The 72,089-nt window shown below is 33.4% G+C and overlaps 3 protein-coding genes and 1 pseudogene across 8 annotated transcripts; 1 reads left to right on the top strand and 3 right to left on the bottom strand.

The window, feature by feature from the left end:
- The first annotated feature begins 25,255 nt into the window (after nt 1-25,255).
- LOC109815969 (Mitochondrial substrate carrier family protein) lies at nt 25,256-30,213 on the top strand. 3 transcript variants are annotated; one of them, XM_020380805.3, is made up of 10 exons: nt 25,256-25,434; nt 25,564-25,681; nt 26,226-26,341; nt 26,483-26,540; nt 26,931-27,080; nt 27,670-27,880; nt 28,141-28,186; nt 29,110-29,230; nt 29,317-29,389; nt 29,804-30,213. In XM_020380805.3, the coding sequence occupies exons 3-10, from the start codon at nt 26,276-26,278 to the stop codon at nt 30,030-30,032; spliced, it is 954 nt and encodes a 317-aa protein (XP_020236394.1). In that variant the 5' UTR covers nt 25,256-25,434; nt 25,564-25,681; nt 26,226-26,275; the 3' UTR covers nt 30,033-30,213. The 3 variants fall into 3 exon arrangements, with proteins under 3 accessions (XP_020236394.1, XP_082932891.1, XP_020236395.1); XM_083076765.1 differs by having other exon boundaries at nt 25,564-25,782; XM_020380806.3 differs by lacking the exon at nt 25,564-25,681 and having other exon boundaries at nt 25,257-25,434.
- Nucleotides 30,214-38,508: 8,295 nt separating this feature from the next.
- On the bottom strand, nt 38,509-52,034 carry LOC109815968 (PHD finger-containing protein 6). 3 transcript variants are annotated; one of them, XM_020380803.3, is made up of 10 exons: nt 51,892-52,034; nt 51,729-51,773; nt 49,265-49,350; nt 48,540-48,901; nt 47,925-48,083; nt 47,590-47,710; nt 46,890-46,955; nt 39,426-39,659; nt 39,179-39,303; nt 38,509-38,974 (listed from the first exon to the last, which is right to left on the bottom strand). In XM_020380803.3, the coding sequence occupies exons 1-10, from the start codon at nt 51,961-51,963 to the stop codon at nt 38,751-38,753; spliced, it is 1,494 nt and encodes a 497-aa protein (XP_020236392.2). In that variant the 5' UTR covers nt 51,964-52,034; the 3' UTR covers nt 38,509-38,750. The 3 variants fall into 3 exon arrangements, with proteins under 3 accessions (XP_020236392.2, XP_020236393.2, XP_082932889.1); XM_020380804.3 differs by lacking the exon at nt 46,890-46,955 and having other exon boundaries at nt 51,892-52,031; XM_083076763.1 differs by lacking the exons at nt 51,729-51,773; nt 51,892-52,034 and adding an exon at nt 49,787-51,704.
- LOC145958968 (uncharacterized) lies at nt 42,663-46,880 on the bottom strand. The gene is made up of 3 exons (XM_083076764.1): nt 43,652-46,880; nt 43,434-43,552; nt 42,663-43,343 (listed from the first exon to the last, which is right to left on the bottom strand). Exons 1-3 carry the CDS (start codon nt 43,818-43,820, stop codon nt 42,807-42,809), a joined length of 825 nt encoding a protein of 274 aa, XP_082932890.1. The 5' UTR covers nt 43,821-46,880; the 3' UTR covers nt 42,663-42,806.
- A 3,547-nt stretch (nt 52,035-55,581) lies between the features above and the next one.
- On the bottom strand, nt 55,582-57,772 carry LOC145958565 (putative clathrin assembly protein At4g40080; annotated as a pseudogene). Its single transcript, XR_014434349.1, has 2 exons — nt 56,022-57,772; nt 55,582-55,931 (listed from the first exon to the last, which is right to left on the bottom strand). The product of XR_014434349.1 is annotated as a putative clathrin assembly protein At4g40080 (transcript).
- Between the last annotated feature and the right edge of the window lie 14,317 nt (nt 57,773-72,089).

Genomic DNA, 72,089 nt, shown 5'->3' with positions numbered 1-72,089 from the left:
TTGTAAGAGATGTCTTGAACTGACAAAGAAAGCTTGTATTGTTTCTTGATAGACTATGGCCAAGGCCAAGGAATCCAAGAGGTGATATCTTAAAAGAACCAAGAGGAATGGGATGATATTAAAGACCTTTCATATGTTTGTACATATAGTAGTCTCTTTGTATAGGCTTATTTTTGCCTTTGTATTTGTGAGACACTTTACTTGCTTTTAACTAGTGATTGTACATTGATTTTAGGGTGGGTTACTTGGAGAGTTTAACTCCATTTAACCTCCTTTGTTGATACATTCATTTTATATTTTTTCAGTAGGGAAAAAGGGGTTGCATTTAGCAATGCTTGAGGGTGTGACTAGTAATTGGGCCAGAACTAGGCTAGGCAAAATTTTGCATATTAGACTCATTTTGCTCCTAATTTTTCATAAATTTGATTTAGCTAGATCTCATCATCATATGATGAACCTAACTAAACCAAATCAAATATTTTTGAAATAAATCATGGAGCATTTTTTAGCCTTGCCCGCCTAGCTCATTCCTTTTATTCTTGGCCAAAATTTCTAGCTTCTCTTACAAGCTTTGAAGCTTTCCTTCCAAGCTTCTAAACCTTAGTAGGTTTGGCTGACCTTACCATGGTTCTTAAGTGAACCATGGTCAAGGTTAGCTTCTCCTACAAGTTTTAGAAACCATGGATGGTTAGCTACACCTTACCATGGTTCCTAGTGAACCATGGTTAAGGTTAGCTTCCTCTACAAGCTACCTCTCCCTATATATTTCTAAATTTCTCATTGTACTTCACTTTTTGAGATATGAAATCAGAATTTGACTCAAATTCTCTCCTTTTAAAGTCCTAAATTTCGTGGAGAAACTTTCTCTCTAAGTTTCTCTCAAAGGTTTCCAACCTTTTAGCTTGTTCAACAAGCTTCATCACTCTTTCATGGAGTAACCGAACCTCGTTGGTGATTCTTCTCCATTGAAGCTTCTTCAAAGGAGTTCCTCATCCAAATTCATGGTCAACCTCAAGAGTTTAAAGGTCTTGGAATGGAGCACTTGAAGATTCATCAATCTTCTCCAAGTAGTTCCATCATTTCTTGTGAGTAATAAGTCATCAACATAAACTAAAAAATAAGCAATAATGGATCCCTTGTTATAGATAAAAAAGGACGTGTCTGATTTGGCATTGGTGAAACCTTAGTGTTGCAAAAACTCACATAAGGATTGAAACCATGCTTGAGGGGCTTGTTTAAGCCCATATAATGCCTTGTGAAGCTTGCAAACATAATTGGGAAAGGAGGAGTGAGTGAAACCGACAGGTTGAGACATGTATATATCATCCTGTATAGTGCCATGCAAAAAGGCATTATTAACATCCATCTGGGTAAAGGACCAACCATGAGATATAGCAAGGGATAACACCAACTTGATTGTTTGGGGCTTGATCACAAGATTGAAGGTGTTTTTGAAATCAATTCCTGGTCGTTGGTGAAATCCCTTTGCCACTAACCTTGCCTTATATCGTGATATGGAGCCACCGAGATTTCGCTTGAGTCTAAACACCCACTTATTTCTAATCACGTTGTAGTGAGGACGAGGGGGGACTAAGGTCCAGGTTCCATTTTGCATGAGAGCAGTGATTTAAAAACTGGACCAAACCGGCCGGTCGGACCGGGAACCGGTGGTCCAGCCGGTCCGAATCCTAAGTTGGATCGGTTATGCAGTCGACCCATTTCAAACCGGATTTAACCGGTCAATTTTTCGGTTCAACCGGTGAACCGGTGGGTCAAACCGGTTCAACCACTTTTTTTCTTTTTTTTCTTAAATTTTTTTTAAGGGACCATAAACCACAAAAATAATAATGAAAGTTGAATCTCTTAATGGAAAAGCAAGGAGTCTTATTAAATATAACAATGACTACTTGGTCTAATATATTTTTTTACAATATATACAACTTAAATAACTTTTATCGTATATTATTAATTTTAAATTATATATTTAATAATATAATATCTATGTAAATATTACATATATTATTTTGTGATATTAATTGCTAGCATATTATATATGTACATATTATTTATATTTTTAATTTGTATTAATATACCGTTTAACATGTAATTTTTTATGTATTTTTTTACAAAATAAAAATAAAAATAATTTTAAATAAAATAGAAAAATTGAAATTTAAAATAAGATATGAATTTATTAAAATTTATAAGTATAAAATATATTTAATATGAATATTTTTTAATAAAAATAAATAAAAATCGAGTCATGCGGTTCAACTAATGACCCACCGGTTCAACCTTTGACCCACTGACCCAGTACCTTAACCGGTTCGATGACCGGTCCGGTTTTTAAAACTATGCATGAGAGCCATGAATACATTACTCATTGCTTGTTGCCACTTTGGTGACTTAAGTGCCTGAGATCAGAGCTGTCAAAACGGGTCAACCCGACCCATGTGGGTCGGCCCACCTTGACCCACTTTAAAAATGAGCCAACCCAACCCGACCCACTTGTGATTTTCTCAAAAAAAATTTGGCCCGGCCTGGCCCACCACGGGTTGGTGGGTTATACGAGCCAACCCACCAGCCCACCAAAAATTAAAAAAAAAATTATAACAAAATTCAAAATTTTAAATTAATTATAAATTAACATAATAATCATAAAATTAACATCATTAATAGTCATAAGTCATAATTCATCTGCAAATCATGATAAAAGTCTAAAATAAAATTTTTTAATATACCATCATACAAAATTAACTACAAATCATACTTAAATTTTTATTGCAAAAAAAAAATGGTGGGTTAGTGGGCTACTCGACCCACCACGTGTTTAGCCTGGGTGGGCCGGGTCAAAGTGGGTCGGGTTGAGATATACCCACCTACTATAAAACTTCAATTTTTTTGGCCCGGCCCGGCCCGTTTTCAAGGTGGGCCGGGTTGGCCCACGGGTCCCAGCCCACTTTGACAGCTCTGCCTGAGATACACAAGTTGGTTCTATAGAGTTGGGTAGAGGATATTTGGTGACAAGATTGGCCTTTTTTGGTTTGGGGATTCCACTCTTTGAGCGGGTTTGCATAGGGTGAGTGGAGGAGGTAAGTGGTTGCAATGGAAGTTGAGTAGGGGGTGGTTGTTGAGGATCTGAATGTGGTAGGGTGATGAGGTTGGGAGAAGGATGTGGGGTTGATGATTCGATTGCAGTAGAGGAGGTGGGCTAAGGGTTGTGGATAAGAGTTGAATGTGGTTGTGGTTTATGGAGAATAGTGAGAGGTAGTGAATGTAAGGAATTGTTGGAAAGAGAGTTAAGAGTATGAGATTCATGTGATTGAGATGATGAATTAGTTTGAGAGAACGAATAGACATCTTCCAAGAACTGTACATGACGGGAATGGTAGAACTTATGATGCTTGAGACTATAACAAATATATGCACTTTGGGTTTGACTATACCCAAGAAAGACACAAGGTTTAGAGCGGGTTTGAAGCTTATTAGTAATGTATGGTTTTAGCCATGGGAAGCATAGACACCTGAAGGACTTGAGTTTTGTGTAATTAGGCTGACTATGGAACAAGGTGCAATATGGTGAATTCATGTTCAAGGTTGGGGTGGGGAGACAATTAATGAGGTAGGCAGCTGTTTGGACGGAAAATGACCAAAAGCTTGGAGGAAGAGAAGCGTGATGAAGGAGACATCTTGTAGTTTCAAGCAAATGACGGTGTTTTCTTTCACAAAGACCATTATGCTCTGGTGTATGTGGTGGGGTGGTTAAATGAGTTATGTCATGATTTTGAAAAAGGATTTAAGTTTAATGAATTCTCCACCATTATCGGAATAAAAATTCTTGATTTTGCAGGTGAACTGATTCTTAGCAATATTTTTGAAGATAGGAAAAATAATTTCCACATCGGATTTCAATTTCATAGGAAACAACCACGTATACTTGGAAAAATGGTCAATAAAAATCACATAATACCAAAAATCATTTATTGAAGTGAAAGGGGACAGTCCCTAGACATCAGAATATACAATCTCTAGGGGATGAGAACTAGATAAAGATGACTTATTAAAAGGTAACTTATGACTCTTATTTGTCATGCAATGAGTACATTTATTGATTGAGCCATGAAAAGGAATTCTATTTGACTGAAGAACATGATGTAAGACACGAGAGGATGGATGACCAAGTCGGGTATGCCAACGTTGAGAAGATGAGGTGGAGGTGGTTGAGTAGACATGATGAGTGTTTGAGGTGGGTGGGAGTTTGTAAACATGATCATCCTTCGGACCTCGAAGGAGAGTTGCCCCCATGCTCAGATCCTTTACCTCAAAAAATGAAGGAAAAAATTTAATGGAGACATCGTTAGTATTGCATAATTGAGACACAGATATAAGATTTTGAGTGACTCCAAGGGCATACAAAACATTGGTGAGTGATAAAGGACGTGTGGGTGGGTGAAGGGTAGTGGAACCAACATGTGTGATGGGAAGGGACATACCATTTGCCACATAGAGTTTGTAATTACCAGTGTAGGTAGACGTTAAGGAGAGATTGTTGAGTTCATTGGTAATGTGATGTGAAGCACTAGAGTCAAACAACCATTCAGGTGGTGGAATAGTGGCGTGGGTTGCATAAGCAGCGGGGTTGGAAGATCGTCAATTGTTCTTAGTGAATTTGTAGCAAGTTTGGGCGCCGTTTCCCTTCTTGGAGCAAAGTTGGCAAACAATGTTGGAGGTGGAGGAAGAATTGTTATGTTTGCCAAGGGAAGTGGATGAACTAGAGGAGTGATTATTGTTGCGCCCCTTGTTGGAACGATGGAAGCGTTCTTGATTAACATAATTGGCAATGATGGAAGGTTGGTGGTTGAAATGTTCATCATGTTTAATATACATTTCATAATCTAGCAGCTTAATAGACAACTCGTCAAATAAGATTGGTGTGTCACGAGTATGTATGTATGGACTCTGTGAACTCGCGAAAAGAAGGATCAAGGCCATTAAGAGTATGAATGACCAGATCAATGTCATCAACTGCGTGGCCTATCAAGGATAACTCCTCAGCAATCGAGCGAATTGATTGCAAATATGCAACAATAGTGGAAGATCCCTTGGTACTAGAATTCAGACGCTCTTTATGGGACATGACATGAGAGCGAGAACGAGCGGCAAAGGCACGTTCCAAGGATAACCAGGCAACGCGTGATGTTTCTGCCATGGCCATGACAGCACGGGCCTCGGTATTGCATGAGCCAAGTAAGGCGATGTAGAGGTATTTGTCTTGACGAATCCAAAATTTATAAGATGGATTGGAAGACACACCAAAATCAGTGGGAATGGTTTTGGGGGGACAAGGTGTGTCACCCGTGACGTAGCCTTCAAGGTCACGGGCTACAAGTAGAGAATGAATCTGTCGATACCACGCGGGATAATTGGAGGAGTTTAGTTTGATAGGTAATTGGGTGGTGGTGTTAAATTCCACAAGATCCATTGGATCATAATGAGCAGTAGATGTGGAAAATTGAGAGGCCATTGGATCGAAAGAAAAATCTTGTTAAGCAATAGCCTTTAATCTGATACCATATAAGATAATGAGAGGAAGCTATTGTATTTTTGATCATAGTCACAATACATGGGTGCTGCACTTATATATATGTTGAATATAAACTAATAAGCTAAATAAATATCAGTATAATAACAAACTGATAATTATTAGTATCAGTATAATAACAAACTATATATAATAACAGACTTATGAAAATAACAATTCAAAAGATAACAAATTTAATAATAACAAATTTAAAGAGATAGAGTACTAAGTTAGTACTCCTACACAGACCACCTATCATAATCAATAGGAAATAACTTGCAATCAGCTGCCAATGTTTCAAGAAATCCAGCAAGCAAGGCTTGTGCTTCACCAATTGCTTGGCCATCAAAATCCACAATGATGCATAACTCCCTAGGTTAGTTATTGACTCCCCTAACTTTCACCTTAATCTTCTTATAGTTTCTTCAGAGTCTTTAACAATAAAAGAACTTAATAATAAGAAAATTTGATATAGCTTATATTATAATAATTATAAGTGAAAATAAAATACTTATATAACTATTACCTCAACAGTCCAACATCGTGTAGACTCACGCCCAACATGAAGTCTAGTAGTTTCATCTTCTTGTGGAACTTCAGAAGTTGATACATGAGAAAGTGGAACAATAATAGTTGGGACTTCAGGAGCTTGTGAGGAATCACTTGGTGTGGAATGAATTTCAGGATTCATTACTAGAACAGAATGTGTTGGAGCTTGTGTTAGAGGTGCATCACATTGTAGTTGAGGTGCTGATTTTTGTGGATTTCTAAAACGTTTCAACTTTGGCATGACTACATCAAGAGAAACATAAATAGAGAACAATTAAATTAAAAATTATATACTATCAAAATTAAAACAAGTTTAAAATAACAATAAATGAAATAATCACAACATTTACAAGTCAAATTATTACCTTTAAAGAAGTGCAAAAGTAAATAAATATAGTAAAAAAAAGTGTGAATTTCTTTCTATTTTAGGAGTCAAACTTCAATAAACTATATTATCATTTAGATGGTTTGTGGCCAATTGTATATATTGATCATCAAGCCTAGAAAATTGTTCAAGCTCTTGCTCTTGGTATGACTCATTTTTGTATGCATTTTCTTCTACTTCTTCTCCCATGTCATATAAATCTCTTGGCTTTATATGTACAACAACACTCCATCCTTTATTGACTACATCATCTACATAGTACACCATTTGTGCTTGAAATGCTTCAATGTATGGTTCGTGTTCTTCATGATCACCAACATGAATCAATCTATCAAAGTTAACACAATTAAAATTCTAGCAGTCCTTCTTATACCCTCTATCTCATGTAGTATCAGCCCATTTGCATTTGAAAAGGATAACATTGATTGACCATAGTAGTTAATCTCAATGATATCTTCCAACTTCCCGTAATATGGTAAGTCTACTTGCCTTAAGTTGCCATCAACGCTACTTGAAACACATGATGTGTTAGATGTTAAAAAAACACCATTCATATCAGTCATAGAATGACAATTTTATTAGTCACGGTTCTCAAATTAATATTATAGCTTTATATATTTGAAATTATAAGGTGTATAACTAAAAGTGGTTCAAAATAGGAATTTGTCTTCAAATGAATTGTTTGAAAAGATAGACCCTTCAATCTCAAACCTTACCATGTTAGAGATATCATGAGTTTTTTTTTTTTTTAGTTCACCTAGATTTAATGATGAGACCAGAAAAAACATCTTACTTTAAATCTTTTATTTTTTGCTATGTGCTTGTGTCCAAAATCAAGATGGCTTCTATACATGTGTCTAAGATTTAAACATGCCTAAAAGAGTTAAGTTATTTGTTTTCCAGGATTTATCAAACAAAAGACTGGTTATGGGTGAAAATCAAACAATACTGAGACATATAGACATGGTTTTGGCACGTTGCTTCAATGGATAGTTGCAGGCTTTAAATAAGAGCATCATGACATGGTTTGACTCTACTACATGACATATATTCCATGATACAAAAACTCCAAATGCGATTCCCATGATATATATTCCTTGATACAAAAACTCTAAATGTGATTCTTTTTTATAGTATTGGCAATGACAATTACTTATAGCACATTTACAACATATTTAGTTTATATAACTATTTATAAAAATGAAAGTAAATGAACTAGATAATTGATTTCATTCCATTGAACCAAAACTGAACAGAATTAGGCAACGTATTAAACTGTTTATTTAATAAAAATTGTCTTTTTCGAAAATTGTCATTCAAATCAATCATCCAAACAAAAGCTAGACTAATTATTCATCAAGTACAATGCCTTCTCAACAAATAAAGGGAAAAAAAATACTAATTTGGTCCCTTATAATATTTTAAATTTTCAATTTAGTCCCACCTTAATTTTTTTGTTTCAATTTGGTCCCCAATAAGTTAAATCACTGCAATGTCAGACCTTCCGTCCAAATTTCTTAAACGGAGTTAACTGTTGGCCACGTAGAAACATAGGTGGCAAGGTGCCACGTAATGCATCTAGAACGGCCCGTTCTGATTGCACTATATGGGTGTTAATTTTGCATCTGGAACGGCCCGTTCCAGATCCAAAATTAACATACAAATAGTGCAACCAGAACGGGCCGTTCTGGTCCCAGAACGCCAACCACAAACGATCAATGATTATAGTTCATGCTCGTGATTCTAAATCACGATTGTGAATTGTTCAAGGAAAAAAAGCCCAAGGTACAAAACATTTCAAACACTGGATTTGGTAATATTGTCAATGGGGGATTGATAACTTCAATTGCTAAACATTTAGGCTATATACAATTTCTAGACCAATTGTAGGATATAGAAACTCCTAGAAGTATTAATTATAATACTTGTTATGCAATGCAGTGTATCACTAAGGATACTAAGGACAATGGTGGCAGATTTTATTTCATTATTAGTCAAACTAGAGTGAATCACTTACTACCAAATCAGCACTATACAATCAAGGATGAAACGATATGGTTTTATTTCCCTCCTCAGTAATTTATTTGAACTTTCTTAGTATGTTATGTTATGAATTTTTGTTTGTAGTCTCTGAACCATATTTCAGTCTTTGAATTTATGTTATATTATGAATTTTTGTTTTCAATCTCTGAACCACAATGCTGCATTTTGTTGAACATACGTTGGCTTTTTGGAACGACCCGTTCTGAATGCATAATTGCCCATTCTGAATGCAGAACGGCCCGTTCTGATTGTAGAACGGCCCGTTCTGCATGCACTCGTTGTGTTTAAAATACTGTCATTCCATATGCAAAATTAACACACAAATAGTGTAACCAGAACGGGCCATTCTGGTTTCAGAACGGGTCGTTCTAGATGCATTAAAGAAGGAGGAGGAGGAGGACATGGGACCTTGCCACCTATGTATCTACGTGGCATCCACATGGCCAACAGTTAACTCCGTTAAAAATTTTTGGATGGAAGGTCCGACATTGTAGTGATTTAACTTACTGGGGACCAAATTGAAACAAAAAATTAAGGTGGGACTAAAATTAAAATTTAAAATATTATAAGGGACCAAATTACTATTTTTGCCACAAATAAAAGGTCTTTAAATATCAATATCACACCAAACTATTCAACGAACACAAGCCCTGTATCATACACTAGACTATCATAATTACTCAAAATCATTTGAAAACAGAGTGAAAAAAAATTCACGAAATTTCTTAATTATAGTCAAAAAATAGAATATAGCAAAACATGATGAATCAAAGGAACTAGGGGTACAAGTACCCTGACTCTTAGATTCTCGGCATCCTGCCCTCCACCATTTTTTGAAGCAGGTCGACGCAATAACCTTGAATCCCTGCAAACAAAAAATCAATTTCCCCAAAACCCTATCAGAGCCAAAACTCAATAATCACCTCTAATGATGAAACCCCCATGAAACCCTAACCTCGAAATCACAAATCAAAACCACAATTAATCAAAAGATATAAGCTAAGGAAAAAATGTGGAAACATATGCGTATAGAGCGTTGCGGCAATGTGATGGAGGACCATCCTTGAAGCATCATATAGGGCCTATCACAAGGTCCATGGCTAGGAGAGTAGAGGAAGATGAAGAACACACCACACCAAAGGCCATGATCATCATGTGTGTGGAATTTTAGCCATTTCCTTAATTTGTTGCTTCCTTTTCCCATTTTGCCCTTGTATTTTGGGGTACATTAGATATTAGGATTTTATTTTGTATTCTTATTTAGCCTTTGTATTATGGGGCAAAATTAGTCTTAGGATTTATTTTAGGACTTAAGCCTTATTTTTAAGGTCAAAAGTCCATTTCTTTCTTTTTTTGACCTAAGGGTACTTTAGTCTTTTAGGAGGGATGAGACCCATTTCATTTGGGATGTATTTAGGGTTCATTTAGGGTGCATTTGGACACCAAAATTTCGGCCAAATGCTCCCAAGAAACCCTAGATGCCTTTCTTTCCATATAAGTACTCTAGGTAACCCACCTTGTAGCCACTTTGGAAATTAATGAATTTGAGTGAGCCTTTGTGCCTCTTCATTCCTTCCTTAGTCCCCTAGGAACTCCATGGCCCCCTATCCTCTCCTCTCTACCTAGAGTGAGCTTGGGTCTTCCTTGGTTGGCCTTCATCATCCTAAGTGAAGTGAGCTAGCCTAAAGGAGCTACACCACAAAACACCATCCATTTCTCTCCTTCATTTTGTGCGTCACCCTTCACCTTCCCAAAAACCAAATCCTCCACTTCCATACCCTTGAAGAGATCATCCTTCACATCATATCAACCTTCGAGAAGAGAAGGAATCAACCACTAACTCTCATGGAGAAGTTGGTTCCATCACAATGGGAAGCACGTATGACAATTGGTAGATGCTTGGGACCAAAATCAATGGGTTTAAGGGTTTCCAAACAATACGACGATTGGTAGAAGCTTAAGCATGGTGGGGTTTTCTGATTTCTCTATGTTTTGATTCAATTGAAGGAGAAACTCGTATGACTTCATCTTTCAAAAAGACCATGCCCATGCACGGAATGCAAATGCTAGTGGTGGTATGTCCTGAGCTATCTACGCAAGAATCGTCTGAGACAGAAACACGTGTCGTTCACTACACGGATGCCACTCGAACTAATGGCCCACACCATGTTTAGGGTTTTCTAATTTCTTTGACAAAAGGGAATTCTGATTTCTTTGATAAGAGGGAGGCGGGTAGTTTAAGCGAAAATTATTTTATTTTAGAGAAAAATGGAATTTAAGCAGGAAAATATTATTTAATTAGAAGAGGTTATAAACCTCCGTAAATTAAATAAAAAAATTACAGTGTTTTCACCTAATTTAATAACTTAAGGAGGTTTTTAAAACCTTCGCAAAATAACCTATATTATTTAACATTTTTTTTGTAGTGTGACGATCAACTTAAACACATAGAACAACATAGGGACTGAGAATATATCTCATTCATGTAAAACACATATATGATGTAACGACCCGCCGTGGCCGTCACACTATGGAACAACACTACATACTACTCAAAAATATACTAAAATAGTATAATAAATTTTTACAACACAAGTTGCTAATCAAGCAACAAACAACTAGTTATATACAAGAAAATCTGCTACTATAAGGTAGCCTACAAAAAAATATCCATCTTCAGGCACCTCCTGTGGCCTCTAGCAGCTACCTCCCAGCCTATCCCTACTCTGCTCCCATACCACGTATGATCATCGCAGTCCAAACCACATGGAGACATGCAATGGTATGCTAGAGACAATAAACAACTCATAATAATTTAATATTCAACATAACAACTATATAATCATCTTCGCATTCGACACTCGAGACAAACAACATATATATATACTATACATCTTAACATTCATTTCAACTTACAACATAACAACACTATCGTCATCCTCAACAAGGTCAACATACAACACAATCACAACTTAACAACATAACAACAAATATACAACTCATATCAACAACAAATAAACTCATCAACAACTTATGCGTCGTCACGTATTTCGACTCGGAGATCTCCTACAACATGGTAAGTAGTCTAAGTGGCTAGGTCCTACCAAACCGACAACACAACACATTTGGATATCAATCCACAACACGATAATGGTTTCTCAGATTTTGCCACTTGAACAAGGAAGTACAGTACTCGGTTAGGAACTAAGTTCCTGACTTCGTACTTTACTCAAATTGGTCACTTGTAATCGATATAGGTCGACTTGACTCCTATACCGTGGTCGCTTTGTAATCAGTATAGCTCGACCTTGCCCCTATACCGTGGTCATTTTATAATCGGTATAGCTCGACCTTGCCCCTATACCGTGGTCGCTTTATAATCGGTATAGCTCGACCTTGCCCCTATACCGTGGTTGCTTTATAGTCGGTATAGCTCGACCTTGCCCCTATACCGTGGTCGCTTTATAATCGGTATAGCTCGACCTTGCCCCTATACCGTGGTCGCTTTATAATCAGTATAGCTCGACCTTGCCCCTATACCGTAGTCGCTTTGTACACGTGTGCATCGACCTTGCCCACACACGGGATCAACAAAGTCCTAGAGGAGAACAACACAACGACCACTCCAAGGGACAACTTCCCAAGGAGGGTTTTTCAACAAATTGGGCTCTCAGAGCACCACAACTATCTCAATCCACACAATAGGATGAGCAACTTCGAAAACATCTCCCCTAGTCCTAGTGATCAACAACTTATCATCACAGCTTAATCAGCTTACAACTCAACAACACGTCAACACAGCTTTACAGCAATAGGCATCTTAACAACTTTACAGCAATAAGCAACTTAACAACTTTACAACAATAAGCAACTTAACAACTTTACAACAATAACAACTTTACAGCAATAAACAACTATAGTCATCAATCTCAACTTTTAACAACTTTAAACAACAAAGCAACTTTTCAACTCTATACTCAACATGCATCTCTTCATTTCACTTTCTACTCATCATACATCTCAATGTAATTATACTTCTTATTCATTTATACAATATACAACTTTAATAATTTTAATAACATGCAAACAACTTAATTAAACAACTATAGTCATTATAATATCAACTTAATACAACTTTAAAAACTTTATAAACAACTTAAGCACCCAACAACTCAACTATTTTAACAAAAGAACATCATGCATAAAGCTTCCCTAACTCTCCTGAAATTAAACAACCTACACTACTAGAAAAATTAAAATTTGTGACGAAAATTTGTGACGGATTAAATGTCGTCACTAATAGTGACGACTTTTGTGACGAAAATTTTATTTTTGTGACGGACTACTTATTTTTAGAGTTTGTGACGGATTTTGTGACGGAAAAATTTCCGTCTCTAACAATTCTGTCACAAACGGGGTCACTAATAAAAAAAAAATATTTGCGACGGATTTAGTGACGAATTTTGATTCCTCTCTAAATATTTCGTCACAAAAATCCGTCACAAAATTTAATGAATAATTTTGTCACGAATTTTGTGACGGAAAATTTTTAAAAATTGTATTCCGTCACAAATTCCGTCACAATCTGTGAGGGATTATGTATCCCTCTCAAAATAGAAAATTTTATTGTACAATTATTATATTTAAGAATTATGTATAAATAAAAAATATTTTGCTAAAAAAATAATTAAAAAATTATGAAACTGAAATATTTTTTTTCATCAAAAGATTAAAAATTAAAACATAATAAATGAATTAATTTAAATAATAAGTTGTCATTTTGAAGTATAAGAAATTAAAAATATGAATTAGGAAAAAACTTTTAATTTAAAAATACTTATGAAATTATAAAAAGACAATATTATTTTACATTTTAACTAAAAAAGCTAAAAATAAATATATAAAAGTATATTTATAAATTATATATAATTATATATAACTATATATATATATATATATATATATATAATGGTTGACACTAGAAAATTCATTATGCTTGATCATTTAATAAAAAGTACAATTAAGTCTATCAATAAATATATAAAAATATTATCATCATACTTTATAATACACTTAAATGGAATGATTTAATATATTATATAATTAATAAAAGGTGAAAAATATATATATATATATATATATAATTAATTATAAAGTGTATTATATATATATTATATAATACACTTTATAATTAATACTTGTATATTAGAAAAAAAAAGGTGAAAATAATATATATTATATAATTAATAAATATGGAATAATTTAATTATTTTTATTTAAAAATTCATAAAAATAAAAAAATTAGGATTTTGTGACGAATTTTGAATCCCTCACAATTTGTGACGGATTCTGTGACGAAATATTTTTAAAAATTGTATTCTGTCACAAATTCCGTCACAATTTGTGAGGGATTACGTATCCCTCTCAAAATAGAAAATTTTATTGCACAATTATTATATTTAAGAATTATGTATAAATAAAAAATATTTTACTAAAAAAATAATTAAAAATTTATGAAACTAAAATATTTTCTTCATCAAAAGATTAAAAATTAAAACATAAGAAATGAATTAATTTAAATAATAAGTTGTCATTTTGAAGTATAAAATTAAAATATGAATTAGGAAAAAACTTTTAATTTAAAAATAATTATGAAATTATAAAAAGACAATATATATATATATATATATAATGGTTGACGCTAGAAAATTCATTGTATTTGATTATTTAATAAAAAGTATAATTAAGTATATCAATAAATATATAAAAATATTATCATCATACTTTATAATACACTTAAATGGAATAATTTAATATATATTATATAATTAATAAAGGGTAAAAATATATATAATTAATTATAAAGTGTATTATATATATATATATATATATTATAATACACTTTATAATTAACACTTGTATATTAGAAAAAAAAGGTGAAAATAATATATATTATATAATTAATAAATCTGGAATAATTTAATTATTTTTTATTTAAAAATTCGTAAAAATAAAAAATTATGATTTTGTGACGGATTTGAATCCCTCACAATTTGTGACGGATTCTGTGACGGATAATTTTTAAAAATTATATTCCCTCACAAATTCCGTCACAATCTGTGAGGGATTATGTATCCCTCTCAAAATAGAAAATTTTATTGTACAATTATGTTAAAAGATAGATGAAAAAGAGAAGGATAATATATTTTTAATACAAAGATGAAACTATTACTTTGTAATACATTGTCATTTGCATTTATTTAAACTTCTTTTAATTTTTATAATTAGTTTAAAAAATATTTATGATAATTTATAATATATAATTTATAAAATAATATATGAAAGTAAAAACATTCCTTAATAAATTAATAAAGGTGTGACTCTAATACAGCAGATCAATATCTGTGAATGCAAGTAATGTAAAAATAATATATATATATATATATATATATATATATATATATGGTTGATGCTGGAGAATTTATGGCACTTGATCATTATTTTGGATTTAAGTGTTACATGTATAATTTTAATAAATATTATAAAAAAAATAATTATTTATAATATTTTTTATTAATTAAAAAATTAGTTAAAGGATTATAAGTATTAGAATTAAAGTTAAATTTATAAAATCATCTAGTAATCGAATATAAGGTTTTAGTAATTGATTACAAGTTTCACAATCTAAACAATTATTTATTCTTTTCGTTTTTCCTCGTGTAACCGTTTCGAATAAATTATTTTAATTTTCAAACTCTATTTATGCAATTACAGTTTCGAAGTCTATTGTCCTTTTCTTTTTGGTGGAGGATATCACACTGAACTCAGTCCGTACGTATTGGGTAGTTTGGTCCGATCAACATTATTTTTTCGTCTTAATTTTTGGATGACTTAATTATCAAAAGGTTTGATCTTTTTTTTTTGTGGAAAAATAACGCAAACAAATATAAGTTTAGTTTTTTTTGAAAATTTTTACTTAAGTGGTGTTATGAGAGAAATAAATTTTAAAATATATTTTTCATTTAATTATTTATAAAAATACTTTTATATTCAAATATTTACTAAAAATATACTTTCAATTAAAATATATTTTAAAAATTTTGTTAATTCATTATAATTCATTCACTTGATTAAAAAGTGATAAAATATAATTAATTTTCAATTAATTTAATAAAATAAAAATTCTAAAATAAATTATATTATGATTTTAACTATGAATCTATTTTAAATTTTTTAATTTGATGTTTAATGATGTTTGATATTATTGTGATAAAAATTGATATTCTTTTATATTTATATATATATTGTTAAATAAGTACAGAACTGATAAGGTAGCTCAGATGGCTGGAGAAGGAGTGTTAAGGTTAGAATGAGTAGAAGGTAAGGGGTTCGAATCTTACCATTGCCAATTATCTGAAAATTAATAATTAATACTTGTAGATTAGAAAAAAAAAAGTGAAAATAATATATATTGTATAAATAATAAATCTGGAATAATTTATTTTTTTTTATTTAAAAATTTGTAAAAATAAAAAATTAGGATTTTGTGACGGATTTTGAATCCCTCACAATTTGTTACGGATTTTGAATCCCTCACAGTTTGTGACGGAAAATTTATTAGTTAGTGACGGCATATTTCCGTCACTAATTGTGACGGACAGAATTTTCCGTCACTAAATATTTTGTGACGCCATTTTTTGTGACGACTCAAAATCCGTCACAAATTCCGTCACTAATAATTTTGTGACGGATTTTCTTTAATTTTGTGAGGGATTTTTTCCATCTCTAATTTCCATTTTTCTAGTAGTGCTACATTCTAGCTTCCTTCACCTGAAGATTGGCTCAGAATAGCCAAGAAGCTGAGAAGAAGTAGAATTCCCTTCCGAAGCTCAACCCGAAACTTCAATCCTCCCAAAGCAAGCTTCCTAGTCCAGAGACCTTCTCTCTAAAAACTCTCATTCTCCTGAAGGCCCCCAACCCTTATTTATAGACTTTCTAGAATGGCCAGAATGGCCTGTACCGAATTCGGAACGGCCTATTCTGCACTCCCTCAACACGCACAAAATCCACATGCAGAATGGCCCGTTCTGAAATCAGAACGGCCCGTTCTAGAACTCATCCAGAACGGCTCGTTCTCCATCCAGAACGGCCCGTACTCCCCTCTAGAACGACCCGTTCTCTATCCAGAACAGCCCGTTCTCCAACCAGAACGGCCCGTACCCCCTCTGGAACGGCCCGTTCTCAATCACAAATTACAGGCCAATTTAATAGCTTGGAACGGCCCGTTCCAGATTGGGAACGACCCGTTCCAGATTGGCAACGGCCCGTTCTAGGCTACTAAATCAACCACATTTTTTTTCTCTACATTACAATATTTGAAGAGGGAGAGCATGTGTTTCACGTTTCACAGTTGAGGAACTACATCAGAGACCCGAGTTATGTGGTAGAGATGGATGAGGTGCAAGTTAGAGAAAACTTGACCTATGAGAAGAGACCGGTAGCTGTGGTTGATCACAAGTTGAAGAAGCTTCGTGGCAAGTCCATCAGCTTGGTGAGGATTGTTTGGGATGCAGCTACTAGTGAGGTTACCTAGGAGGTAGAGTCTCAGTTCAAGGAACAATATCCATTCCTCTTTTCAGGTAAGCCTATTTTCAGGGATGAAAATTCCTATTTGTTGGGAGGTATTGTAACGTAGAGAAAAAAATGTGGCTGATTTAGTAGCCCAGAACGGGCCGTTCCCAATCTGGAACGGGCCGTTTCCAATCTGGAACGGGCCGTTCCAAGCTATTAAATTGGCTTGTAATTTGTGATTGAGAACGGGCCGTTCCGGAGGGAGTATGAGCCGTTCTAGTTGGAGAACGAACCGTTCTAGATAGAGAACGGACCGTTCTAGAGGGGAGTATGGGCCGTTCTGGATGGAGAACGGGCCGTTCTGATTTCAGAACTGGTCATTCTGCATGTGGATTTTGTGCGTGTTGAGGGAGTGCAGAACGGGCCGTTCTGAATTCGGTACAGGCCGTTCTAGCCATGCCAATAAGTCTATAAATAAGGGTTGGGGGCCTTCAGGAGAATGAAAGTTTTTAGAGAGAAGTTTTAGAGAGAAGGTCTCTGGACTAGGAAGCTTGCTTTGGGAGGATTAAAGTTTCGGGTGGAGCTTCGGAAGGGAATTCTACTTCTTCTCAGTTATTGGCTATTTTGAGCCAATCTTCAAGTGAGGGAAGCTAGAATGTTTGTAATTTAAGTTGCATGTGAGTTTAGAAACTCAACTGATGCATGAAAGTTGACGATCCATGGCTGGATCAGAGAATTCGCTCATTTTTTTCGGGGTTTTGGAAAAAATGGGATTTTTGGGTGGAATTCATGCATCGGATGGGTGCATGTAGATTTTGAGTTTGTTTTTGTGTTGTATGGAGCCTATGCATTGTGTTTTGTGTTTGCATGTGGCTGGATTTGTTGGTTTGAATGAGAGTTTTTAAACTCTCTGACTGGGATTAGGCTAGGCACAGGTTGAGCGCACCAGGCGTGGAAGAGCTTAGGGCTCTCGGGGTTGGATGTTGGGCCAAACGTGATTTGGTTGCGTCAGGCGTGGATACTCTTAGCAATCTCTATTTCAAGGACACTGAGCATGAGTTGAATGCGCTGGGCGTGGATGAGTTTTAGGACTCTCAGGTTGGGATTAGGCTGGACAAGCTCAGGCTACGCCGGGCGTGAATATGTTTATGAATGAATTGATGCTTATGCATGTTTAAAGTTGAAATTTTAGATCATGTATGTATAATATATGATGTATAGTGCGGTGTGATTCATATGTATGCTTTGTGAGGATACGTATGAATGTTTGAATATGATATGACATGTGTATATGTTCATATGAATATGTTTATTGATCATAATGGTGGGTAGACCATTTATGATGTATGATGCATTATTGCATGTGATGTCTTATGACATGTGTATGATTGTTAATCATGATGGTGGGCAGATCATGTATGATGTATGATGCATGATTGCATGTGATGCCTATGGCATGAGTCTAGCCTAGGACTTGAGGAGAGGAAAAATATTTTTGAACTGGAAGAGCTCTCATAGAGTCTCTTGAGAGTGGTGCTTGGATAGGCCACTGTTATATGAGAGTGGTGCTCTGGGAGGCCACTGGATTTGGGAGAGTGGTGCTCAGATAGGCTACTGGGTTGGGTGAGTCTCCTCTAAGTCCTTAGCTAGTGTTGGAGCGGGGTATGAGGTCGAGGGTTATTCCCTTAGCCAAGTACTCGGGAAGGTGCATGGATCCTTGTGGATAGTCGGTGGGCGAACTCCACAATTGACTTGGTTATGCATGCCAAGGTCGTGGTAAGCCCGTACCCAGCTCTGCTATACCTGACGGTGGATCTAGACTTCTAATTGTGTAAGTGACATCATCCGAGTAAACCCGAGTGAGGATTATATCTTGTTTAGCTGTGACCGAGCGGGCGCATTGGGCGTGAAAACGGTTGGGGTGGTTTCGGTAGGATGGAATGTCACTTATACAACTCTATTGTTATGGAGACCTCCTAGGTGTATGCGTGACGACGCATTAGATGATTGATGTGCATTGATATCTGTCATGAGATGCATTTATTGCATGATTATTAATATGATGAAGTGTGGTGTTTGACTTCATGATTGGTGGATTGTATTTTATGCATGAGTAGTATTGGATAGAGTGTATGGTGTGACTCTATGAATATGATTGATAGTTGGACGATTGTGTAGTATAGATTATTGTTCTATACTTGTATGATTGATTTGTGAATTCTAGCTTACCCTTCTGTTTCCATGTGGTGGAACTGCGATGATCATACTTGGTATGGGAGCAGGTCAGGGCTAGCTTGGAGTTGAGGTGACCGCTGCAAGACGGGGAGTTTGATCCTCGTGTTAGGGTTACCATTTTGGGTAACGATTTTTTCTGTGCTTGACCGACACTAGGAAATATTATTTTTGGGATGACTGTACATATATGACATTTTATTTTATATTTTAGAAATTTAGTTATTTTTATTCTTATCTATACCTATATGTATGAGTTATCCAACTTAATATTTCTCTTAACTCACTAGTAGTAGTGCGATTCCACTAAGTGTAGAGACCATGGCGGGTCGTTACATATGACATAGGGATACTATTATAGACATGCATCATAATAATACTTTCATGCATGTAGTTATTTTCACTCCCATCATTCAAAGTCATACTTAACTCAATACATCTATCACTTCACATCATCCATCAACAACCATTCATCTCATTCAAAAATATCCCAATCATAAAATAAGACTCGTTCAAATGCATGTACTTGACTTTATACACATGTGGTACTAATCTCCTCATCAACACTAACTGAAGGTAGCCTAGGGGCCATGGAATGAAATAACCACACACTAGGTGATCCCCTCAATCCATTCTCAACTAGGGGATGTCTATCAGGATGTAGTTAAAGTGTTATAGTCAGCCACGGATACCTCACACCCGTATTAGAGGCTCCCTACTATAGTACCCCCAAAGATCTAGGTAGACAAACTTACACTACCTTGCAAATAAACATGAATGCAGGAACTCTACAACCAACAACATCACAACACAATATATGCAATGACAATTGGTGATACTTGTCAGACTACAACATTGGAATTCTCCATAACACACCAAGCCTTGCTTGGATCTCATCAATGTCAACTGCAGCCTGGACTTACATACTTAACACATCACCACATCACCTCATAATGACTCATCATATCATGCGTCACCATATTTCCTCATACATCAATGCCATTTATTCATCACATTTTACAACATCCATAATTACCATAAAATATATACTACTCATTCATCACATTATAATATTCATCATTATAACATTATTCATCAATGTTTCAAACATTTCTATTCCGACCGTAAGTCCACTAGCATCGTTAGGGTAATTGCGTCCAAAGTATTGTCTACTTTGGCCCTCATTATGGTTTTGTCTTTGGAAAAGGCACCTTGGTGGGTTAAGAGAGAAGGGTGTTTATAAACTATCATTAATCTCAATTTCTAAGTAATATGTGGGACTCTTAGACATACTAGAACAAACCCCCTAGTCGAGGCTAAGGGGTAAGAGTGGCCTAGGCCCTCATTCTAGCCAATGTTCGGACCATAAGTTTGTTAACATAGTCATGGTCAATCGTATCTGAGGTATTGTCTACTTCAACACTCGTTGGGTCATCATGATTTTATTCCTCGAAAAGGAACATCAATGGGTTAAGAAGGGAAGGTGTTTATAAATTATCCTGAGCACATGCTGGCTTCTTCATTTTCTGACGTAACACTTGTGGAGCTTGAATCATTATCCTCCCAAGCTATATATACTTTCTTTCCTTTTATTTTCTTTTTACCCTTTTTATCTTCTTGTTGTTTCTTTAAGTAGATAGGAAACTCAATTTTTATGTGACCTTGCTTTCAATGTTCAAAGCAATTAAATTGAATGACATTTCCTTCATTTTTTTTATTATTCCTCTTGAAGTTTTGAGTTGATTTTGTCTTCCTCCCAAAAACCTTGTTGAATTTCCTCACCATAAGGTTGAAGTGTTCCATATTCAAATCTTTGGAACTTGATTCTTCAATTATTTCCTTTCCTTTTCTAGAAGTTGAAGTCTTTGATGAGACTATTTTGTCCTCTCTTGTCTTGTTGTTCATTTATATCAAGGATGTGCAACTTTTGTTCATGTTCTCTCAATTTTCCAAATAGTGTGGCCAATGTCATAAATGTCAAATCTCTTGACTCTTCAAAAGTTGTGACCTTAGCTTGCCATGATCTATCTAGGCATTACAACACTTTGAGATTAAACTTTTTTCTTTCAAATTTCTTTCCAAGATCAATAAGATGGTTTATGAGATGTGTAAAACTATTTTGGAAATCATATATATTTTCACCTTAATTCATTCTTAACAATTCATATTCTCTAATTAATGTATGCTTTCTTGATCTCTTAACATCACTAGTTCCCTCATGTGTTAATCGCAATGTGTCCCACATTTCGTTAGATGAATTGAGATACTTTAAAAAATTCATCATGAGATAATGCAAATGTAATAATGTTTTTCGCTCTATAGTCATATTGTGTTCTTCTCTTTTTATCATCACTCCACTCATTCCAATGTTTTTCTCTCCTTTCACTTTTGTCTTTTTCTTCAATCATAGGAATATATGGACCATTCTCAACAACATCTCATATGGCTATATCAATAACTTCAATGAAGATTTTCATTCTTATTTTCCAATAAACAATTTTCACCATTGAAAATAGGAGGTCTATGGATAGAGACTCCTTCACCATATGGAAGATTATTACCAACCATTTTTAAAAAAATCTTGATTAACTTTCAAGAACCTTGCTCTAGATACCAATTGTTAGAAGAGATTGCTTAACCAAGAGGGGGGATGGGTGAATTGGTTATTAAAATATTCCTTTTTAAATCTTCTTGATTTTAAAACCTTTTATAAAACTTTCGAAATAAGTATATTGATATATAACTTTAAATAGGATATGATGTTTAGATTACATGCAAATTCAAATTCAATTAGTCCTATGTGCAATGTTCATGTTCCATATCATACAACTTTAAACATATAATCAGATTTGCAAGAATTTAAAGACAAATGTAAGGATAGAGAAAAATGCATAGCAAATTTATTCTAGTTCAACTACATCCGCTTGTGACCTACATCTAGTTCCCAATCAACCCAATTGAGATTTACCACTGATTTTTTATGTCAAAAGTTTTATAATCATAATATCACATGTAACACACTTCTACACTATTAAAGAAATTACTTCTTGTACCCTAAGAAACACTTACTTGTAGCACCCCACTATAAGGTTTCCTTTTTTCCTAAGAAACCTATATAAGAAAACAAATCATTGAGATTAAAGAACGAATTCACTTGATGTACAAAATATATCAAAGTAGCTGAATCAAACCAATGTAGCTTAGTTTATCACTCCATAAAGATGACGAGCAACCTAATTCTTGAAATCTTTCTTAAGGTTCTCACAAAGGGTTTCAAACCTCTTTTTGCAAAAGAGAAACATTTCAAAGAGTATTTTCAAAAGTAATATCACAAAGATCGAAAGTTCTTTTTGCTCTAAATGTGAAAAATGATATATAATTTTTTTTGTTCAAAATAATTAATTATTTATATGGATAATCAATTATTTTGTTCTTCACAGTTTTGGAAATCAACCAAGAATAATTTAATTAATTATTTTGAGTGTTAATCAATTATTCCATAAACCAGTTTCTAAAATAATTGATTATTTTGCTAAATAATCATTTATTACAACAAAATTTTTTAGGCTGCTAAAAAATAGAACAAATAATCAATTATTACTTAAGATAATCGATTATTTTAAGTGAAAATTTAGCATCTCAATTTTTTATATTAGTTCTCTTTTCAAGTCAATTTTAAAACTTATTTTCATCATCTAGATAAAGATATAAGGCTAAGTTACCTACAAAGCATAAATCATTCAAACAACAAAGCTTAAAACACATCAATACAATTTGCACTGTCTTAAACATAAGAAACACTCTTTGTAATAATCAAAATATAAACCAAGTCTTCATTTTGAGCTTGGTTAACACAAGGAAGTTACTTATCATCTTTTAGGTACCGAATAAGTGGAGCCATGCATGTGTTAGCTCAAAATAGTTTTTTTTCTGAAGATTTCTCTTATTCATGAGATTTGCTTGTCTTTTTCTGACAAAAAGCACATCCTTCTTCTATTTTGTCATTGCAAGTACTAAGGAAGTTATTTTGCTTTGATCTATTAAGGAATAATATACACAAAGGTCGATTTAGTTACCAAACATCATAAATTATATTAATTTAGAATAATTTAATTTATTAGACACTTATTTTAAGATAACGAAATAGTCTTAGTGCATTCATCTTTTATAGAACATTTGTCTTTTTGAATGGTTTACAAAAATTTCTTAAACAAAATATATGTGTTTGTTATTATTAAAACTTTATAATTGAAGGATCTAAGATTATCTTTAACTTAATAAGAGAGAAATCAATTACACAAGCAAAACAAGTTGCAATCCTTGCTTCATCCTCTAAATTTTTTAGAGACTTCCACTTCACATTTGTATATTTATTTTGTAATAGAAAAAGAAGTGTGAAACCTTCCTCAATGGATGCTCTATCATAAGAGAGATATATGTGGTCTTAGCAAACAACAAGAACACAAAAACCTATTATTATAAACATTGTCCCTACCTAGAACTGAGTGTGCAGTGGTGTACAAAAGTAGAAAGAAATCACAACAAGTGTTCAGGTGGCTATAGGGTTGATTTCTCAACAAGTGGTTGAGTGAGGAAATCTCAACAAGTAGCTGAGTGTTTGTTACTAATAGTAGGAGGCTATGTAGTAGTGGTTTATATTAGTAGTTGGATGAGTTCTTGAACAATAGATTGATTGTGAGTTAGTGAAAATCCCACAAGGTTATGTGGGAATTAAATGTAGCCTAGTTCGGATGAACTAGTATAAATCCTGTGTTAAATCTCTCTTCATGATCTCTTTACCAGTTTATATAACTTTTGCATTCATTATTATACTGCTGCATAATCTAAATCATAAACAAGTGAACTCGGAAACTATTTATAGAAAATATACTAAGTTATAACACTTAGAAGACTGATCTTTGAATAACAGATTTATAAAAAGGAACAATTTTTTAAATAGATAACAATTCTACTTTTTTTTATATTCTAACATTCACTTCAGAGAATTCGAAGCACAAAGCTTAAATGATTACATAATAAAAACTACTATATCATAATATTTCTTATTAAGTTCAAGAGAAAAAAATGAGTGAATCAAAATGGGGATTCAAATAAGGCATTAAGCAATAAGAATGAACCCAACTACTTTTAGGTTTTACATAATTAGTGAAGATGTGAGTACATATGTGCATGTGTGTTGTAGAGAACCTTCATTTTTTCGAATTGGTGAAGATAATAAAAATTTTTCAACATAAGCAAGACCGTTAAATCCTATTCTAATTCTTTTAATAAGGGTTTTTTCGTTAGAAAAAGAGGGTTGAAGATAATCCATGAAGAAAATGATCCAACTTAATGTCAATGGTTTATGAAAAAAATTTATCATGACACTCAAACTTGCAAATGACCTTAATAATTCCTTTTAGATTTTATATATATATATATATATATATTTTAGTTCTTGAAATTTTGTTGATTTTTATTTTTAATCCTTGAGCAATTTTTTTACTAACATCAAATATATTTTTTTTCAATTTTCACTTTTAATTTTTAAACTTTTTCTTCGTTAATATTCTGGTTTCTAACGTCAAATATTTTTGCTGATGAAGAAAATTTTTAGACATAAAAGATGAAATTTGTTTCAAGACTAAAAAAAAATTTTAACAAAAAGTTTAAAGACTAAAATATATTATTTTTTTTATCTTTATATAATAATAATAATAATATAAATTAAAAATATACATTAAAATTAAAATTCCCTTCAAAACGAGAATAATGTTTAAAAAATTACTAGTATTGTTTATGTGGGTAAGTGGACACCAAAACATGTCAATAAAACATGGAAAACTTTATAGAAATTATAAATTATTAGCTTATAAACTATGAACCACCATTTCTAGTAAAACAGTTATGTTTTCATTTTACTTACAGTTTTCTAAACCTTTCTTCTTTGCCAAAAACCCTTATAAAACCCTAGAGAAGAAGTCGCAGTTAGTTACTTGTTCTATGGCGGTTCGGAGCTCCACTTCCAGGGAAGCACAAGTTTCAAAGAATGCTTCGCATGGCGATTTCTTTTGTAAGCCATTTGATTACATCCACAACCACGTTCATATGCATGTTACCCATTGCTATGTTTCAATTTTGTCAATAAAACTAACTAACCACTTTCTTTAAAGTAACGATTTCTCATTTATTTTATTCTCAGCATTTCAAATTTCGTAACCGGAGGGTACCAAATTTAAGCTCCAGTAGGAATAGGATAAATCCCTAATTACTTGAAGCTGACGAGATGTTGGAGATTTGCAATTTAAGATCGAAGTGATGTAATGTTATGAAATGACCCAAAGTGAACGAATGTGCTTGATTTCTAGTAGAGTATTTTTGAATGTTTGCTCGAGTTATGGCTTCATGGCATTGGCATAAGGTTTCTGGTTTATTGTTGTGTTTTTGTAACCTCACCGGAAAGTTACTTGAGTGAGGTCCAATATTATGGCTCATAATCTTGGTTTAAATGGTTCGCGGAATGGACTGATGATAGTTGTCCTAAAACAAATGAATGCTGAATTTAAAATGTAGACTAATGTGATATGATGTCTTCTGAGCTCAACTGTGTTTCACTGTTACATAGCTGGGTTTTGGTTGGGAGAGGTACAACCCTTTAAGAAAGTTGGGGCTTTTCTTGGGACACATCTCATCCCTTTGCATTTTACATTTTTTTTTATCATTTGGTCTTCTTTTTCATTTGCCCCTCCCTGACAAAGCTTTATCGTTGCTGGGAAATAAATCTGTGTATAAAATTGTCATTTCTTTTTTAAATTTATAATTTATGATTAGAGCTAATTTTCTTACCTTATGATATTGGTGAAGTATGGAAAGAGTTTGTTTGGGGAGCTGTTGCGGGTGCTTTTGGGGAAGGAATGATGCATCCAGTGGATACCATTAAAACTCGATTACAAAGTCAAGCAATTCTAAATGGAATTCAGGTATAATGACAGCCTATAGATAAATGAGAAAATATTGTTGACACAAACACACACATTTAAAAAGTTACATATGAGATGTTGTTCATATATAGCTCCATCATCTAAATTTTTTCTCCCTTTTGGAACATCATTTATCTTTAGAACCAGAAGAACATATTGCAGATGGTCCAATCTGTCTGGCAGGTTGATGGATTAAAAGGTATGCTATTTTTATCATTAAATATTTTTTCCCCTGCTATGGGTATTTTCTTATGGTTTTAAATCATGCAGTTTCCTTGTGTTAAATGACATTTAATGCATGTTTGGGCTATTTTTTTTTGGTTTCAGAATTGCTTATAATCAAAACTTTTAAGAGAGCTTTTGACTACAAAATGATCCAAATCAAGCATGATAGATGAGTCTTGGCTTCAGCACTTTTTTTTTTCTTTTTCTTTCTATGTAAACTTATTTAGCCGACCTCACCCCTCACCTAGTGGAATTAGGCTGTGTTATTATTGTTGTAAACTTCTTCATGAATCATGTAACATACACTTTAGACTATATAATCTTGGAAATATATGTCCCTTGTGATTGATTTATAATTTTGTAGGATTTTACAGGGGTGTAGCACCTGGTATTATTGGATCTCTTGCAACTGGTGCAACATATTTTGGAGTCATAGAGTCCACAAAAAAGTGGATTGAGGATTCACATCCTAGCCTTCGGGGCCACTGGGCACATTTCATTGCTGGAGCTGTTGGTAAGCTGATTTGAACCATCTAATAGTAAATTAGTAATACTTTTGTATCTTCTGATATCTGATTTTTAGAAGTTATACATTTTGTCTCGCCCAGCTCATGTGTAGGAAAGCAATTGTAATGTAATCCATCTGATTATGCCAATATTGTTTTCCTAAATGTAATGTTTATTGTTATCCCTTCCGATGCACTACGCATTATATTATTGTATTTGTATAATTATTCCTCAGTAAGTTACAATATGTCGGAGGATTATGTTTTGGCTTAGCTATTTTTTTTTATTTTTTTTTGGCTTTTCTTCTCTTTAAAAGTAGAAGCTCCTCCAACTCACTTCTATGGAAGCTTATTTTTGTCTTTTTGTTTTTATTTGGATTTGTGTTTGATTGTTTGGCCAAGGATTTTTTTTTTTTAATTTTTTTTTTAAGGAGAGTAGTTCAGAAAAAGTTAAGTGCACTACCATAATTATCATCCTGCACTTCTATAATTTTTGTTGCTAAATTTGAAGGTTTTCTGGGCATGACATCCGTATGTAACAATTCAAGTGTGAAACAAAGGACTCAAATTCTACCTTATGTTTCTCTCTATTTTCAGGAGACACTCTAGGTTCTTTTGTATATGTTCCATGTGAAGTGATGAAGCAACGCATGCAGGTTCAAGGAACAATTACATCTTGGAGTTCTGTTGCTGTGAAGGATGGCGTTGCTATCAACTCTGGCACACAAATGTATGGTTATTATACAGGGATGTTCCATGCAGGCTGCTCAATATGGAAAACACAGGGCTTAAAGGGTTTATATGCAGGGTATACATCATAAACTCTAATTTTCTTCTTGTCTTTTAATTCACAAACAACAGAAGCTCTCTTTCTCAATATAGTATCCCAGACACCAATAAGGCATCCTTTTCATAATTTATTTCTCTTGTTTTGTGTATGGCAGTATGTGAAATGAGTCCTGTATCCATTTATAATGAGTCAATTATTAAATTAATTCAAAACCCATATCTATTTTAGGTCTCATTTTCATGTATGAATTTAATTCCTTATATTTTTTCTTTCTGCAGATATTTGTCTACACTGGCAAGGGATGTTCCATTTGCTGGCCTAATGGTATTATATGTACCCCACACGGTTTTACTACATTCACTCTTCTATAATCTCTCTTTTTTTTTTTTCTTTATAAGTTTATTAAAATATTTTGTTTAGTTCCTATTGATTAAATCCTTCATCTGATGTGACCAAGGCATCTTCTGATTTGTCACTGCTAGCTAAACTTTGAAATGGGCTATGAAAATCTTAAATATTAAGTAAGGAATACTGTTATTATTGACATAGGGATTTGAAAACATGGACAGTTCAAGTTAGTCTTCATAAAGCTGGTCCTGGAAGCTGGTATTCTGTTCTTTTACCCATATTGAAACCTTCTATTATGTTGATGCTCTTCCCTTTTTTGGGTCTGGTTTATTAGTTCTTTTGCCACACCTGCTAATTGTTTCAACACTAAATAAATAATTATGCTATTTTAGATTTCAAAGACATTCTACTTGAAAAAACCAGGGAGATCTTTTGTAGCAATTGTTATGGAACTAAATAAACATATATCTTGTCCTGCTTATTTGGAATCTAAAATAACTAACAAAGGAATGCTTTTATAAAATTTGTTTGGAATGATATTAGTACAAGATTTAAATCCATAGTCTTTGATAATTGGTTATTTTTAAAGCCTACTGCTTGTGATAGTATTTGTGAATCAGTTCATTTCAAGTGAAATGGTGAATATTGTTCAGTTCTTAAGGGAAAGTCTTATTCAAACACTACATAGTCCCAGATTTGTAATATTTTCCAATCTCTTTTAAAATGTTTTTTAACCTCTTAAATGAGTAAAAGAAACTGTTGCATTTTTACTGTCAATTGGAATGAACACACTTTAAATATAGATGGCTGAGTTAGTACGTTGGTCTTGATTCCCGTAAAATAAGGTCATCATAATATCTTTTTGTGATTTTGAACATGTCACTGTTTCTTTTCTATAGGTCATGTTCTATGAAGCTTTGAAAGATGCCAAAGAACAAGTAGAGCAAAGATGGATATCTAGCCCAAATTGGCACGTCAATAATTCAGTCGAGGGACTGGTTTTAGGAGGATTAGCTGGTGGTATGTCCTGTCCTCCGCCTTCAATAGTAAGTGCTGCAGTGTTCTGTCCACCATATAACTCAGTATTGTTCACTATCATTGAACAGGTCTCAGTGCATATCTTACCACTCCTTTGGATGTCGTTAAAACAAGACTGCAAGTGCAGGGTTCAACTTTGAGGTATCAATTCCTTTAGTAACTATTCTATAATGGGTTATGGGATTCGTTGTGTCCCACCAGGATACTAGTCATATTTCTTTATTGATAGCCTGTGGATATGATTGATCACATATACGGAGTTGTCTGTCATTATTTTTCATATAGTAGTCTCAAATGAGTAATGATATATGTATAACAAAACTTTACAACATCATTTTGTATCTATCTTTTTCCATCACTTCATTTACTATATTTATAAATGATAGAAAGGTAGACACAAAATGTGATATTGTACAAGTTATTGTAGAATTTTTGTTATACATTTATCAATACTTGTCACAAACAGGGTCATTGAGGTAGTGCAGTGAGTGGTCATGTTTCTGAGACTTGAACTAAAGCTAAATTGGTGGTAATATGCTTTCTAACATGTTTTAGGTATACTGGTTGGTTGGATGCAATTGGCAAAATATGGGCTACAGAAGGCATGAAAGGGATGTTTAGGGGTAGCATCCCCAGGATTACATGGTACATTCCAGCTTCGGCACTTACATTCATGGCTGTGGAATTTCTCAGGGGTCATTTTAAGGATAAGTCGCGAGATGTTGGCAGATTATTAGTAGACAAGAAATCTCTGCAGGGAGGTTGCTTAAAAGTTTCTGATTGAATCACACATTACTTCCCATCCGGATTTCTGAGAAGATAGGAGGTTGTATCGTATAAATTTTTTGGACATGCTATTTTTCTAGTTATAGCTAGATCCCCGTTATTGTGAATAGAACACATGCTACTGCATAGAAATCATATTCAAAGGCAATGATAAAATTATTCAAATTTATCTTGGTCAATTTCTGATCATTCATTTTGACTCATCGATATTGGAAATTTACTTCAGGTAGGCACAAGTATTGTATTTGGACAGATTCACGTTTACAAGCTCTTTCCATATTCTTGTGCTAGCAATTTTTTCCCTTAAGATGGTGGTCCCTTGTTCACGAGATGTATCTTTGTTAAGTTTTATACTCTGTTCGGATTTGTGTTTGACATAACAAAATGCATGTTTACAGGCTGAAAGGATCAATCAAGATGTATCTCTTTAACGTTGTCTACATAATTTTTAATTCTAATTCTTATTGTTTCATCAATTATTATGTTATAATTGATATTTACATGAATCATTGACTTAGATTTATAGATAAAATTTTCCTTCAATTGCTGTTAGAGTCTAATTGATTATAATCGTAACATTTGTAATTTTTTATGAATAGTTATTTTTCCTAATTTTTGTAATTCATAATTGTAAAAATTGTGGATTTATTATGATTGTGAAAGCAGCATGCAGTTGCTGGCAAAGCAATAAGAGAATTGAAATTTTAAAATTTGAATTTATGTGAATACATATGGATAACTAATTAGCAATTAACATCAACTTTTTTCTTTTTTTGGACACCAAAATTTATTTAGTAATATTTCCTCTTTAAGATGTGTAATCAAATGTCTCACTTGAAATTTTTAAAGAGGTTAGTGGTTAGTTCTAATTTTATATGAGATGTTTTTTAATTTTAATTTTTAGTTTCCTAGAAATAAAAAATATCTAACCCAATTAAAATAGGAAAAATATAATCATTATATATTATTGAAAGTGTTAACAGAAATTTATTTATTGAAGGTTACAAATTTTAATGTATCCCTTCTTATTTAATAAATATTTATCCTAACTTAGAGGTGAAACTTGTCAAAATTTTAAAATATTTAAGAGCAACTCCAATGGGAGTTGCTTGTCCTATGAAGCAACTCAAGCCCCGGTTTCTTATCATTGGAGGACTCTGATGTGGCAACATGAGTTGCTTCCTCAAGCAACCGTTCCTTGCCAGATTTCAAGCAAATCTTATTGAACATATTTGGGAATGTTTCGGAAATAATAATGATGAAAATTAATTTTGTATAATATTTATGTATTTATTATTATTTTATTTTATTTTTAATATCTACTTATTGTGTATTTTTTTCTCGTAATTTATTTTCTTTCATTGTAGTACAATTACCCTTTTTAATAAAAATTTAAAATTGGTTCATAAATGACTAGAAAAAAAATTCTAAAAGTTAAATTTCTTAAAGTTTCTTACCATTAGAGTAAATTTGTGTTTGAGTTGCTTAATACTGACATGGCACACTCGGGACTACTTTTTTCGTTTTCAATGCATAAAGCAACTCAAATGAGTTGCTTCCATTGGAGATGCCCTAATAGATTTTCATCAATAATAGAGGATCAAAGTGATGATGACATTTCTCATTTAATGATAAATTAATTTTATTTTCGCAACATTGTGTATAATAAAGATTTGTCTCCTCTAAAGTGAAAGAGTGCACTTTAGAGAAATAGAATGCATTCACAATTGTTGATTAAAAAATTAATGATTGATAATTTTGATGGAATTAAATATATATGTAATAAAATAAAAAATTAATTATAATATCTATAGTTGATTTTTTAATTAATAATTATTATTGTATTTTATTTTCTAAAATAAAATTTCTTTACCTTAAAGGAGGCAAATCAATATAATAAATGTTTATTATATAACTAAACTTTATAATAGATTATGAATAAATAAATATTATATTTGAATATATTAAATATATTACATTTAAAATTTATATTAATTTAACATATAAATTATATTTTAGAGTTATAATAAATAATTTACTGTAAATATTATTTATTTTAAATATATTAAAATTTAATTAAAATGAATATAATTAATACAATATAAATAAGAAATTAAAAAAAAATTATAAAATTTTTCATTGAAAAAAATGTCTAAAAATGTTTTGTATAGACTTTTTCTTTGTGTCATCTTAATCCTTAGTTTGTACCAAAAATAAATCTTAATCCTAAGTGTTTATTATTATTATTATTATTATTATTATTATTATTTACCTATTTCTTTTTAAATTTTTATGATCAAAGAGAAAATTTCTTCATCCGAACACAAGCAAAACATAAATAATGAGGTAGGCGAAGAGTTATTAAGTTTTATATTTTTTTAATATTCTAAAATTTTTAGAATAAATTAATAAATTTTTAACTAATTAATTAGAGTTATTTTATGACGATGAGTGTTATTAATAAAAAGGAAAATATTTTTGAAAATAATTATTTATGGATTGTCATTAATTATAAAAGAAGAAAAAAGTAATTGTGTTTAAAATATTTTTATTGAGAACTATACACAAATTAGAGTTAAGTTAACTATATATAGAATAGTAAGATTAGGGTTGCCTTTCATAAGCATTAACTCACACTTATGTGATCTGAAAAGGAGGGAGAATAAGAGGTAATGGGAGACAATCTCGCTCTCAAGGTGGGCTAACCGTGGAGTAGCAAGATTAGCTTCTAATCTTATCTTGTTTGTGCATAATGTATGAGGGGAAAATCTAAACAATGATTATAATGTGTAAATATGTGTTTTATATTATCCTTGTGTGTTTTGAGTACATTATATTAGTAGCCATGTTTGTAGATCTATGAGTACTTATGGATTCCTATGGGAACCCTAGGGATAGAATAAATTGAATTAGTATGAAGTAATGAATTTAGCATGTGAATTGATGACTTAGTAATGCTTAATCGTGCGATGTATGTCTTGATCAATTGGAATTCGTAAAAATGCATGTTAATAATAATGTATGAAATTTGAAAATTCTGCATAGGCATTTATACCGACACAACACTAGGTGTCATGAGTGGCTATAAGGAAACTTAGATATACAAGAAAATTGTTTATAACACCAAAAATAATTACATGATCCATAAATATAATAAATAACTCTAAGTAGTAAAGATCCTAATGTAAGGACCCATGTCCCATCCTATCAAAGGTTGACTTATAGCACATCACAAGTCACATGCATATTTACCAACATCATCCTCATTTGTAAAACACACGTACGAATACAACAATAACAACAAAAGGAAGAGAAAAAAAATCTCACTCTAGCATACTTATACACATATATATAAGACAAAGAAATATTCCATAAACCATATAAAGGTAATACTTTAGACAGTAATATCTCACAACTTTAATATCTACTCATTCATATTAACACGTTCATACTTCATGTTCTCAACTCATTAAATTCCACTCCTCTAAAATTATATGCATGTAAGTACTTCGTAACTCAAGGTCCCAAAAACTCTACTCATGGATCAAAGGCATATTATTGTGGTCTAATAGCAATTACTCAAGGCTCGAAGGTGAACACTCATGGCCCAAAGGTGAATACTCATGTTCATAACAAATATTTCATACTCATGGTCAGTGGCGGGACTTGGATAAACATTTTGGAGGTGCCAAATTATTTTATATATATATATAATTATAAATTAAATTTTTTATTAATTAAAAAAATAATAGAATTTCTCTTTTTCTTTATTTATTTTTATTTTATTTTATTATAATTAATAATATAATAATATACAAATATAATATTAATATATATATATATATGTAAAAGAAAATTTGAAAAAGTTTGGAGGAGCCGTGGCTCCCCTTGTCACACTTAAGGTTTGCCACTGCTCATGGTACATATCTCATACACATAACACCTATATCATACTAAATTGTTATACATATTTCATACTCATGATACATATCTCTTATTAATAATACATATCTTATATTCAATCACTACACACATCCCATATTATATAAATTCCCAATCAATCATGTCATCCCATTACACATTTCGCAATATCAATCCATTCACATTTCTTATCACACTCTACTCTTACACTAAATTAGCAATTATAACATAAAGACTTTCATCATGTATGTTTCATATACAAGACTATATGCAACACTTTATCTCGTAGATTCAACTTATACTTATCTCATACACTTAACACATCATCATAATATCAATCTCATGCATACACATCATCATCGTTTTATTCTCACATTACACATTATCATTATTTCACATCTCACCATTCACCAACAATTACAACATTGCACATAACATTCTCAAGTTAAACATCAAAATCAAATCGCATTATGCATAACCATCTCATATCACATCATGTATAATTATCTCCTATCATATATAACTTTCTCATGTCACACATATATATTTCATGTCATGCACATCACATAGAAACATCTCATATTGCATATAGGCACAAAGCCTCAAGCACAAGGTATCACGAATATAATTTTGTATTTTCATCATAATTCTCATTCACAAATATCCCTTCTCATTATTTTTTTTCTTAACCATTGATATAAGTTTCTCAAACCACTCCAAGATTAAACACTAAAAGAGTAAAACAACTCACTATTACAACACTATAGCTATCTCTCCTTATCTTAAGTTTTTACGACATTGAGGTCTAAATGTGATATCTAGGGTTGTGCTTATGATATCAAGTTGATTTCAATTTTTTTAAAAAGATAATATAATTATTTACTTCTATGTTGACATTAAGAATTTATTTACTATCTACTATGCTTAAAAATTACAAAACCATAACATTTTAGTCTATATCTACCAATTTGACTTTTACTCACTAATTTGATCATAACGTGAGTTCTATACCTCATTTTTTGGTAATTCTAATTTCATTAAAAAACTAACATCCAAAGCTATGATTCTTATGAAGGCATCAAAAGCTAATTCGGTAATTTCAGACATTTGCACAGGTGTGCAAGTGAGTGTGCACCTATGCTAGTTACTATTTTATCGAGACTCTTTCAATTCCGGTTGCACTGGCTGGCAACATGGTGAATGAGCGTGCCATTGGCTGCCATGGGAAAAATTCGTTGCAACGAAATACAAAAGTCACACAACTCACACTCAACTCAACTATCTCATTTCAATTGATTACAAACATAATTAATACTCAAAATATACTTTTATACAATCAATTAACCAAACGTGTACATCACTTTCAAAATAATCTTTTGATTTCATCAATGTTCATCTCACTCTATAAATCAAGTATTTTTACAGAAATCAAAGACACTTGCAAATTCATGATCAAAGCACTTAACACGAAATTAATGACACATACAACTCAATTATCACAATAAACCTCAAAAGGAGCGCATTAGAATCTAATCCTCTTTTCTCGAGTCAAATCATGAATTTCTCTTAGAATCAGATAAACAAGCAAATCAAGTTAGATTAACCCCTCTATCTAATAGTTAATTTACACCCAAAGGAGAATGTTTTCACTCCCCTTATTTTGATGAATGCTTGGTTTAGCACAAGGTGCGCTTTTTATACTTCTACATGATATTATATAAATATGTGTGTAGAGAGAGATATTTCAACCAATCTTTATAAGATGTTTTGGGATGTAGTAAGGGAGGATGTGTGAAAGTTTGTGCAAGATGCTTTCTCCATTGACCATTTCCTCTTATGGTGATAGATGCCCTAAAAGTCATTATCCCAAAGATCGAAGACCCTCTAACATTTTAAGGATTTTAGACCTATTAGCTCATGCAACATGATTCATGAATTGGTATCAAAACTATTGGTGAATAGAATGTGGTTTCTCCTCCATAAATTGGTTAGTCCTCTTTAGAACACTTTTATTCTTACTAGAAGTTTAGTTAATAATGCGATCATTCAACAAGAGGTATTACATAGTATGAGGAGGAGCAACCATCTTAAAAGGGAGGTTGTCTTCAACCTAGATTCGAAGAAGACTTACAATTGGGTCGAATGGGCTTTCTCCTCATACAAGTATTACAAGATTATGGATTTCCTACTAGTATTATTGATCTTATGTTGTCAAGTATCTCTTCCTTCATGGTGTCTATTCTTTGGAATGGAAACGAATTCCCCTTTTTCTCTAAAAAAGGGATTAAGGCAAGAAGATCCATTTGCTCCATATCTATTTGTTCTTTATATGGAGAAACTTGGCCTCATGATCAAGGATGTGGAGTTGCATCAGGCCTTAAGGTGAATGTGGAGTTGAGATAACCCTAGTCTAGGAAAACTAAGTTGACCGAGATCTCCCTTATTAGTTTTACCTCTAGTTTGGGGTGCTACTTGGGGTTTAAGATTCATGGTAGGGACACGATGCAACATATTAACCATATAATGAGTAGCGTTTAGAAACATCAAAGTAGTAGGGTTTAAGCACATTGTAGATTAAAGTATGTCATGTTCTCTGTGAGGGAAGATGACATTTGAAAATATTACATATTCCTTTATTTTAGGAGGTTCACTTGAGGGTGAATGTTTCTAAGGTTTGTTTGTGTGATACTATTTCAGATGTTGTGTTATGGTCTAGAAATCTCTCTAATAAATATATAACAATGGTTGATTATGTTTGGTTTGGTTGTCTAATGAAGAAAATTATTTCTTAAAACCACCTAAGATCAAGTCAATTGGTGAATAGGATAAAGAAAAACTAACTATTAAAAGACCAAGAAAAAAAATAAGATTATTATAAATGAGCAAGTCACTAAGATGAAAATATATTTTAGATAAAACAAATTGATTTATAATAATTTCTAAAGCTTAATTAAATAAACATATTAATATTTTTGAAATATTACTAAAAATAAATAATAACAAAGTGACAAAACTTTATGAAATTTAAGGTTATTAATTGTGTGGATAGTCGAAAAATAAAAGTAAGAGAAAGATACCAAAAAAAAAAAGATAGAGGAGAGGAAAAAATGTTTCAAAAATGAAATTATTTAATTTTTAAAATATCATTTTCATGGATGAATTAGATTTTCATCCATAAAAATAGTATTAATAGATAGATTGAAATGTTTTTTATTCTTAAATAAATCGGATAGTTGAATTTCTAATAGATTATTTTTTTTATAAAAATTACTGTAACTCAACTAAAATATCATAGAATTCATTTGTTTGTCACCTTTGCTTAAAATTATCAAATTCTCATTATCAATTAAAGTCTTTATAAATTGAATCATTAAACTATTTTACCTAAAACTCCAACCAAAAATCCAATTTCGTTTATGGCTAATCTTAATTTTCTTTCTTCAAACCCTAGTCTTATAAAATTCTTCAAATTTTAATCAAAAATTGAGATTTAATTTTTTAAAAACATTCCAGATATCAAATCCATCAGGAAACTTCAACATTTAGATAAAAATGATAACAAGATTATATGTTCATAATTTTTTTAAAAAAAATACTAAATAGGCTAAAAAAATTAAAGATCCAAATTCAAAATTCAAGTTAAAAAAATTGAAAAGTGCAATTAACTCATAATATAATGTTAGTTAATTTCAGTCTTCAAATTTATTTACTACTATAATATGAAGGATAATTGTGTAGTTAACATAGAAAATAATAAATTAACTACTCTCGCTTGTTCATTTATTTATGGTTAACATACTCACTTAGTTTAAAACTTGAATTTAATTAAAATGTATGAACAACGTTTTTTTATTTATATATTATCATTTAATCATTTTGATTATCACCAACGTGGGTTAACAAATGTGATTAGGTTCCCGGATCGAACTCTCACCTTTCCTATCGACACACTCCAATTGGGTGGAATTGCTTAAAGTTCAACAATAAGCCTCTAAGTGAACCATTAATACCCTCTCCAATAGTATTAGAAATGTCTTTCTATTTGTCCACTTTTAACATACCAAAATAAATATCATAGATTATCACAAGTTATAAAACCTTTTAATATGAACAATTTTAAATGACAATATAAAACTTGTTCACGCGCAGAAATTTATATAATAAAATTTCACAAGTTACATTTATATTCCAACTTTAAGAAAAAAAACATACATGCTTAAATATAAATCCCTAATTAGTTAAGTGAATGACACGGCACCAAAGGTACCAAAAAGAAAACCTACACAATTCCTTTTAATAATAAAAAAAGAAAAATGTACTTTTAGAATGGACATTTTTTTCAAAATATTTTATTAGTTAACTCGCGCTAAGGAATAGAAAAACATAAATAAAAAAAAGAAGATAAATTTAAACACAAAACATTCATTAATGCTACATTTAATCATTGGGTCGCATAATTAGTTAATTAGATAAGTGATAAGATTCACCTATTCCCAATTAAAATAGTTAACCCTCCTGGACCCTTGCAAAAAAGGAGCAAGCGGGGAAAGAAATTGTATATGCATAAGCACATTCTCTTCTATTGATATATTCATAGGCCATGACCATGAGCAAATTCTTGGTCAGAAATAGTTTAGAACTGTAAAACCAAATTAATTATAATTTCTAACTATGGTAATCTACCAATTTCTGATGATATTTTAGTTCAACTTGTTCACACACCATCTGGAAGGTCTCAATTTCTTCTGTAGCAGTTTTACATGAAAAGATTACAGCAAGTTTCACTTGAAGATATTTAAACTAGTGCATCAAAGCCAGGAGGAACATCCATCAAAGGAACACTCTTGGGTTTATCATTTCTAATATGATCAACTCTACCCACCACGTCCTTCCCTCCAATCATATCAATGTCCATATCACCTGGCTCCATGTCAGGTGCATTTCCAATAGCTTTATCAATTTTACTGTGGCGGAAGATTCCCCACAGAAAGTGTCCAGCATTTACTGCAGCAATAACACCTGTGCACACAACACTAGTTTATGTTATCTTTGCCAAGACCAAGACAAAATGCAATAACAAATTCTTATTGAGCCATGCAGGCAAATAAGAAGAACAAATTCCAAAATTTTAATAGAAAACTTTAATTTTTGAACCTGCTCTCTCCAATCTAAATTTTGATGTCAAACACAACTTTAATGCATGAGATGAAATAGTTCACGTACCGCTAGTATTCATGTCAAGTTGATTTGAAGTAAATACCAGCAACTCCACTCCATTAATATAACTTCTCAGCATTGATTTCTGATCATTCATAAATTTCAATATGGTATTCATGTTCTTTCTGGACCTACATTCAATTGAAAACATATCCAAACAAAGTTTAAGTAGCTTAAACAAAAAAATGGCCTGGATGGCACCAAAAACAAAAGAAAACGAAAAAGATCATCAAAATAAGAAGTAAAAGCTGACCTCTCAGTATTATCTGATGGAAAGATGTACAATGCAATATCCTGAAGCTTAGGAGAATCATCCTGGAATATGTCAGTCATGACATTCAACGCAGGAAGTGACTTAAGTTGAAGAACTGATGGCATTTCTTTAGAAAATTCATATGCTTTCCGGTTAACAATGCATGGTGGTCGGGCCTCAAACCCATCAAAAACTTCACCGGATGCAGCAGTTTGAAGAATTTGGAATTGACCCCTAGAAAATGGTCAACAGCATGATAATTTCATGATTAATGAAATTGTAGCCTTCCGGACTAAATGCAAAGCATTTGCATGTGTCATATAATAGCAATACTTGAATATGAATAATTTCTTATTAATCTGAATTGATGAGTACAATCAAATAAATAGACATGTAACAGAAACAATCCCTAAAGTTTTGGGATTAAGATAAACTATAAATCAGGAGAAGATGAACTAGTATATCTAAACTAAATCTTAGAATATCATAGAATATCTTAACACTCCCCCTCAAACCGGAGCATATATATCATATGCATCTAACTTATTACATATATATGTTATCCTAGGACCTTGTAAAGATTTAGTAAAGATATCTGTAAGTTGATCCTTGGAGCAAATTGAGGAGGTCTTAATAATACCGGAGAGGATCTTTTCTCTGATGAAATGGCAATCAACTTCTATATGTTTTGTTCTCTCATGAAAAATTGGATTAGAGGAGAGGTATAAAGCTGACTGGTTATCACAAACTAGTTCCATATGACCAACCTTGCAAAACTACAACTCTTGAATTAAGAATTTTAGCCACAGGAGCTCACATGTGGTGTGAGCCATGGCACGGTATTATGCTTCTGTACTTGATTGTGCAACAACACTTTTCTTTTTACTCTTCCATGAGACAAGATTACCACCCATGAAGACACAATAGCTTGATGTTGACCATCTATCACTTGCATCACCTGCCTAATTTGCATCTGAATATCCAACAATGTCTGTATGTCCTTTATCATTGTAAACAAGTCCCTTTCCTGGTGATCTTTTGATATATCTAAGGATCTAAACAACTGCATGTCAATGACTCTCACAGGGAGGGTTAAGAAACTGACTTACAACATTGACAGGAAAGGATATATCAAGTTTGGTCATGGTGAGATAATTCAATTTTCCCACTAATCTCCAATATCTCCCTGGGTTAGGATAAGGCTCCCCTTGATTAGGCATAAGCTTCACATTGGGATCCATGGGAGTGTCAACTGGCTTACAATCTGTAAGTCCGGTCTCCTCTAGAGTATCAAGGGCATATTTTCTCTGAGAAATAGCAATACCAAACTTTGACTAAGCGACCTTAATCCCAAGGAAATAACGTTGGAGACCTAAATCTTTAGTTTTAAAGTGTTTAAATAAGTGTTGCTTCAGAGCCTTGATGCCCTCCTGATCATCACCTGTAATCACAATATCATCTACATAAACAACAAGATAGACAACTCTGTGTCAGTGAGCATCTAAAGAAGACAGTGGTCTGCCTCGTAGCAGATTATTCTAAATTCCTATATAACTTTGCTAAACCGACCAAACCAAGCGCGAGGTGATTGTTTGAGGCCATACAAGGACTTCTGTAATTTACACATAAGACCAAACCTCCCTTGAGCAACAAACCCGGGAGGTTGCTCCATATAAATCCCTTCCTCCAAATCACATGTAAGAAGGCATTCTTGATGTCTAATTGAAACAAAGGCCAATGCCTCATAGCAACCATGGCTAAGAAGAGACGAACTAAGGCCATCTTCGCAACTGGAGAGAAAGTGTCACTATAGTCCAAACCATACACTTGCGTGTATCCCTTAGCCACAAGACAGGCTTTCAATCTATCTACCTGTCCATTAGGGCCCACTTTAACATTAAAGACCCACCGACAACCAACAACAGATTTTCCAGGCAGAGGTGGGACAAGTACCCAAGTGTGGTTGGAGTCTAAAGTTGTCATCTCATTGATCATTGCTTGTCGCCATCCTGGATGGGTTAATGCCTTCTGCACTGTCTTGGGAATGGTAACAAAAGAAATAACAAAGACAAAAGCATAATAGGTAGGAGACAAACGATGATATGAAAGAAAGTTATAAATAGGATAAGGATTACAAGTAGAATGACTAGGGGTGGGTATATGGACTTGAGTCTGCAGACCGGTCCGTAAGTCCGCGGACTTCACGGATAACAGGCTCATTTTTTTTAATCCGTATAATCATACGGACTTTTTAGGTCCGGCCCGTTTAGTCCGCGGATTTTGCGGATTTAATCCGCGAGCCCGCGGATTACCCGTTTAAATGTGGACTCAAATTTTATTATTGAAGATGCTTGATTATATTTGATAGATGTAATTGGACTTACAAATATTTTATGTTTGTTTTTAAGATATTAATTAAGACTTTGATGTTTTAAGGTATTTAGACTTTGATGTACTTGGACTTACAAATGTTTTATATTTGTTTGGTTGTGTATTAAGACTTTTAAAGTTTTAAGGTAGTAAAGCTTTAATATTTGGTTAATAGTTGGTATGCTTGGACTTTAAATTTTAAAGGCATTGAGACTTAAATATTTCTATTAGAAATTTAGAATGTGTAAACTTTGTTATTTAAGACTTTGATTTATTATTTACAATGTTTGATGTTATTATTAGAAGTATATTTATATCATTTTATATGTTTTTTTTTCCTCATATTTTCATAGGTTAAATAAAGGAAAAGAAATTCAAAATCTAAGTCAATATTCATTTAAACAATTTAGATTTATTGGGCCCGCGGACTTATCCGTTTATCCGCGGGCTTCACGGGCCGGATACGGACTTGAAGATTTAAGTCCATTTATTTCGCGGACCGGATTTATTCGGCCCGTTAAAAATGCGGACTTCGCGGACCGGGCCTTAAACGGGCCGGACCGGTCCGCATACCCACCCCTAAGAATGACTACCTTTACAAAGAGCAATGGGCAAGTCAACTAAGGTAGGTGGGGCTGGAGTAGGTGAGGAGACCGAAGCAGGGGCATAATCCAAGGTTATCAATAAGGTTATACGGCGGATGGCGGCAAGGACCTTTAAGTGCCATATTGCCATGGCGGATGCCATGGCGGTCTATGGCGGACATCATGGCGGACAAAAAAAAATATATATATATATATATATAATATGATGCAAAAGCAGAAAAATAACAAACACAGTCACATTAAAACCAACAATATAACAATCTAAAATTCATGACATTTACAATCTATTGATAGTCATCATAAAGAAACATAAACATAAACAAAAACAGCCATCAAAACAAAGCAACAATGTTAAAAAATAGCAAAACACAATTGTCATTCCTAAAACTATTTTGTTTAATCCCCTTCACTCTTCATCCTCATCAATGTCTACATAATTAATTTCCACATGATGATTTTTCTCATTCAAAAATCCTTCAGCTTCTCCATCTGAATGTATGAAATTAGCATTTGGTTCCTCCTCCTCACTGCTAGTGCTAGAATCTTCTGATGCCTCAACTTCTTCAACCCTTTTCCCCTTATTCTTTGAAGCTAATCCTTTGGCTCTTTTAGAAGGATTAGTAGATGTTCCTACTTGCTCCTCCCCACTTACTCCTCTCCTTTTGTGACGCCTAGTGTATTGTCTAGGCTCATCAAGTCCCGAAGCTTGATAAACTTGTCTCCAAGTAAGGTCATCATCTCCTTCATGAACCCTCTCATCTTCACCTTCTTCCTCATCCATCTCTCCAATTAGCCACTCATTGCAATCATCAATCCCATTGAGACTAATGGGATCGATTTCATCCTTAAGGTTATACCTTTGATGGAGTGCTTGATTATACTTGACAAATACCAAGTCATGTAGTCTTTTATGCTCGAGTCTATTCCTTCTCTTGGTATGAACCTAAAACAATTAAATAAATACTTATTACTTAAGGAATAATAAGCAAAACATTGATTATTAACTTTAAATTGGAATTAAGAAATTAATTACTTGCTCAAAGACGCTCCAATTACGTTCACAACCCGAAGCACTACATGCCAAGCTAAGGATCCTTATTGCAAGTTGTTGCAAATATGGAGTATCTGAACCATACATCCGCCACCATTGAGCTACAAATGCAAACAAAATATGTTAACACAAACACTTGAGCAAATGACTTTATCACTTAGAGAATAATAGTTCAAAAGTTGCAATGTTTTGTCTCTTACCCGGTGCAACTTCACCCCTCATTGCTATGACAGTTGTGCACCCAAACATACCACTCGCAGCTTTATAGTGAGCCAACTCCTTATGAACAGTCTTTTCCATCTCCAAATCTCCCAGCAATTTATTGATACAATCATACAAACCCCTAATAATCTCACCATTAAACTCCATCTGTGGGTTGGCATAAAAGAACTCTGGGTTCAAAAAGTGACCAGCAGCATGTAAAGGGCGATGAAGCTGAATATCCCATCTTTTATCAATGATTTCAAACACATCCTTGTATTTGCTTTATTTTTAAAAGATTTCATGATGGTTTCCTTTGCCTTGTCCATTGCCTCATATATGTAGCCCATGGCTGGTTTTTTCTCACTATCCACAAGCCTAAGCACTTTCACAAGAGGAGCCATCACTTTCAGAATGAAAACTACATTCTTCCAGAAACTAGGCATCAAGACAGTTTTTGTGGCTTCTTTTCCCTTGGCCTCCTTTGCTAGCTTGTTTTCATTCCACTCTTCTGACACAAACATCTTTCGAAGATTAGTTTTCTCTTGATGAATCCTCTCCAAGGAAAGATAAGATGTGGCAAATCGAGTGATTGCATGCCTGACTAATTCCCTCCCCCAGTAAAGAACCTCAACATGCTCAAAGTGCTTGAATGGCTATAAATGAAGCCAACAAGAGAGATAGCTCGCTGAATGGTCTTCTTTATATGGGGCAGCTTGCCAATATCCTCTAACATCAAATCTATACAATGTGCAGCACAAGGAGTCCAATAAATTTTTTTTCTTTTCTCCTCTAGCAACTACCAGCAAGAACATAATTACTTCCGTTGTCCGTTATAACTTGGACAACCTTTTCCTCTCCAATCTCCTCCACAATAGAATCCAGCAACTCAAATATCTTTTCACCGGTCTTTACATAATCAGATGCATCAACCGACCTTAAGAACATTGTCCTAGAAGAGGAGTTCACCAAAAAGTTTATTATGCTTCTTTGTTTCCTATCAGTCCAAGCATCTGACATTAAGGAATACCCAAAACTTGCCCATTGATCCTTTAGTGGCTTCATTAATTCATTAGTGAACTCCACTTCTTTTTGAAGGAGTGGTACTCTAATGTCATGATAGGAAGGAGCTTTCAAATGCTTCCCAAAATGCCCAATTTCACAAATCATATCTTGAAAACTTTCCAACTTTATCAAGTTGAAAGATATGCCAGCTTGGTACCAAAAGCGTGTTATATATTGGTAAACCCTTTCTACAGTTTTTTTTATCACAAAGCTCTCTTATGCCCGCTTGCACCACCTTGTCTTTCCTATTTTTTGCAGCTGTAGATTGAGGTTGAGTGTAAAGGTCCATAGGTCCTTTCCTAGTATCCTTCAATCTAAAATCACCAATTGGAGGTAATCGAGAATCAGAACCTCCTAATTCCATAAATCCTTCTTCACATTGTACCTCAATCTCTTGCATTGCCTTCTTGAATGCTTCATTTTGCCTATGCCATCCATAGCTGCCCTTATCTCAACTTTGACAGCTTCAGGAGCCATCAAACAAGCTGTAACATTGCCCGCCTTTCCAATCAAATGTTGTTTCACCCTTGTGATACCTCCTTTCATGACCTTCCGGCAATAATTACAAAGAATCTCATTTGTATCATTCTCTCTGACCGGTGTACAATGCTTCCAAGCAACGTCACTCCTCTTAGAATTAATGGAACTAGAAGATGACATTGTGGGTGGCCGAGAGTTTGAATCTGCCTCCCCTGACATTGTCGGATTGTCGGATGCGGTGGCAGTTGTGATGGCAAAACTCAAAGGAGGAGGAAGAAAATCTTGTCGAAAGTCACGGTGGTGCTGTCGGAGGTCACAGTGGCGTGCAGAGGTGACGGCGGAGGTGGTGGTGGCTCGCGGGGAGGCTAGGGTGGCGTGCGCGGAGGCAGCTGCGGTGGTGGCGGAGGTTATGGTGGCGCGACAGTGATGCCAGTGGAGAAGAGACTTCTTAGTTCTTACGTGATGGTGGCGGCTGCGTCAGAGGCTACGACGGTGGCAGCTGCGTCGGAGGCGACAGCGAAGGTTGAGTCGTCGGCGTCGGTGGCGATTGCGTCGTCGGCGACGGTGGCAGATGCGACGTGGGAGTCGGAGCAGTTGCGGGGGGGGAGGTTTGCACGAAAGGGACTGTAAGTGATTTAGGGTTTCTAATGCCCTAAATCATCTGTTGGGTGCCCAACCCGGAAAACAAACCCGGGTCCAAACCAGAAAATAAAAAAAAAAGGCCCAAAACAAATAAATAAAAAAAAGAAGGGCCAAAACAAAAAACAAAAAAAAAATGGCCCAATAACGGCGCCATGTCCGCCATGTCCGCCACGGACCGCCACGCCAGACCCGCCGTAACGGCCGCCATCTCCAAAATGGCGGAACCCCGCCATTTTCACCCTAAACCGCCATAAAGGATTGCGGCTGCCGCCGCCACGCCGTTATGGCCCCGTTATGGCGCCACCATAACCGTTTTTTGATAACACTGGCATAATCACATGGCTCAATTGTAGAAGCACTGGGAGGAACAATAATATGTGATTGACACTCATAGGTTATCCCAAATCGGTGTAGAGGACAGTCAAACCTTGGTGGTGTGGGACGAATCTCTAGTGCCTCTAAAGTAGTAGGTGTACACCGAGATCAAAATGAGGAATAGGCAATACTTAAGAAAGGAGATCTGAGTCAACCAAAGAGACATCTATAACAACAAAATATGGTGTATTTTCAAAGAAAGTGACATCTGCATTGGTGTAAAATCAATGCGTAGCAAGAGAGTAATAACGATACCCCTTTTGGACACGGGAATATCTTAAGAACACACATTTGATAGCCCAAGCAGACACCTTAACATGTCTTTAGAAAAGATCATGGACAAAACAAGTACAACCAAAGACATGAGGATGAATAGAGTAAAGGGGATCCAATGGGTATAATAGGGAATGAGGCACTTGATCATTCAAGACAGAGGATGACATTCGATTTATTAAATACTCTACAGTAAGTACAGCATCGCCCCACAACTTTGGGGATGCATTGGCATTCAATAAAAGAGTACAAGCAACGTCCACAATATGTCTATATTTTCGCTCAGCTACACTATTTTGTTGAGGTGTATGAGGACAACTAGATTAATGTAGAATGCCATGGGAAGTCATAAATGATTTGAAGCAATCTAGAAAATATTCTTTAGCATTGTCACTTCGTCACCTTAGTTGATTTTGCTGTCTTCTTTCTCTCGATATGCACCACACTGTATCTCCTCTTGAATCCTCTCTAGGCATGGTAAGAGGACAAAAAGCATTGAGAATTTTTACAATTTGTAATGTGTGTGATTATTCCTATAAGGATCGACTGACAATAAGCCTAATTCTATAAGTCTCAATATTTTATTAGAGTTTTCATAAAAGTTATTAAAGCTTACCTATTGTTAATGGAATATTGTTGTTTGCAAGGAGGAATTTGCAAAATATAATATTAGAAATCTAAGAACTTAATCACAAACTTTATAAGCTCACCATAATTTATTTTAACAAAAATAAGCATCCAAGTTTTGCAATTGTGATAGCTTGTAATTATACCCCAAAATACCAGTATTTGTCATAAGGAATTGATATTTACCACTATAAACAGAAGGAGCAAAGCACTTTTCCAAACTTAAATATTCAAAAATAGAGAAAAGATCACAAAAGTACACTACACATGCTAATGTATATAGTTTATACACACCATGTACATTGTCACTTCTGAAATTGCTTGAAAGATGTCATCACAAATAGTAAAAGATAAAATTGAAATGAAGTGAGTTTCATTATTACTGGTTACAACAGACTGAAATTTAATATGCATTTGAAAGTCAAAGGAAGGCAATTTAAGGGGAAATCAACGACAAGGGAAGAGAGGTACATACTTCCAGGTAGGATATGAAGGTAAAAATTTATGATCAAGGTTTAAGATTTCCTTAACACTCTTAGGATCAATTTTTTCAGTATTAGATTTGTTACATTCAGCATCAACGACACGGATACCACCTAAAGAAGACAGAGAGCAAAAGGAATTAATAAAATAAGAGATGATAGGTTCACAACCCACAGAGGGTGAGTGAGAAACATTATGATAGATACTAACATGCATGCCTACATTTGCATGTAGAGATATCAGAAATTAAGTAAATGCAACACAACTAAAAAAAGCATCAGTCATAATACAATTACAAAGAATGAAATCATAAGAATAGTATCTTACCTGAACCAACAATGAGGGGAGATTTTATCGTTGATAAAGCTTCAAAAGGTGCCCTTTTTGTAGGCTTTTCTTTTTGAAGATCATGGGTTTGAAGTTTTTTATCAGGTACCACTCCACCCATTGGTAGCTGAATTTTTCCAATAAACTCCTTTGGTGGTCCTACAGGATCCATAATCTCAAAAATAAATCACAAGCATATCTCATGGTAAAATTGCATCGCAAAGGTTTTAAGCATTATTTATAATGCAGTCACACTGGTTCTACAATACAGGTAGGGTATACTCCTTTACACAATCATTGTTTGTGGATGAAAACTAAGTCTACTCATTAATTGTATGATAACTTTACAAAACCTGGTCGTGTTATTAATTTACAAGACTATTTATTTTTAATTATATCATACAAATAAAATAAAATTCAAGTAGTGACTTTGAGAAACTCTGACTTAACAAGTATCAACAAACACAACATTTTTATTCCGACAAATTAGATTAACCCAGGCAAACTCAACCTCCGCTTAAAATTGTGCCTTTAAGAACATGTATCATAAATGTTAAAAGGATGTTGTATTCTCTTTTGGGAGAAAAAAGAATAAAGATGGAAATAAATTCTCACCTTTTGTCAATGAGCAAGAGGCATGTTGATTAGTCATTCGCTTCTTTTGTACTTCATCATTTCTTGGAAGCTTCCCAAGTAATTTAGGGGATGATATGGGAGGATTTGGTTTTGGAGGCAGGGAGGGAATCTTTGAAATGACATTTTTCGATCCAACAAAAGCTTTTCCTGAGGAAAGTTTAATGACTTCATCCTCATGAAGGAACTTCACTTTCCTTGTTCTAACAGCTCGTTGCATTTTAGAAGCCCATTGACCAATATCTTGATTCACCCTGGGTGGTGAATTTGAAACACCCTTGGATTGGCAAGACTCACAAAGCCAATATTCAGGAATTTCTAAGGTATTAATTCTCATGCAATAACTGAAATTGGATGAAAATAGCATTGATTAAGAAACAAACTCTATGTTGCACTTATACTGCAGAGGCATATATCAATTGGTCAAAAGCCAAAAGAAATAATTTTTCAGGTCTAGAGAAGGTCTAGAAAATGTGTAAAATTATGTGGTCAAATTAAATTGTAAATTTAATTACTTTTTATGTTTCTTTGAGATTATGCAAATTCAAATAGATAAGCAGACACCTATACCACTTGCCTGATTTTTTCAATATTAATAAACTTTCTTATAAGCAGTAAAACAAGAAAGCAATTATGTCTGAATAATCAATCAAAGACAGAAAGAGATATAAGTAGAAAAAAGAGAATGGCAAGTGAGAGATCATCACCAATGTTCCCGATTTACATGGCATTTAGAGCAAGTAACAATTGTTTCGGGAAATCCACGATCACCACATATATCACAAAGTTCAGCCTGCCAGGAATGATGAGCACATTGATATAAATATGTAATACAAAAAACAGCTAACTTACAAAACATCAAGTTTTTTTATATAAAAATATTCAAACTGCCCATTCTAGTGTTGGATAATATGCCTTTAACATTTCAGTTTCACAAGAAGTTTGCATTCTAGGATGCAAGCAGAAGATAAACCTAATGAAGAAGCAGATTCAAAAGCAGAAAATATTTTAAGCTTTGAAAATGATCTCTCATTATTATTAGAATAAATACTTGGCTTATATAGCCAAATACAAGAAAAGTAAATTAAAAAGAACAGCCCACTTAGTAACAAACCTATAACAATGTAGTTAACTAAAAAATGGTCAAACTCCTAAGTCCCAACTAATACCAAATAACAAGCTCTAACAAATTGGAGTTGTTGAGTCAACAAGAATAAGATAAGACCTACGTCTACTCAACATTTCCTCCCCTGAACGGAAATTGCTGACAGCAAGCAATCAGTTTACATCTGCCATTAATCGAAGTCCAAGTAGCTCACAGAGTTCTATAAAACTCTCCAATTTCAGTGGCTTGGTCATTATATCAGCAATTTGCTCACTAGTGCCACAATGCTCCAGCTTTATAGCACCATCTCTAGCAAAACCTCACATAGATGTGTTTGCTTCTTCCATGCATAACAAGTTTTTTTTTTTTTTTTTTTTTTATAATTTAATTGTGGAACTATTATCACAAAATACTGTAGTGCACTTATAATGAGAATGACCAAGCTGACTGAGTATTCCTTTCATCCAAAAAATGCCTTGAAATGCACAAGCAGCAGCAGCAACAAACAACGCTTCTGTTGTTGACATGGATACAACAGGCTGCTTTCTTGAACTCCAAGATATAACTTGATCTCTTGATGTACTCTTTTTGTCATCTGTGTCACCAGCATAGTCACTACCAGTGTAGGCCATTAGAACATCCTCAGCTCCCTTTTTTTGTAGAACATCCCCATCTGTATGGTTCCCTTTAAATATCAAAGTACCCTTTTTGCAGCCAACATGTTTGATAGCTTAGGCTTAGCCATGTACCTACTTATGAGGCATAAAAAATACATCATATCTGGTCTGTCGCTGTCAAATAGATGAGGCTACCAACCATTTGTTTAAACAGTGTTGTATCCACATCTGCACCTTCACCTCCTATAGTAAATTTAGTACTTGGAACAATAAGATTCTTCACTGAATTGCGACTCTCCATTCTGAACCTGTCAAGTATTTCTCAAGCATACTTCCTTTGGCACAAATGAATGCCTTTGGAACTTTGTTGTACTTCAACTACTAAAAACTATTTAATTTTCCCCAAGTCTGTCATGTCAAACTCCAATTCCATAGACCTTTTGAACTTTAAGCTCTTGATACCAAAAAGTAGTAAATCAGATTCAAAAGCAGAAAATATTTTAAGCTTTGAAAATTATTCTCTCATTATTATCAGAATAATAACTTGCTTATATAGCCAAATACAAGATATGGTAAATTAAGAAAAACAAGCCACATTGTAACAAACCTATAATGTTGATGTGATTGTTAATTAAGAATTGGTCAAACTCCTAACCGATACCGATTAACAAACTCCTAACATATTTGACTCAACAAGAATAAGATCAGACCTACACCTACTCAACAAAACCTGTAAATTCAAATGTTAAACTTCCACAAGGATTAGGGGATCTCACACCAAATCTTGGGGGTTATAGAAACTTTGCGAAAAAAAAATTATTTAACCATGTGTGTGAACATCTGTGTGATTGAGTTGATTAATCCAAAAACAGTCATATGTAAAAAAAAATTAAAAAAATAGACATGCAGAGATGTGTTGTAAACTTGTAATGCAAATGCTAATTGGTTGGGTCCTTCTTCAGGCAGATACTAAATTCTCTTTAGAGGAAATTTGAGTTGACATCCAATAAAAGTAAGAAGCAAATAACTTGTAATTCCCAAGTTGATACGATATAACTAGACTAGAGGGGAAAATAATAAGAATCACAAAAGAAGAATGATTTATTGACAATATCCTTCAAGATCAATGAGACCCAAAAGTACAAAGGATGCAAATGGGATAACCTTTCATACGCCAATATGTCATATGAAAATTAGAACTACAACTTGTGAACTCATATACCAATATGTCATGTAGTAAGGAAAGTTTAACTTTAACATGTATGGAATCACAAGCAGTGAAGTTCATAGGTGATAAGTAACCTAACTAGTTTTTTTCACGAAAAGTCATTGTCACTTTGTAAAGGGGAAAAAAAAACAGTTTGAAGAAATTGCTACCAATCTCTATACATTTTGCATACACAAATTCACAAGAAAGTGAAAGGCAGAAACAAAATTTAATTTAGTTACGTTGATATCTTCCTTGCGTTGTTGTTGGTGCTGCATTGTGTCGTCCTGGAGAGAAAGACAGAGAGACAACAACAACGTTGGGTGAGTAACAAGGTTTAGTGTGAGTGAGTGATGAATTGCAGAAGCAAAAACACTAATAAGGGTTAGAGTGAAAGAGTGATACGTGCGAGACATGCCAAAACTTCATTTGCTGCATACGTGCCGACCCTTCACTTGCTTGAATTTCACTCTGCATATTCTTTATCTTACTTGGCGCGTGTGAGTTTGAGTGAAACTTCTCCAACAAGTTTTTTCTCTATTTGAACTAAGAAATAAAAAGAAGAAAAAAAATCATTTTCTGTAAGTCAGAGACTGGTCAAAGAAACAGAACAAAAGAGTGGAGTCGATCATTTTCATTGTGAGTTCCGATAATTTATCCTTTTAAAAATAGTATAATTAATAAATAATTACTCCTTTTTTTTTGCAAGTAAAAATGAAAATAAGTCATCACATATTAGACTTTTAATAAATAAGTTGATCTGATTTATTATTAATTATAGATTTTTTTAAGGTATGGTTTGATTTTTATAAAAGTTAGATTTAACTTATTAACATATTAAAAATCTATTTTATATTAAAAATGTTAGATAAATCAATAAATTTAATTTTAAATAAATTAATAAATATGTTTTTAATTACATGTGTGAATTTTTTTTTTATGATATAAAATAGTTTATTTCATTATTATTAAAATTTAGGGTTTAAAAAAAATTAATATAAGAAAGACAACTTGTGTGCATTCATGAACACTTATGTACAAATTAAATAAAATATAAACTTATAAAAAATATATTTTAAATATTTCTTATATCTTATTTAAAAAATTCTAAATAAAAAATTATGAAAATGAAAAGAAAATAGCAGGTGAAGATGCAACTACTTGATTTTTTATTTTCTATTTCTTGATTTTATATGAATAGCGAATGTAAAATATTTAATTAAGTTGATAAAATATAAAAAATATTAATAATTTGATTTTTTTATTATAAATTTATTTATTTATATTTTTAATAATGTAATATATATTATTTTTTTTATTATATTATATAGATAAATAGACTGAATTATCAAATTTAACAATTTTTTATGTCTAAGTCTATCTTTGTTAAATAAATAATCTTTTTTAAAAGTATAAATCTAGTCACTTTATTAAATAGGTTAGGTCATACTAAACTTTAAACAAACCAGACCATAGACTCTTATGTAAGACATGAATCATTACTATACCTAATTATAAGCAAAAGCAAAAAAATGCATGCATTTTTTGTTCTTAAATATAAGTATATTTCAACCACTTTTGACTTATTTAATGATTCTCTCTTTAGAATATCCTTCCTTTAATGCATTACTTCTTTTGACATTCATTACAAAGACAAATAAAGTAAGAATATTATGAAATTAGTTAAGTTTAATGTAAATAATTATTGTTCTTAATATACTTAAAATCAGTTATTTTTATTTACAATAAAGATAAGATGGAGTATAAATTTATAAGAATAACTAACAACACATTCTTTAACAAAATCTTCTTAATATACTTTCTTATTAAAATATATTAAAAATTATAAAATCATGAGAGAAAATCATTAAATAGAATGTGAGACTCACTAACTTTTATATTTTTTTTAATGAATTTCAATCGATTAAATAAAGTGTCTACAAAATAGTTTGTTTCTAACATTTCTCTAAATTTAATAATTTATAGGTGTGTTCCATTCAAAATGTGTTAAAAAAGACATTTTTTTCTCCTAATTCTTTTAAACAATATTCGGTCCTAATTATATAGGACAAATCAACAATTAATTCTACAATAAATTCAATTTGTTTTATTCCAAATATATCATTTATTTTAAGTAATTATTATATTTAATACTAGTTACAAGTGAATATGTAACACTCTAGTTTTCATACTTTTATTAAGGGTGATTTAGTAATTTTCATAAAATTTATTAAGGGTAATTTAGTAGCCTAGAACGGGTCATTCCCAAACTGGAATGAGTCGTTTCAAACTACTAAAAAAAGACCTATTTTTGGTAGCCCAGAACGGGCCGTTCCAAACCACCAAAATAGCTTATAACCCTAGTTGGGAACGGGCTATTCCAAAGTTTGGAACGGGCCGTTCCAAATATTGACGTTGTGAGTTAAAACTCATCTTCGGAATGGGCCGTTCTGGTTTGAGAACGGGTCTTTTCATATGTGAATTTTTCATATAATGAAAGGATCCAGAACGGACCATTCCAGATCTAAAACGGGTCGTTCTTGCCACTCCTGAAATCTATAAATAGAGCATTCTGGCACTGTTTCTAAACACACTCTCTGGAGACCAAGGAGAACCAAGAGAAGGAGATCAACTAGATTCCACTCTAGCTTCGCCTTCTGCTTATCCAGGTAAGGGGGGAGTGAGAAACATCGCTCGGGAGTGTGGGAATAATTGTTGGGTAGTTGGATTGACCCTCAATCCCTTGCTTGATGCATGCTTCTAGGAACAGACAAAATATGAATGTTTTCTGTTTTGCCTTCTAATTGTTCTATTGTGTTCCTTGTTGGATGTGATGTATGAATATGTGATTAATTTTAAAAGTAAACAAGTTTTGATATGAATTAAAGTACTCTATTGGTTCCTGAGAGAATCCTATGAGAAACAGACCAAATATGAATGTTTTTTGTTTTTCCTTTTAAATGTTCTATTGTGTTCCTTGTGTGATGTAGAGTGTAAATATGTATTTGATTTCAAAATTAGATAAGTTTTGATATGAATTAGAGTGCTCTATGGGTACCTGTACGGAATCCTATGAAGAACAATTATGAATATGACTATGTAAAATATGAACAAATGACATGAGACATGATGCGAATGAGAATGTGAAACGTGATGAAATGAGATAAGCTATGATTATGAGAATGTGAAATGTGATGAAATGAGATAAGTTATGACTGAGAATGTGAAATGTGATGATATGAGACATGAAATTCCATGACAAGTGAAATGTTGAGTTAATGAAATAGTGAATGTGTGACATGCATCATGTGCATATATGATCTATTCTAGATGTGCCGCTTAGGCTGCATACCAGTGATGTAACAAGCTATGTGATGAAATGATGAGAAATGTGAAACTTCCATATGGCGCCACATGCATGCATTTATGAGTTGAGTCTATGACATCATTGCATGATAAATGAGTGTGCATGTGATATTGATTGTGTATGTGTATTGTTTACATGTGACTTATGTTTGTTGTGTATGTGTATTATCTAACCTTTATTTCTACACTTGGAACCGAGTGAGATATTTTTCACTCCCTTGTTGTTCTTTGTATGTGTTTAAATTGTGTTTTAGGTGATCATCAGCATGAAGATGTTGGTGATGAGGCTTAGGCTTCAGTTGGGTATGCTTTGATATGATATGTGACATCGGGGCTTAGCTAGGTTTAGCATTGGAGTTTCATTATTGTTATTGTCACTACTACAAAAGCACTATTCTACATCGGTTCTGGAAGGTAATTTACATCGGTTTTATAACTGATGTAGAATAGACCGACGTAGATTTGCGTTCAAATCTACATCGGTTGTCAGAAAACCGATGTAGATTTGCGTTCAAATCTACATCGGTTGTAAATAAAACCGATGTAGATTTGAACGCATATCTACATCGGTTCTACTTTAAACCGATGTAGATTGCTTTTAAAAAAAAAAATTAGATTCTTAGCTGGTGCTCCACCAAGTGCTCTCCCGCAGCCAAGTACCGCACTAGATCACCGTTAAAGTTTTCATATCAGATGTGCATTAAGATGCGCAAAATTAAAAAGACTAACTTGTTAAAAATATAAAATCCATTCAATAATTATGAAATATATGCAGCTACAGATATGGTTCAATGCATCTTTTAGATCAATAAAAATTCAAATTATATGAAAATTCATCCCATGGTTGGACTAGAACCAAATCAGCAGTTGGATCACCTACTTGGAAAAAATCAATTACATGCCAAACTTCTAAAAATCAGACCTTCACAAACTTTTAGCTATATTTGCCTATCACAATTAATATGACTGATAGTAAACACCTATTTCCCCTAGTAACCTATCGGCTTCGACAAAAAGAAATATGCCTCGACAGCCTTTTGCAACGCAAGAACAGCATGGCTCTGGAAACGGAGGTCAGTCTGAAAACACAACAAAACCCCAAATTATAGGCTATTAATCAAAATACCATGCTTTTATAATAGCAGCAACAAAAAAAAACAACACAATACCTTGGTTGGAATGGAACCAAATCAGCAGCTGGATCACCTACTACATGATCAGGAGCAGCAGTCTTATCCACTTAGATTATGGCATCACCGACTGGCCGATCCAGTTGCAATTCTGATCCAGTGACCGAGACATGATTTGGCTTAGCCAAGCCACCGACCAGCAGAGCATTCGGTGCAGTTGGATCAGCTAGATCACCTACATATTGACCAGTTTCAAACACACATGAATTGTGCCCAGCTAGAAATTTAGAAAAGGAAAAAAAACAACATAAGGAAATTTCCTCTCACTAGAAATTTGGGAAAAGCTTGTTCATCACTGAGCTTGGCTGCTTTATAGCTACAAATATGAGATGCTTGAGCGTGTTCAATGCTGTCAAACAAAAAAAAGAATCACAATGAGAAAAAGTATTTTTATAATAATTACTTTAAAACAAGATATACCAAGAAACAAATATTACATTTAAAATGCTTCAATCACCAGAATTAAGAACTAGTGATGACAATCACGCATATCCCCAAATGTTATCATGCAAGCCAAAGTGCCAAACTTCAATTAAACTAAAACATGACACAAATTAAGAACTTATTCACCCACTCCAAACCTATAAAAGATTAAGAACTATTAAAAGAGATGTGGACCATTTACATACCAGGCTTGACAACCTCCCCTGGATTTGACTTTATAAGAAGTTGACGACCATCCAAGTGAGTCAGCACAAATTGGAAGCCACATAAGGCCTCAGTGAGGGACAAGGAGTGCTCCACAAAATGGTCTTCAGACTTTCTTCTGAATTTGGGGTGTTCTTTCTGCTGAAGCACAAAGACTTTAATCTAGCATGTTCAATACATTTCAACCAAGCCCTTTCAGTCTAATAGCACACAACAACCATCCACCCGAAAAAGACCAGAACACAGTAAGCAAAACTATCTGCAAAACTCTTAGCATAAAAAAACAACACCAACTCTTTATTTCTCATAAATAATCACCAAAGTATAGAAAACAAAACGTGAAAGCAATCCACACTAATCACCAGGTGCGCTCGGTGGGCTCGAGCCTCTTCCAGATCCCCTCCACCACTGCCACGAGGGAGTCAAACTCGGTCAACAGGTGCGCGTTGGTGATCCACGAGACCCTGTCTTGGCTATCGGAGTTGGCTCTAAGGAAGAAGCCGAGGTCTCTGGAGGCGCAGAGGAGCTGCTCCATGTGCTGCGCGAACCACCGTACCTAGGAGGTGGGGTCGGCGGTGCTACGGTGGAAGTTGGAGAGGTTGAGGTGGTTTCTTCCGCCGGAGGAGGGGTAGACGGAGAGCTAGTCCTAGAGGATGAAGGTGTCGTGGTAGACAATGTGGTGCACGGCCAGGCACTTGAGGGTGACGGTGGCATGGTGCGTGGCGTTGAGGCGGTCCATGAGGAGGTCGACTAAGGCGGAGGCAGTGGTGCGTGACCCATCGGCGGAGGAGATGAGCGTGGCGAGGTGCTTGCGCGTGGGGGGCACGGAGGAGTCGTGGGTGGTGGGGGCACAGGGGGGAGAGGGTGGTCCATTAGGAGAGTAGCGCCTCCTTGCTCTGCGATGCTTTCTCTTTGATTATTCTGATTAGGAGTATTGAACGACGGTCAAGTGGGGGAGTCAGAGGGGGAGGCGACGACGACGGCGTAGGAGTGGAGGAGGTGGCGATGGAATCGAAGAGGGCTTTGGCATCTTGGAGGTTTGGGGATTTGAAGAGAGGGGGAGTGTGCACCCGCGCGAGAATGTTAGGGTTTCATTTCTACATCGGTTATAAGCAAAACCGATGTAGAACAACTCCCCAGATTTTTTTTCTACATCGGTCATAAGCAAAACCGATGTAAATATATTTGTATTTTATATTTATTTACAAGTTTGCCACCGCGTTTATGATTTACATCGGTTCTGGTAGAACCGATGTAAATGTGGCGATGTTAAATACTGTTTTTGTAGTAGTGTGTGTTTTGGAAAGATTGATGTTTTATTTTGTTATCATTTCCGCATTGGACTATGATTTGCAAAATATGAATGTGAACTCTCTATCTATGTGTTTTGAAACCTTATTTTTAAGAAAGTTTTATTTACTCAAGAATGTACTTTATATTTATTGTGTATTATGTATGTAGGGTAGAGGGTATCACAGAATACATAGAAAATAAAATTAACAATAAATAAAGAATATAAAATAAATTTAATTCTAGATAACTTTAAAACCTAAATATGATTGTTGCTTATAATAAGAATAAAAAATATATAATATTTTACTTATAATTAAACCAAAAGTAGTATTATGTTAGGACATTTATACTATTTATATTAATATATAAAAAGAATATTCTTTTTATATGATCGTAATCACTTTTGATTTTTCCAATTTTTTTTTATTATTTCACCCTTAATTATTAAGAAAAAAGAAGATTAACTTTTTTTTTTAGTAACTATCATCAATCAACTTTTTAAATAACCATTTAATTTTTTTTTAAATTTTTATCAATATTGATTTCTCCCTAATTTTAATAATATAAATAAATTTGCGGATAAAATTTCATGTAATCCGATAACAAGAAGAAATATTTCATTATTATTAGGATTAATAAGGCTTCTTTCATTAGTTTTTCTTTTCTATTTTTTTTTTGTATCTATATTTGTCTTAGTTAGTTTTAGATTAGCTAGTCCTAATCATGGTTAATTAGTTTGCTAGACCAGCAATCATGGTTAGTTAGATTGTTATTTCTTTGGCAACTTATACTTGTATATAAAACGGTAATCATGTTCTCTATAAAGAAGTTGGAATGATACAAGATGATAATTTCTCCCACATAACACTTAGCACCTTACCTGTTAACAATTATTGATAAATTCATTCATGAGATTTGACGAAGGATGTCAGGAAATGATGAAATATTTGGATTGCTAGTACAGAATGGAATGAATCAGAACACAATTGAACATAATATATTGGAGTGAAATGAATTAAAAATGTCATTTCTAACACTCTAAGTTTTGTAAATAAATTAGTAAAAAAAATAATTATTGTAGGTTTTCTTGTAATTAATGAAGTTATTTTAATTAATTATGTGTTTAAATTAATTATCTAATTAAATTTATTTTGAAAAGAAAATATTTTATGTTGTGAGTTATTTAATTATATTTTATTTTAAAAAATAATTGAATTAACAATTTTTATAAATAAGGATTTTGAGCATAGAGGAATAACACTTTTTCATGTTTACAACACTTTTTTCATGGTTACGATTTCTCTTGATGCTTTGAAGACAATCACCCAAGAGATTGTATATGAGTGTTTATCAATGTAAGAGGAGAGAGTAATATTGCTGTGGAATATGAATTATATGTTGAGTTATAAGTTTACCTCCAATATCTTTATATTTGTATGTTATGAGAGAGTAATTCCAATTTTGTCGCGTAACGTGAGAATTTGTATTTAGTATTTTTCTTATGTGGTTTATTTGTAATGATTGATAATTATATATCATTTTGTTCCTGTGATATCTTAAGGATAGAGTAAACTAAATTAGTAAGCAACGATTAACCTTTTTATGAAAAAGCATGTAATTATTGGTTTATTGATGTATAATTATTCTTTTATAATGTTTTTCGTGATTGAAATTTGTGATTGGAGTCTTGTGTATATCTTATGCAATTTTTGCTTTTTTTTTTTGTAGTTGTGAAGTTTCTGATGTAATGTTGAACACCATGAAGAGTTACAAGATGTGACAGCGGTAAAGAGCAGAGGATGCTCTCTGTGTGATTTACGTCAGGCATGATGGTTCACACTGATTGTGAGAGCTCTAAGGACTCCTTGTAACATTCCAAATTTTTTTAAAATTATTAAATAGATATTTTGGTTAATTAAAGAGAGTTTTATAAAATATTTTATAGGCTTTTAATAGTTATGAGTGTTTTTAATTAAAAAATAAATATTTGCAAAAAATTATTTTGTATAAAATTCATTAGAGAAATATGTATTTTATGATATTTTGTTATAATAAGTATTTGGAGAAAATATGTGTTTTTATTATGATTGTTTATATTTATTTTAATTATAATTGTGTTGGGAGAAATATATTTATTTTATATTATATATTTGTTAATTATATATTTTTCTATTTTGTTATAATTATTTGGATTGGGAGAAATATGTTTATTTTATATATATATATATATATATATTATTTATAAGTTTTAATATTTGAGAAAAAGGAAAAAGAAAACTATAATTAAAGTACTTTTACTAATTAAGTGTGGGTTAAGTTTTAAAGAGGGGTTACGTCAATTCTTTTATTTTTTATGTTTTTCATTTTTCATATCATGCCTACGCTGTAAAAAATGAGAATAAGAACCATAACTTGTATGAGAACACCTAAAGATTCACATTGTTCATCAAACATTCATTGCATAAGGGGGCAGTGAATAATCTTGTTAAGGGCGTGGGATAATTATTAGGTAGTAAAATTGACTTCAATCTCTTCTTTGTTGTATGTTTTGTATAAAAGGGAGAAATCCTAAATTGTGACTTTGTTATGTTTCTGTCTTCCTTATGATTCTTTAGTGCTCTATTGAATATATTAAATGTATATGTATGGTTAATTTTGCTTATGAAACTAATCTTAGTTGCCTATGGGTTTTTGTGGGAACCTTAAGGGAATGTATTTTTGGTGATTTTGTGTGAAGTTAATATTAGTATATAATTATGTGTTTTATATGTGATGTTTGAACTATATATATAAATATATATATATATATATATATATATATATATAATTTCATGTATTTAAATTGTTTGAGAATTTGTGAGTGCATGTAGTTCAAGTAGGAAACCCTTGTTTATGGAGCAAAGTGAGGATCAATGTTAATTGCATGAATATATGAAAATGAGATTAAATTTGAGTAATTTATGGTATAATATAGTAGTATTAGACTTTAATATATGTTTTTACCGATTGAATTAGGAGAAAAGAATTTGGATGTGACTTGTGCCTTGTTTTGAAATTTTTGTATAAATATACTTTGGTATTTATATGATTTCTCTATGTATGATTAATAAAATTGAGTTTGATTATTGGGTTAGAAAAAAGACATTTGGGGCTACAATTTAGATTCAATAATCACATAAAATGTTAAGGAATGATCGAATTATGTGTAAGTTAAAGATGAATCTCATATTCTATTTGTATAAAATGTAACATGCATAAATTGTAAGCCTTTTGAGTAGACTTAAATGGAAAAATTATGTTTTGTAAACTTTATTAAATTTGTAGCCCTAGATGTTATATTTCAAATTCCATTGGAACCACCTAAAAATAAGGTCTAAAATTCAAGATACGACCAAATTAGTGAGTGAAGGTGAGACTGTCAGGTTTAGGCTGAAATGCTATGGTTTTGTAATTTTATAGTAGATGGGATAATTAACTCTTGATGTCAGCATAAAAGTTGTAGATAGTTGTCTTAACTTTCTCATAGTATTAAGATCAACTTTATAACATACATATAACTCTAGATAAGGGGTTTGAACCACTCATTATCTTAGAAGATTAAGTTATGAAAATGAAATTTGTGAATGATGATAACAAATAGTTTTTCTCTTTAAGTATTTGATCTTATGAATGGTTTGAGATACCTATATTAATGTATAGATGAGCTACATTGAGTAAGGATTGACTTTTATCGGGTGCCACCCCATGTATGAAACTTGTTCTTTTACTCGAGTTAAAGTGGATTGGTTGAGTGATTCTAATGTTTGATGAGTGTAAAATAAACATGGATGTTCTTGATACATTGATTGAATGAGATACTTGACTCGTGTATGAAAAATCATGTATACGACAATCGTATATATGAAAAATCGTATGTATGGTAAATCATATATATGACAAATCGTATATATGACAAATTGTGTGTGTGGCAAATCATATTTTTGACAAATCGTTGAGTATGTGTAGTGATTCATGATATGATAGAGTTTATGTGACATACATCATATGCACGTAAATTGACAAATTATTATATATGCATTGCACATGTCTTGTGATTGGTACCATATGCATGCAAATTAAGAATTTGTGTCTATTGCATCTCATATTCGCATGTGATTATATTTTATCTTGAGATTAATGATTGATTTATTATGAATGAGTTATTGTGCTTGATAGTGTTAATTATATGTTAATACAAGTTGTTATTGCTATAAAAAAATGTATTAAATGTGTTTGGCTATCAATCTCTTGTTTCATGCCATGAGTTAGGGTGAGATGTTTCTCACTCCCCTTGTTTCTATGTGGCTTTTTATGTATGTTGTTGTAGGCGAGACTCGTCAAGATATTGATGATGTTGGTGACAAAACTTAGTCCTTGTGTGAGAGTACTCTAATAGGGTATGTGACATCAAGATATAATTTTAGGATTATTGATTTTATTGTCATTTACTTCTAATATATAATTTTGGGTTATTTAGTTATGGGTTAGTTTGAAAGTTTTACTAGAGAATTTGTTATGTGGTATCCTCTGTCAATCTTAATTTTATTTAGATCGGATATTTATACATGAACTTATTTATTTGACTTAAATTATTTATTGGTATGTGTGAGTTTGAGTGAAACTTCTCCAATAATTTTTTTCTTTATTTTGGCTTAAAAATAAAAGGAAAACAAAAACATTTTCTACAAGTTAGAGAGGAGTTAAAAGCAACGTAACAAAAGATTGGCACCCATTTTGGACATTTTCATTGCATGTTAGGATAACTTCATTCGTCTAAATACACACTACTAGAATTTCTCTTATTACATGCAACTTTTCCTACAAATTTTTATGAAATTCGCAGGAAATGTTGTTCCTACAAATTTTTTTGCGAAATTTTATCTGCAAGTAATACCTTCTTGGATAATATATTTTTGCGAATTTTAAATTTTATAGGAAATTTTCCTGCAAAAAAAATTGCAGGAAAATTCGCAGGAAAGTTTCCTACGAATTTTTTAGCAAGAAATTTTGTAGGAATATTTTTTACGAAAAAATTAAAGAAATTACTATAAATTTTATCAATAATTCTTCAACTTTCAAATGCTCACAATGAATTCATCCGAAGCATTTGTTTCTATGTCTCCAACATGTGATACATAATTTTTTAAATTCTAAGATCGTAGATTATAAGCTTAACACTTAACCATACAAATCAACTTGTAAGGTAAGTGTTGCCCCAACTTATATACTCTTTAATTGTTTTATTTTCAATCGATGTGAGACTTGAAATTTTTTTAAAATATTAAATTTATATTTTTTTTTATTTTTCCCGCGGATTAAAATTTGCAGGAAAATTCACAGGAAAAGTTATTTGCAAAATTTTTCTACTATTTAGTAAATATTACTTGCGAATTTATTTTTGTAAAACAATCTGCAAGAAACAAAATAAAATTCTTACAATATTTTTCGCAAATTTTTATCATGGAAAAAGATTTCTATGATTATTAAAATTGTAGCAAAATTTGTAAGAAATATCTGTAAATTATTTTTTGCAAATAAATTTGTAAAAAATTTCTACGAATATTTTTTTGCAAGAAAATTTGCAAAAAATTTCTGCGAATATTTTTTTGCAGGAAAATTCACAAAATATTTTTGCAAATATTTTTTGTGCAGAAAAATTCGCAGAAAAATGACATTTTTCTAATAGTGACAACTATAATAAATAAACATCTATAAATTTAGAAAGATAATTATCAAAAGACTTATTCACAAACTCATAATATATTTTTTTATCGGTTAGAATTTTATGAAACATATAAAAAAAAAACTATCAAATAAGGTGTGAGACAACCTCAATACGTTTTCTTTTATCGATTACAATTTTATGAAACTTATAAAAAAAACTATCAAATAGGATGAGACTACCGACTATTATATTTTTTAATAAATTTTAACTAATATATTTATAAGAGTATACTTTTAATATTTCTTTAAATTTAGAGGTGTGTTAGCTCGAAAGATGTTAAAATGATTTTTTTTCTAGTAAAATCTTTTTAGTACTACCTCGACTCCTACTTATAACTTATAAGTAACTTAAAATAAATTAGCAAGATAAAGAAAAGTAATTAATACAATCATTTTTAATTAATTTTATGATAAATTTAAGTTTTATTCTAAATATACCATTTAATTAATTAGTTGTTGTAGACATCCAATTTCGTCCAGACCAACAATAGCAATGAAATGGGCGTCTATCATCAAAGAAATGGAGCTCCCAAGCATGGAAATAACAAGACAAGACATCAGGAGGCCTAAAAGCCCAAATAAGCTGGTTTTAGTAGCCTGGAACAGGCTGTTGCAAAACCGGAACGGGCCGTTTCTAATTTGGAACGGGCCGTTCTAAGTTCCTAAAAGGGCCTAAAACCCTAGTTTAGAACGAGCTATTCCTAAATTGGAACGAGCCGTTCTAAGATTGGAAGGGTTGTTCCAAGATTGGAAGGGACCGTTCCAAACTCCTCAAAAAAGGGCTAAAACCTTAACTGGAACGGGCCGTTCCAAGTTATTAAAATGGCCTACAAACTCTTGTTTGGAACGACCGTTCCAGTCTAGGCAATTATGTGTTAATTTCACTTATGGAAAGGGCCGTTCTAGTTTCAGAACAGGCCGTTCCGGTCACAAGATTAACACACAACGTTCGGATCCAGAACGGGCTGTTCCGATTTTGGAACAGGTCATTCTGGAAACCCTTCTGACGCCTATAAATAGACAGCTTGGGCACAGTTCTCAAGGCTCTAAATTTCGTCCAGACCCCTTAGAGCTTGAAATTTCTCTCTTTTTCTCTCTCTCTCTCTTTTGTATTTCTTGAGATTTTGTGAGGCATATTGTAGTGTGAAAGGTTGCCACAAAGCACCTAAAATCTCCCTATGTTGAAGATTCAATAAAGCTCATTCAAGAGGTATTTCAGTTAATCTCTTTCTCTCTTTTTTATTTTCTTATCTATAATAAATAGTTATAATAAAAACAATCATGTAGACATTTTAGGATTAATTGTATAATTTAAATTTCAAGCATGTAAATAGTTATTAATAAAGTGGATCTAATATTTAATTTATTAATTCTTATCACGTTAACTTCATCACAGGGTACCGATTGAGGACGCTGTAAGGGTGCTTAATACCTTCCATACACGTAACCGACCCCCGAACCCAATTCTGGTTATCAAGGCCATTATTGGATTTTTTTTAAAAACCTTTTCTTTTTCCAATGTTTTGAGTAAAACATTGGTGGCGACTTCATGAACCTATTTTTTAAAACCATTAATTAAGGATTAGTCTAGTGTGAGAACATTCCTTAATTGATGAGATCTTTAAAAGGATGTCTAAATCATTAGTCGGAAGATCGGAAATTTTCGGGTTGCGACAAATGACGACTCCACTAGGGACGTTTAAAGAGGGTCGGGCCCATTTAATTGATGAAGTTAATAAAATAAAAATAATAATTTAAATATTTTTCCTTTTACTTTGTTTGCTTTATTTGTTTGGCTTTAATATCTATTTTCTTGTTTAGATTCTGCACCTGTTGAGATAAAAATTATACACAATCCTTTGCACACAACAGTTCCCCCTACACCCGGGGGCATGAGGGTATTAAACATAGGGAGTGGTTGACGTACGACCGGCCCAAGTTTGGCCTTGGAGCCTGCGAGTCTTGTCGGAAATCACACTCAAGGTGATAACTAGTTACTCTAGCCTGAAATACTGCGACAAACCTTAGAGTTTGCCAGGTGACAGCGACAGAGATACTGGGTCCCTATAATGGGGGCACCTTGGGAGCCTTGAGAACCAGTGAGATTAGAACAATCCTATACAATGCACTTTTCTTGACAGGGACCATAGACCAAGGATTTGAATACGAACGTTCGTGGGTGTACGTTGATTGAGCATGTGCGTGTGCATTTGTTTGCATTATTTTGTTCTAATAAGATGGATTGGAATTTTAAATAAGCAAACAGATAATAAAAAATAAAAAAATAAAAAAAATAATTTTATACCCTTTTGTACATTCTTAGGTCAACATTCCATTAACATCATATAGGTAGTTTTCTTTTTGTAAAGAAAAATCAATAAAAGAAATCTTATCTTTACCATGCATCATTCCCCTTTAGATAATAGAAACGTGATAAAGATTAGGCAAAAAAAAAATGACATGCATTCTAGATTAGTTCATTAATTTCATTCATTTTATTTTATTAGCTAAGGAGGATTAGGTTGCCGTATGTATAGAAAGTTAAGAAAAGTGAATGCTCTAATATATAACAGTATCTGCGCTTTAAAGAAAAACCCAAATCATCTTTAAAATACTATGATTTGACCCTTGCTTTGATATGTTTGTTAAAGTAAGTCTTCTTAGAATCTAATACAGATTCTCACTCAATATTGTCAAAATCTATTAGAGCATTCACAGATAAAAAAATCAATGAGACTGATATTTATTATTCTTAACTTTCTCTACATGTTTGCATTACATTCATTTAGAACATATCCCTCCTTGTAAAAGAATAAATGAGAATAAAAAAGGAAATTGACCTATGTGCGTTAGTCGAAAATAATGGAAAACAAGCCATGCATAAAGAGTTTAGGGTAAAGAATTCCACAATCATTAAGACGCCAACTCTTGCCCTAAGAGGATGAAGCCGTGTCGCGCAACCGTGAAATCCAAGCGAAATGGAAAAAATGACTAGGAATGGATGGATCCACACTCTTAACGAGTTGCAAGCTTATAAAGAGAACCTGAGGAGGACGAATCCTTCAAACGCTAAGGCAAAGTGAATAGAGCTTTCTTGAAAGATGATTTCAACAAGAGAGAAGCCTTGCTTGTTAAGAAGTTGCTAGGATGAAAACCTGCAAAGGGCATTCTAGGAAAAAAAAGAAAAAAGAAAATGAGCAATGTTTGTTCGAGCTGAAAATCGAGAGACAGCTTGAATGTTCCTCTTGAGAAGCAAGACTCCATGAAAAGCTCTATCATCGCTTTTACTCATTCCTACTTTTTAGGAAAGTCTCAGGATATGGGTTAACAACACCTTCATGAGAGAAGAAGCCAAAGGACCTCCCTCTACACGAGATCTTCTAAAGTGTCACATCCAAGCAAGTGGAGGACTAGCTCTACAGTCAGATGACCTAGGCCTCTCTAAGGGGAAACCTCCTTCTACTTCTCTGTATATGAATCACAAACTCGGGGCATGCCCGGGCCCTCGAGCTACATTAAATGGGCATGTGTAGATTGAAAATTCTATTTTAATGCCATACATTTTTCTACTTCGTTTCTCTTCTCCCTCTTATCTACTCTAAGCCTCATTAACAAACCTTAAATGAACAAGTACATTTGAAATAAGGACGTCATTAGAAACAATGGCTTAATATATAATAAGGAACACATAAAGATCAATCAAATTTGGCATGACTTGTGGATAAAAGTCCAAGCGAAATCAGTGCAAGGGGCACCCCCCCTTTATTGAAGGAATGAAAGATGATCTTGCAAAGACAAAAGCTCCGCAAGAAACTCATTGAGAGGGCAAAACAAAGATTAGGGCAATGTTTGCTAGGAGACCCACAAACAAAAAGGGTAGCCTAGGCAAAAGTGAGGATAAAAAAAAATGTCTGCTAGGGAACACATCTCAAGTAACCTAGTCAAAGACTACATCTCTAACTAGATACCTTACTCAAATTGGTCATTCAACCATGACATGGATCGACTACTTCCATGTCTCCCACACAGTACTAAAGGATTCAACTTTAAAACAACTTTCAACTTATCACCTTAGTACTATGTATCTCAACATAGGACATATATCTTCACCATATGTCCCTAACTTTCCAACTTTACAACAATAGGCAGCTTTACAACTTTACGACAATAGGCATCTTAACAACTTTACAGCAATAGGCATCTTAACAACTTTACAGCAATAGACATCTTAACAACTATAAGCAACTTACAACAATACAACTATAGACATCTTACAACAATAGGCGACTTACAACAATACAACTATATACATCTTACAACAATAGGCAACTTACAACAATACAACTATAGACATCTTACAATAATAGGCAACTTACAACAATACAACTATAGACATCTTACAACAATACAACAATAGACATCTTTATACTACTTAATTTAAACAACTACAGTCAACACAATATCAACTTTACAACAATGAACTACTTCAACTTATTAATAATTCAACAATTAACAACATAAAAACCACTTAGTTTCACCAAATACACAACATATAAACAACGTAAGTCAACAACTACTCAACCCATCTTCATCAGGCAACTTAGCAACTTAACCACGTTATAAACAACTTCTGAAACACAAGAATAACTACATGCAACCACTAATTTAAATCAATTATCTCTTTTCTTTCAAACAACAAAACCCTACTTTTTAACTCAATCCACACCCAACAACTTAACCATTTTGAAGGAAAACAATGCATGAAGCTTCGCTAACCTGAAGATTGGCTCAGCATTGCCAAGAGTTGAGAAGAAGTGGAATTTCCTTCCCAAGCTCAACCCAGGAACCTCCATCTTCCAAAAGTAAGCTTCCTAGCCTAGAGTCCTTCTCTTTAAAACTTCTCTCTAAAACTTCTCTCTAAGTTCTCCTTTTCTCCCCCCCTCGACGCCTATTTATAGAGGTTCAGGAGTGGCCAGACCAGCCCGTTTCAAATCTGGAACAGCCCATTCTGCACCCCTTCATCATGTGTAAAAATCATATGCAGAACGACCCGTTCTGAAACCAGAACAGCCCATTTTGGGACTCATCTAGATTGGCCCGTTCTCCATCCAGAACGGCCCATACTCCCTCCAGAACACCTCGTACTCCATCCGTAACGGCCCGTACTCCATCTAGAACCCGTTCTCAACTACGATTTACAGGTCAATTTAGTAGTTTGGAACGGCCCGTTCCAGATTGGGAACGACCCTTTCTGAGCTACTAAATCACCCATATTGGGCTTTTGGGCCTTCTGAAATAACTTACTACATTACAATAACCCCCAATAAACAGGAATTTTCGTCCCCGAAAATAGGCTTACCTAAAAAGAGAAATGGATACCGTTCCTTGAACTAACTCTCCATCTCCTAGGTCGCCTCACCAATAGATGTATCCCAAAGAACTTTCACCAAGCTGATGGATTTGCCCCTGAGCTCCTTCAACTTGTGATCAACCACAGCTACCGATCTATTCTCATAGGTCAAGTTCTCTCTAACTTGCACCTCATCCATCTCTACCACATGACTTGGATCATAAACCTACTTTCCCAACTAGAAAACATGAACACGTGTTCCATCTCAGAAAATCCCAAAGGCCTCTCTGCCTTCTATCAACTTATGATTTCTACCTACTATAGGCAAACCTCATCCTTTCTTGAATTAACTTCACCTCCTTAATAGTTTGTAAAACTAACTCTAGCTCCGCAACTACTAACTCATCATCTTTGATACCAACACAAAGGAGTCCCACATTTCTTACCATGCAATGCTTCAAATCTCAATACTAGCATGGAAGCTATTATTGTACGTGAACTCCACCAGTAGTAGGACATCCTCAAAAACTATCTTTTTCACTCAGAATCTTGAGGTAGGCAAATTCTGCCCTTAGACCTGAAATCCCATCTTTACCCATCTCAAAGCCAACTACTTTCTCTGTATCCAACAAATTAAGAATCCTTCATAGATTCCGGATCTTGCAATTGCTTCAACCCAACTTGCTTCAAGAACTCACTAGCTATGGTAGTCATTCCACATCTATTGTGGTCTTGAGCCAACTCTACATAGAGATTCAAATCTCTGAATTTCTTAACCAGCTTCAACTCTTCCACCATCAAACTAGACATGTGGATGAATTTCCTACTAAGAGCATATGCCACTACGTTGGCTTTCCCTAGGTGATACATCAACTGAAAGTCATAATCTTTCAGAAATTCCATCCACTGTCTCTGTCTTATGTTCAACTCCTTCTGATCAAACAAGTACTTCAGGCTCTTGTGATCACTGAAGATGCTGAACCTAACACCATAAAGATAGTGCCTCCCTATCTTCAAGGCAAAAAAAAATAGCAGCTGCCAACTCCAAGTCATGAGTAGGATAATTTCTCTCATGGTTCTTCAATTATCTTAAAGCACATGCCACTACTCTCAGGTTCTACATCAACACACATCCCAATCCCTGGTGAGAAGTATCACAACACACCTCAAATGGCTCACTAGGATCAGGCAACACCAACATAGGAGAAGTAGTCAACCTCTTCTTTAATTCTTCAAAACTCTACTCATATGAATCTGTCCAAATGAAAGGCTGATCCTTTCTAGTCAAATGGGTTAGAGGCATTACTATTTTGGAGAATCCCTCAATGAACTTCCTATAGTAACCCGCTAAACCCACAAAGCTTCGAATATCCGTGACAGTTCTTGAGCATTCCCACTGTAACACCGACTCCACCTTAGCCGGATCAACTGTAATTCCTTCTACTGAAATAACATGACCCAAGAACTTCACCTCTTCCAACTAGAATTCACATTTTGACAACTTCGCATACAACTATTTTTCTTTCAAAATTTCCAACACCAACCTCAAGTGCTTTCCATGTTCCTCCGGAGTTCTTGAATAAATAAGGATGTCATCAATGAACACCACCACAAATTTATCCAAGAAAGGCCGAAAGATTCTATTCATGTAATCCATGAACACTGTCGGGGCATTGGTCACCCTAAACAGCATCACAACGTACTCATAGTGACCATACCTAGTCTTGAATGCAGTCTTAGGTATGTCATCCTCCTTCACCTTGATCTGGTGATATCCCAACCTTAAGTCAATCTTCAAAAATATCGATGCTCCTTTAAGCTGATCCATCAAGTCATCTATCCTAGGAAGCAAATATCTGTTCTTGATAGTCAATTTATTCAACTGTCTACAATCTACACACAATCGGCTACCTCCATCTTTATTTTCACCAATAACACAAGAGCATCCCATGGAGATACACTCGACCTCAAACTCCGCTCCAGCACTAGCTAAGGACTTAGAGGAGACTCACCTAACCTAGTGGCCTACCTGAGCACCACTCTCCCAAATCTAGTGGCCTACCTGAGCACCACTCTCCCAAATCCAGTGGCCTACCTGAGCACCACTTTCATATATCAGTGGCCTATCCAAGCAGCACTCTCAAGAGACTCTATGTGAGCTCTTCCAGTTCAAAAATATTTTTCCTCTCCTCAAGTCCTAGGCTAGACTCATGCCATAAGGCATCACATGCAATTATGCATCACACATCATACATGGTCTGCCCACCATCATGATCAACAATCATACACATATGAACATATACACATGTCATATCATATTTAAACATTCATATATATCATTACCAAGCATACATATGAATCACACCTCAACATACATCATATATCATACATACATGATCTAAAACTTCAACTTTAAACATGCCGAAGCATCATTTCAACTATCACAATGAAACATGTTCATGCCTTGCGCAGCCTGAGCGCGTCCGGCCTAATCCCAACCCGAGAGTTCTAAAACTCATTAACGCTCGGCGCGCTCAGCTCACGCTCGACATCCTTGGAATAGAAACTCATAAGAGTCTCCACGCCCAGAGCACCCACCTTGTGCCCGGCGTACTCCAAACCTGAAAATCAGGTAAAACCAGCCACATGCAACAATGAAAAAAAAACATTGCATTGGCTCTCTACAACTCAAAAACAAAGTCAAATTCAACATGCATTCATCAAACGCATCGAAATGATCAAAACTCCAAATGAACAATTTCTCCAATCCAACTATGGATTCTCAACATTCTTACTCCATATGAGTTCCTAAACTCACATATAACCAAACAACATATAATCTAGCTTTCCTTACCACTTCAATTTCACCAATAATCTTCTCGTTTTCCACATTCACAACAATAAACGACATACAATACTCTACTCCATCCTTCAACAAAACTTTAACTTAGCTAGCTCTCACTAACAACTCATCTTGTAACTGAGGAAATACC

The sequence above is a fragment of the Cajanus cajan genome, chromosome 6 (assembly GCF_000230855.2).
Source record: "Cajanus cajan strain Asha chromosome 6, NIPB_CcT2T_4, whole genome shotgun sequence".
Taxonomy (NCBI): Eukaryota; Viridiplantae; Streptophyta; class Magnoliopsida; order Fabales; family Fabaceae; genus Cajanus; species Cajanus cajan.
This window is presented reverse-complemented; position numbering and strand designations above follow the sequence as displayed.

What these genes read in the sequence shown, in the direction of transcription:
- LOC109815969 (XM_020380806.3), top strand. Translation starts at nt 25,269, where the DNA reads ATGTTTTCATTTTACTTACAGTTTTCTAAACCTTTCTTCTTTGCCAAA. An exon ending in TTCGCATGGCGATTTCTTTT is followed by an intron (nt 25,435 to 26,225) that starts GTAAGCCATTTG and finishes ATATTGGTGAAG; the next exon opens with TATGGAAAGAGTTTGTTTGG. An exon ending in GCAGGTTGATGGATTAAAAG is followed by an intron (nt 26,541 to 26,930) that starts GTATGCTATTTT and finishes ATAATTTTGTAG; the next exon opens with GATTTTACAGGGGTGTAGCA.
- LOC145958968 (XM_083076764.1), bottom strand. Translation starts at nt 43,820, where the DNA reads ATGGAGTTTAATGGTGAGATTATTAGGGGTTTGTATGATTGTATCAAT. An exon ending in GAGGGGTGAAGTTGCACCGG is followed by an intron (nt 43,553 to 43,651) that starts GTAAGAGACAAA and finishes TTGCATTTGTAG; the next exon opens with CTCAATGGTGGCGGATGTAT. An exon ending in ATTGGAGCGTCTTTGAGCAA is followed by an intron (nt 43,344 to 43,433) that starts GTAATTAATTTC and finishes TAATTGTTTTAG; the next exon opens with GTTCATACCAAGAGAAGGAA.
- LOC109815968 (XM_020380803.3), bottom strand. Translation starts at nt 51,963, where the DNA reads ATGCAGAGTGAAATTCAAGCAAGTGAAGGGTCGGCACGTATGCAGCAA. An exon ending in CATGTAAATCGGGAACATTG is followed by an intron (nt 48,902 to 49,264) that starts GTGATGATCTCT and finishes ATCCAATTTCAG; the next exon opens with TTATTGCATGAGAATTAATA. An exon ending in AGACAGCAAAATCAACTAAG is followed by an intron (nt 39,660 to 46,889) that starts GTGACGAAGTGA and finishes ACCATTTTCTAG; the next exon opens with GGGTCAATTCCAAATTCTTC.